A 70,339-nucleotide genomic window follows, 5' to 3' on the forward strand; every position below is an offset into this window, starting at 1 on the left:
TCCCGTGCGTGAGCGCCTCCTCTCTGCTCCCCGTCTCTGCACCACGCTCCGAAACGGGAGCCTGCCTGCCCTCGCCTCATCCCCACTGGGCATCAGCTTAGGCTCTCAGGCCTCACAAGCCCAAGACCAGTCTCTAGATTTCCACCCCCTCCCAGACCCACTTCTTCCCCTAGTCAGTGAATCAATACTGTCCAAAATGCCTGGTGGTCATCCTCTCCATCCCTCCCCGCGGGACAGCAAACCCTAGGCCCCACCCCTACGTGATCTAGAGTCGGCCTCCTCCCCTCCCCCAGTGCTGTCACCCCCGCAAGGTGCCACTGGCCTGGACAGTGGCCTTCTCTGGTCACTTTTAGCTCCCCCCTCCCCAGTTCCCTCCCTGCATCCCTGTTTTATCTCCTGGCTGGTGCTTATCCAGAGGCAGAGTTACCATGTTGATTGGCGAGGTGACTGTCATTGCCCGCCCCCCTTGCTGACTAACCACAGGTCAGCGCCACCAGAAGGGCCCTTAGGTTCTCTGTGTCCCCAGCCCCTCCAGCAGTTCTTTGCACACAGAGGCTGCTTGGTCATTGTTACTGAATGATTGACTGAGTCCTCCTCGGGGTCCTACTGTACCCATTTTACAGGGTTAAGAGAAGGAGAGAGATTTGCTCAGGCTGCAGGCTAGCAAGCAGGGACACCGGGACGAGATCTCGGGTCCCCTGACCCGCAGTCCTGTCCTCTTTTCTCCCCAGTGCTCAGCCGCTTAGCAGACTCCTCCCAGACTTCCATTCCGCAGTCCCACTAATGACGGGTTTGCGTGGAGAGCAGATGTTCTGGGAGCTTCCAACCCCAAAGGCTGAGCTGCCACAAATCAGACTTTCTCCATAGTTTAAAGAGAGGTCAGCAACGTGTGCAGCTCGGGAGCCCTGGGCCCTCCCCAGGCCCCCGAGGGGCCACCCCGGCCTGCGGGGCCCAGCCCTGGGGAGACACGCTGAGTCAGTGGAAGCTCGTGCAGGGCAGCAGCAGAAGCTGAGAGCCAGGCGGGTGACTCAGTGGAGCCCAGACCGAGCCCCAGGAGCACGAGGAAGCAGGCGTGGCCGGGTGGGATCTGGAAAGTTCTCCCCAGTGGGGCGGGGAGGCCCGTGAAGGCCTTGGAATTTCCTGACTCACTGGGCTCAAGCCTCCAGGAGCTCCCACCCCTGCCTGAAACACTCCGCTTTAACTCCTCACTCACAGGCCGCTGTGCCGCATTGTTCCAAAAAGGGCTGCCATCGAACTAAAGAGACACACGTCTACGACACACTGACAGGTAGTGTTTGTAAAGTAGACGGGTTCGGGGTCGGGGGAGTGAGTCAAAGGGGAGAATGAGAGTAGAAAAGTCAGATGGAGCCAGGCGTGACAGGAGGAGTTCTGCTCCTTTTGCTCAGGGGGCCACACACTTGGCTCCGGGTCCCCTAGAAGCCACAGGCAAGAGCGCAGCCCCGCAGCTCAAGAACCCCGGCGCCCAAAAGAGCGGAATGAACCAGCCGCTCTGAGAAGCCCAGCTCTCCCGGGGCTGAGGTCCCAGAAAAGCCATTGAGGCACAGAGTTGTCCGGTGGGTCCCCTTTGGGGGGAACACTACACAGGGTCAGACCTGACCCCTCCAAGCTCTCAAAGAAGCTTGGGCACAAGGCCCACGACCATCAGTTCAGGTCATGCCAAGGGCTGGCAGGGCCCGGGGAAAAGAGAGCAGGCAGAGGAAACAGCAAAGCCTCGTCTGAAGCCCCTTTTGGCCTTGGGTGCTGGGTGAGACAGGCCATGGGCAAATCACTTCACCTCTTCAATTTCCTTATCTATCACAAGAGAATAATACTTGTCTTGCAGGTTTTCTATAGGGATTAGCTGAATTATATTAGCACCGTTATGTGTCCCTCCAGCATTCATATATGGCAATCCCAGCCCCCAGTGAGATGGGATGAGGAGGTGGGGCCTTGGGGAGGTGCTCGGTCATGAGGGTGGAGCCCCCACGAATGGGATTAGTGCCTTCATAGTAAGAAACTCGGGAGAGATTATTGTCTCTTCCCCGTGTGAGGACTCCATGGGAAGGTGGTCATTTGCAAACTAGGAAGAGGGCCCTCGCCAGACACTGGATCTGCCAGGCTCCACAAATGTGAGAAATACGTGCATGTTGTTTAAGCCACCCAGCCTGCAGCGAGAGGGGCCTGAATTCTCTCCCCTTGCTCACGTATTGGGAAGGGCTATACCCCCACAGGAATGAACTCCAGGCCCGGAAATGTATGGGACCCCCTCTTTCCTTGCTCTGCCCCCACTCAGCGCTCACACCCATCCCACATACCCAGGTAAAAACGCCTCAGCTGCCAGGGCCTGGGGGGAAGGTGGGGAAGGTCGTGGAATTTTCCCAAGTCCTAATCACTGAGTGGAAAACACGTTTATGTCCGCTGCTCCTGCACTCAGAGCTGGCGGGGGATGACAAGCCCCGGCCTTGCACCAGGACGCTGGCAGCTGCGGGCCACTTGGAGAAATGCCCACTTGATAGCCTCAGCCTCTTCATCTGCAGAAAGGACAGAGCAAAGCTTACCCTTTGCTGATTTCCTGAAAGAGAAGATGGTGTAACCTACTACCCTCTTTTAGCTCCTTAGGAAAGAGGAGTCATCACACGGGCCCATTAACAATAGGGGAGCGAGCCCTTCCTGTCTTTCTGTAAGTCAGTGTCGGGGAGGCCAGAGGTGGCCAGACCGCAGCCAAGGCGAACTAAGGGAGCCCCATCGACACGCCTAGGGTGGGAGAGAACGGCTCTCAAACTACCAGCCCCACGGCCAGCAGCCCATCCCGGACACCCTGGCATCCCCTGCTCGCTTGTTTCCTCATTCCTTCTTTGGCAGAGGAGACTAGACACAAGGGTTTATAAGAATGTGTGCTCATTCATTCATTCACTTCTACAAGCACCATGACTATACCCTCCGTGTTCCAACCCTGTGCTGCACTGGGGGCGTTTCCAGGGGTAGAAACGAGTAAGACATCGTCCCTGGTCTCCCAGGCTTGGAATCTATTAGGAGAGATGGACAAGAGATCGGTGACCTCAGGGTGAGGTGTCAGAATAGCATTTTGCCTCGGATGACAGGGAAGCATAGAGGAGGGGCAGCCATTCAAGTTAGAGGAGTGGCTCATGGGGAGAAGACAGTGGAAATACACTCAGGGAGAGATTTGAGGATCAGTGTGTTCTAGGACCCAAATAGGTACATCCAACCAGATTTATTAAACACGTCTCTACTCCCTACTAACACTTAAGATGATCACACAGGTGTAAATACCCAGCCCAGAGCCTCGTGTTTTGCAGGCACCAGAGAGATTCATGTGGGCATGTTTGTATGTGAGTGGGTTTTTTAAATCAAACGGTTCTTCTGACGGCAAGAAGTCTTTTGTACAGACATAGTGCAGAAGGACTAAGATGTTTAAAATTTTGGATCTGAAATGTGTTTTAAACTTGGCCTCTGCCTGGTTTCTTTGGGGCTCCATCTGATTTCTCTTATTAGACTCTAAGTCCCACAGGACTGAGTTGTTTGCAAGGCAGGGCTTCAGGGTAAGAGGGCCAGGTTGAAGGGTGGGGATGGTGGGAGGTGAGAGGATTCCATAGGCGCTCTGGGATGCTGTTCATCCCGAACTGCCAACACGTCATTTTCCCCCTTGGAAAACTTCAAAGACAGTCCTCCCCCTTCAGTGCATGAGTCCTGACTTGCAAAAATGCAGAAATGCCCAGAGGGGAAACTGGCTCTGAAAACCAAGGTCAGGTCCAAGGAGAGCAGAATGGGTCCTACAGAGAGAAAGCAGGATGAATCCGGCTGAGGTCAGGGTGCACCGCAAAGGGTGGGGATAGGGGCTGGTCTCTGCAGAGCTCTCGGCCCCAGGCTGACCTGACCTTCCCGGGACAGCCAGCCCACCTGGCCTGTGTGGACCAAGGCCTTCCTGAGGAGCAGGGAGAGGAGTAGAACTGCTGGTTCATCCTGCCAGTGTCCTGTCCGCCCACACAGCCCTGACTCCGGGACCCCGGGCCACTGACGAGGAATGTATCCCACTGTCTCAGTCCATTCAAGCTGTTCTAAGAAAACAGCACAGATTGGATGGCTTATAAACAATAGAACTTTACTTCTCACAGTTCTGGAGGCCAGACGTCCAAGATCAAGGCGCCAGCAGATTGAGTGTCTGGCGAGAGCCTGCTTCCTGGGTCATAGCCCCTGTCTCCTTGCTGTGAGGGAGCTCTGGGGGTCTCCTTATAAAGGCACTAACCCCATTCACGAGGGCTCCACCTCGAAACCTAATCAGCTCCCAGAGGTCTCGCCTCCTAAAACCATCACATTTGGGATTATGATGTCAGCATATGGATTTGGGGGGGTACATTCAGACCAAGCACCTTTCCACCATTCGGAACATTTTCCTTCTTTTTTCCTCTTTCTCCCCTCCTCCTCCTCCTTCTCTCTCTCTCTTCCTTTTCATAAGCCGAAGGCATCATCGCAAACAACCATTTTCCAGGAGGGCTGATTCTGTGCACTAAACATTTTGATCCGATCATGAAAGTGGCTCATCAGGGCGTCGTGCAGAAGTGATTTCTCTGTGTGTTCACTGCCTTTCAGCGGGCCCTTGGTTCCCCTCACCCTTAGTCACGTTGTCAGCCTGTCTCTGGGCGCCTGCATCTTTTTTCCTCTCCTTGTCTTCTGCCAGTTCTCTCTGTGGACCAGAAGCAGTCCTGGTCCTAAGATGTGAATGCAGTGACAGCCGACCACGGCTGCATCCCCGCCAGGAAGTGCTCTGAGTCTGTGCCTGAGGACAGTGGCTGGACCGCGGGGCATGTTTGTCTGCTCCATGCTCCGTCTTGTTTTCCTAGTGTCAGGTTCCAAACGGAGCTACCTCGTGTTGGGGGAAGACAAACAAGGCAGCTAAAATATTCAGAATGTATTGTCCTTGGGGTACCATTCTTGGAAAGGGAATGAAGACCCACAGGCCCGCTTCCCCCAGAATCCCTCCCTTTTTTTTTTTTTTCTGGCTTTTTTTTAACGACTTTTAGAGAAACAAAATTAGAATCATATCATACATACTAATTTTCTATTCATTTCACTTCACATGGTTAACAACCACTCCACTGTCTTTCATGATTTGGCCTTGTTTCTGCCACTAAAGCACATGCTTCTAGTGGAGGTTTTCTTAGTGACTGAACATCAAGTTCAACTTCATCCCTCTGTGTGACAACTCCTCCTCCTGACCCCCACCTTGGCCTCTGCATCATCAGAGACAGGCTGGTGGAAATGAAAAGAATAAACTCATCAACCACTAGGAGTGCTGTTGAGTTCGTGAAGCAAGTGGACATCAGGGCAGTGCTTCCAGAAGGGGCAGGGTTCTCCTGCAGGCCCTGGACTTCTTCATCCCGCCTTCAGGTGGGGATCATCACCCCCTGTCCTGGATTAAAGCAAGGCAGAGGACAAGCAAGCTGGCCCCAGGATGTGGGGTGCAGCCTTGTCCATGAGTGGCTCACCTGCTGGCTCTCACTCCAGCCTCAGGGCAAGCCCCCAGGACACTTTTCTCCGGCTAGCTGGCCTCGACTTCTTTCTGACCCAGACCTGCAGTGTCTGCCAGACCCTCCCACTTTCCAGTTTCTGGTCCTGCCTTCTGCCCAGCAAAACATATTATATTCAGTGGGAAGGGGGTATCATGGAATCGTGCATCAGAAGATGTCAAAGCTTGAACCTCTCACTCCAGTAATTGACAAGGTTTAATTAGTAACAGAGCCAGGACTGAAGACTGGATGCCCTGGTTTCTACCACCCAAGGCTCTTTCCATTGTTCAAAGGAGGCGAGGCGATGCTCAGAGGAGTCTAGAAGGCGCTCCCCTGCTCGTCAGGGCTGCTTCACAGCTGTCATGAGTAGCATCATTTCTGCTTTCCTCCCAGGGCCGCGCATGCCCAGAGAGGCCTCACTCCAGCTGTCACTCAAATGTGCTGGTGCTGAGTCTGGAAATACTCTGCGGCCTCTTCTAGATGGTGATTCTTAGAAGTGTCCAGAAGATAAGGCTGCAAACTCTGCCGGAGATGTCACAATGGAGAGAAGTGTGCCCTGGTGACAAGAGCCCATGTTTGTGTGCAGCATTCTTGGCTTCTTAAACAAACCAGCAAGCCCAGCCTGTAATCAGACCCACCCCTAACATTCGAGAGATCCAAAGCCAGTGCACAAATGGAGGCCCACATGCCATGTGTCTAAATGTTTGAGAGTTGTAAACCAAGCTAACAAACTGTTAGACAATGTTTGTTCTTCCCTCTGGGCTAAACAAACACATCTTTATAAAAACCTCAAAGGTAGGTTCCACTTCCAAATACTTGGACGCCTGGAATGCCAGAGGTGGGAGGGTACAGCCTTGGCCCCACCTGTGGCCTGCCTTCTTTCTTTTCCCACAGAAGGGCCCTTGTGCTCACACAGGGGAAGCCCCATCCTGAGAGTCCAGCCTTCACTCATGCTCCAGAGACCAGGAAAGAGGCCTGTGCTGGCCCGAGTGTGGGCCTGGGGGTCCTGGATCCTGGTACTTAGAGCACAGAGCAGGGAAGGTGTGGACTTGGAGTGGGCGTGGCCTCTGGCCCCATGGCCACCGTACCTGGAGGAGACCCCGAGCAGGGCTGTCTAAAGCATGGGGTCCCAGGCAAGCCCTCTTGCCCGTGTCTCAGGACAGCACTACTACCATGAGTTCCCTTTTACAGATGGTGTACCTGCAGCTCAGAAGACTGGAGTGACTTCTTACAGACACACACCAGGAACAGGAGAGCCAGGGCTGGAACCTGAGCCTGCCTGCTCCAGCTGCCCCGCTGTGCCCCTTCCCCACGCTTGTCCGGCAACACCTGGGAAGTGCAGTGAGCCACTCCCCGCAGGGGGCTGGGCTTCCTCTCACCTCTGGTAAGATGGACACAATCTCTGTATCCGTCTCCTGGCCTCCTGTCTTGCCCCCTCATCCATCCAGATGTTCTAAGACACCAAAGCCATGACACGCATCCTTCTTAACCGGCCGCCTTCAGGATCACATCCAGAGACCTCACCTGACCCATCTCACCCTCTTACACTCTTTACCTTGACCGTGGTCAAGCCCCTTGGGGCCTGCACTCACTCTTGCAAATGCCCTCCCTGCCCTGCTCCGTGCCGGGCCTCCGGGCCACCTCTCCCAGCCAGCTCTCTCGTCCTGCTGGGCTTAGATGGCATATGTCACCACCTCACCTCCAGTTCTAAGGGGGGTGCTTTGTTAATGGTCTTCCTACACCAGTAGGCTGCAGGTGCCGCGCCCTGACACTTCACAGCGGCTGCTACGGAGCGAACTGCCCATAAATGCTCGTTGAACTAATGGGTTCCCCACAGGATGGGAAGCTGGTCCCCATCTTCCTTCTGGGCCTCAGCCTGAATCAACTCCTTCTGAGAGATTAAGGCAGCAAAGAGCCATTACCGTTGCCAGCATCAATGCCTCCGGATGACAAACACTTCCTGGATCCTCTTGAAATGCTGGGCTCACGATGGAAAAGTCCCTGCTAAAGGCAGATGGTGAAAGCTAGCGGACTCTGACCCGGGCCTGCGAGTTCTCACTGCTCCCTGGGGCGGGGGAGGAAGTCACCACCCTCTGTGCCTTCCGGAAATAAGGCCAAACAGAGATTGCTTCTTTCTTTCCTTCTCTCATTTAATGAACAGGGACCACATTTGAATCACCAGGAGGGATTCACAGGAGATTGAGACAAAGTAGTTTGTCCTTGAGTAGCTTAAAAACTCCGGTGGGAACAGGTGAGACTAATTTAGAGAGTGCGTTGTGCGGTGGGAGTGACAGCGGCAGAGACCCCCCCCCCCAGCTGTGCATTCTCTGCATTCCCTGGGGAAAGGTGAGTCCTTACCATGGTCTGCCAGGCCCAGGGCACCTGACCAGCACCTGTGCCTGGTCACCTCTCAGCATCATCCTCCCCCATGGTCGTTACCCCCTGCTCAGTGCACTCCAGCGCGAGGCCCCCTTGCTCTTCCTTGATTGTCTCAGGCGTGTGTGCTCCCAAGGTGCCTTCGCACTGGCTGTTCCCTCTGCCTGGACACCCTTCCCCCCAGTACCTCATGACCAGCTCCCACCTCTCCTTCAAATCTTTGCTCCAAAGTCACCCTATTCATGAGGCTATCCCTGGCCACTGCGCTTGGACTGAGCACATTGTGGTCACTAAGGCTGCCTTGCCCACTGCTTGGAGGGACAACGGGGTCAGTGCGACGCAGAACAAAGTGCCCTAGCTCGGGGTCAGACCGGCTGGGTCTAACCTCTCCATGTTTGGTGTCCTCCCAGGTAGGACAGGGAGACTCTATCCAGGTTCTTCTCTTGCACAGGACTCCTGTAGGATCAGAAGAGACATCATCTTCCTCATCTTGCCTCTTGAAAGTCAAGTTGGATCCACAGGACTGAGCCAAAAGGCAGCTCTCGAATCAGTGTGCTGTTGCCAAGTCCAGACTCACTCTCCTGGGCTCGGCCCAATGTTCTGGGGTCCAAAGGGCCAACTGGAGGGGAAGAGCCCCAGGGTGGCCCCGCCGCCCCACGCTCCAGTCCGGCCTCATAGCACCACACATAAAAGGCAGTTCCAAACAGAGCAGGAGACCTCAGGTATGTACCCAAACAGAGGCCATCCTCTCATTATGGTAGTGTTTCTTGAGGTTGCTTATTGCAAAAACTCTTCATTGTCAAAAACTTAGAAAATTAATGCAAGCCTATAGAGGAAATTTTAAATCCTCTGTTATCCCACCACCCAGAGATCACCACAGCTAATATTTGAATATACACTCCAAATATTTTTGCCATACAGATTAAAGAATTAGATACTAAATATTAGAATTAAAGGTTTCATAATGCCTTATTTACTCACACATTTGGTGTTCCAGTCTTATTTACTGAGCATGAAATCATTAGCATCTTCCTATGTCATCAAATATTTTTTGAGAATATTATTTGCGTGGCCACACACTAGCCAAAGCTGGAGCTCTAACTGTAACTCATTAGACCCCTGCATGTGGTTAGACATGAGAGTCGAGACGGTTCCAACAGAGACCAGGCTATTCTTCCTCCTCTTTCTCATCCCTCCCTCCCTGACCCTCCTGGTCCTCATCACTGACCACCCTCCCATCCAGGCAGAATGCGGGGCATGAGAGGAAGACCCCATCCGTGCCCTGGACAGGCTGCCTGTCTGTGTGACGACAGAAGATAATGTCCCCACAAGAAACAGGAGCTCTGTACCAAAGGAGGGGCTGGGAGGGTGAAGACGGGAGAAAGCATTTCCAGATGGGGTGGGACGGCTGCACCAAGAAGACACACGCTGGGGCCGGACTACACTGGTGAGTGGTGGGGCAAAGCCTGAGTGTTCAGCACAGGGTCGCATGGCCAGGGCCAGCCAGCTCCCCGAGTCGGGACCAGGTCTTCTGCCGGCAGACATGATTCCTGCCCCGCAGAGCCTACAGTCTTAGAAGAGACAGACACTAATCCAATAAGCTCACAAATAAAGATAAAATGACAACTGGTCCACAAGGGAGAGGTAGGTGGGGCAATGGGGTCATGTCACCTGGGGTTCCCTCAAGAGGCAGAAGTGCAGCCCCTCCCCCACATGTGGGAGGAGCGTCTGTCTGGAGAGCAGAGTGTCCAGCGACACTGGGCCCAAGAGGCAGACAGAGCCAGACCACACAGCCTGGCGGCCAGGCCGGGTTTTGATCCTGGGAGGGATGGGAGCGGCTGGGGGGCTGTAAGCAGGGGGAAGTGGGGATCAGATTTCCATTTTGCAGAGTTTGCTCTGGCTGTGGAGGAAGAGCTGGCTCAGGGGAAGGGGTGGGGAGCCAGGATTGGGTGCAGGGCAGCGGGCAGGGGCTGTTGCTGCAGTTGGGGCAGCTGACACGGGCCAGGACAGTGGCAGAGGGGATGGGAAGAAGTGGGGAGACTGGATCCGTATTTAGGAGCTGGGGTCAAGGGACTGGGTCGATAACGTGACTCTCCAGAAAAGCCCTGCTCAAGTACACCTGCTGGTTTAGAAGCATCAGCCCGTTGGCATGAAGAGGTGTTCCCATTAGCGGGATGTCTCCTTAGACAAAGTCCCTTAGCGGATGTCCTATTGAAGTGGGGAAGGAAGGAAGTAGGACCACCCGGAAGGGGAGTTGCAGTGAAGGATGCAGACACCAGGGGACAGCACAAGGATCTCGAGCATCTTGGGGGCTGAGTTCCACAGAAAACAAGGCCAGCCACCTGGGGTCAAGTCACTTTGCAGCCCCACGACTCAGTGTGTACATCTGTCCTGGAAATAATGACACCTGCCCTGCGTCCCCAGTGCTGTTGTGAGGATGACAGATTAGGTAACTTTGAAGGACCCCCGCAAACCCCAAGAGTCTAGGCAAAGAACTTGGCCGTGTCTAGCTTGCCCTGAGAGTGAGGCCAACTTCCAGTAATCAGCCCTGGGGTGGGAGGTCCCAGGAGAAGGCAGACCCAACCCCACCTCCCAACATGACCTGGACTGGAGTACCCCATCTGCAGTCAGGACTTATCCTAAAGCCCAGGCTGGGACAGCTGTGGCTACTGTCCTGTGTGTGTCATGGTGCCTGGAGCCCTTGGCTCTGGTAGAGCAGGGACAGGATCGTAGAATGCAGCTCTCCAGCGGTTGACACAGTACAAGGTATTCTATGCCCCGAGGCAAGCTGTTCTTAGTGGGGGAAACACATGCTCTGGGGCAGGCTTCCCTGGACTACTCCCAGCCGGTCTGGGAGACAGATCTGGGAGAAGGTCTGTTTCTACTTAGCCTCTCTGAGCTTCAGTTTCCTCATCTGTGAGCTGGAGATGCCCACATCTGCCCTGCCCAGTGGCTGTAATGGGGTGGCACGTGCTAGGCACTGGGCCCGGGCGTTGCCAGCTGGTAGCTGGAACTCAAACCGCTGGTGGGTGGAGTGTAGGCTCCGGGCTTGCCCACCCGCTGGAAGGGGGTTCTCCAGCCCCCTCCACGCAGGCAAACTGCTGACAGTGGCAAAGCCACGTTGCCATGCTTGGGGGAATACTGCCTTGGTTTCGGGTTTTGTTTTGTTTGTTTGTTTTTTTAATCTGTTTGGGTTTGGTTTCGTCTAGGGTTTGGCCATCGCGTGTGGTTTGCTTCTGCTTGCGGCGGGGCGGCTGCTCGGGTTCAGGTCCTGGCCGGGAACGAGCCGCCTGGAGGGCTTTAGGACCCGGCGCGGGTCTCCCGGCCCCGGCGCGTCCCGGTCCCCGGAGCCGCGGGCGGAGAGGCTTGAATGAGAGGCTGGAGGGGATCGCGCCTGAAAGGGCTCGCGGTGGAATAGCTCCGCCGTCGCCAGGCAACCGCCCTGACGCAACGCAAAAAAAAAAAAAAAAGTCCCTTAAAAAAAAAGAATAGTGCTGAGAATTCACAGGAGCAAGAGAGAAAGGGAGGCAGAAGCCGGCTCAGCCCCGAAGCTGGGGCCAGAGGCTGCCGAGCGCGGAGCCCGCGTCGAAAGGAGGAGGCGGGGACCTGGGTGGCACCCTTGGAAGGGGCCTCCGGGTGCCCCGGGAAGGTGGGTTCGCGGCAGGGCTGGGACGATTTCAGGGCCGGGGGTCCGGCTGCGGTGATGTGTCTGTGGCGGGCGGCATATCCAGGGGAGGGAGCTTAGGGGCGCCTCAGGTCCCCAGAGCAGGCAGTGGCGCGAGCAGCCCGGCCCGGGGCTGAGGGAGCACCCATTCCAACGTCCGCTGGGGTGGACACCCTGCACCTGCCCGCAGGAGACGGGGTCCTGCGTCACCGGCTCCTGGGGGCTTGTTCCCCTCAAGGGGGAGTGAGACAGCTCGGCCAGAGTCCATCTCCCATGTCTGGGCTGGCCCTTTCCGGGTTAAGATCTGGGTAGAGGTTTGGGGTTTGAGGTCTGGAAGGGAGGAGCCCCACTCAGTCTCTCCAAGTCGGCTCCCAGACCGCTGGTCACCTCCAAGCCCACCTTGTCCCCTCTGTCTACTTCAGGCTCAGTAATGTGGGCGTTCCTGCTCCTAGGATGCAACCCCTAACTCAGGAGAAGTGACTCAGGGCACTTGGGGCCGGTGGCTGAGGCCTCAAGGGCTGAGGCCAGTGCAATCAGAGGAAACTGCTCAGCTTGAAGGGCCTGGGAATGGGCAGGTCAGCTCTGAGGCCGGGCACCCTGTCACTGGGAGAAGGTGGGAGGGTCTGTGGCTCCAGGCAAGGGGGCAGGTGTCTCCATGCCCTGTCAGGTTGGGCATTCTGTTTTTCAAAAAAAATCCTTATTGCCTGTATCTGTTTTTCATTCCTCCTGAGAAGATCTGGAAGGGGGCGGAGGGTTGTTCTAGGTGGATGGGCCACAGCCACTGTCAAAGCCACAGGTCTGTTCTCCCAGATTAAGTTTACACCAGCTCCCAGAGGATCCTGGTGGATCCCAGGCAGGATGAGTTCAGGTCCCACCAACAGGACAGTACCCAAAGTGCCAAAGGGAGGCGTGGCTCTAAAGCAGCTTCCCTTCTGATGCCCCAGAGACAGTCCCGCTGCCCACAGTCACGGGATGGAGGGTGGAGAGCTGAGCAAAGTCCTGGGAGAACAGAGGTGGCCGTAGCACCTCCAGCCTGACCGCATCTGCAGGATGAGAACTTCTGCTAGTGTGTTTTTAAGGGATTTTGCAAAGCAGCCACAGCTGTACTTGGAGTGCATATAGGTGATGGCAATTGTCTCCTGAGTGCATTTATCAGTCAGACACTGCTTAAGAACCCTTCACACCCACTGGTCATTTTATCCTCACCATCGCCCTTTGGGGGATGTTATACCCTGCTTTTGCTGATGGGTCTCCAAGAGATTCAGTAACTTGGTGCAGCTCATGGGGCTGGTGAAGGAGCAGAGAGATTCAGGCCCACGTGCATGACTTCTAAGACAGTGCTCTCCAAGGAAGGCTGCTTTTGGAGATCCGAGCAGAGAGGTCCAGAGCGGGGACCTGTGACCTGTGAATGCCCCTTGCCATCTTGAGGGCCCTGTGGAGCCAGAAAGCCATTTCTTGTATCAGGAGCCTGAGAGGCTCTGCATTGGTCCTGGCTGGCTTCAACCCGGCTCCCCTGAAGCAGAGGGAAGGGTCCTCCCTCATCCCCCTCTTCCTCCTTGCCCACTCGAAGACCCCCAACTTCTCATGCACTTGGCTCCTGTCTCATCCTCTCAATTACATGCATAGATTTCCACTAAATTAACATATCTACTAGCTTGGCCTCCTTACAAGGGGGACTCTGGCAAGGAAGTAAATTAAGGCGGTGCCTGTTTGCTGAGAGAGCTCCACTGAGCCCCGGGCCGATGAAGGAGAAGCTGCTTGTTGGGCTCCTCACACATGCAGGCGGCTTTCTCTAGGTAAATTTTGATCGTGGAAAACTCCCTCGGCCCCTTAAGAGCGTCTGGAACCCCCAGAACCCTCTGGGAGCTGTATTCTCCCCAGAAATGCCTCTTGGCTTGCCTGGGATATAGAGCTATTTGCAAAGGTGGAGGATGAGTGATGATCAGAGCAGTTTGCCCCCCGGTTTACAGGCTCGGGGTGAGAAGTTCTCACTCACGAATCCGACATCCTTTAGGATCAACTTGGATGGCTCTTAACATGCACGTGTGCCCCGGGATTTGGATTGGGGTGAGGAGAAAGGAAGGAAGGCACATTCTGAAGCAGATTTCGAAGGGGTGAGCATTTGGCTACATCAAGGGCAGTGGGCATGGGGGAGCCAGAGGATGCGACTAGAGATGGGAAAGGGGTTTAGAAGGAACTTTGCCATCAGCCTGGAGAGTTGGAGCTGCGTCAGGAGGTCAAGTTGCCAACATGAGTTAGGAAGACTGCAAACGTTAGCTTTTATGTGGTTAGGACAGCCGCCCTGGTTCGTGAAGGCCTAGTGTCTCCATGCTTGTCTCTGGAGAGATTCGGGAGAGGAAGGAAAAAAAATTAAAGAAATGGGCAAGAGGAGAAGTTACAGGTGTGAGCTGCCCCCCACCAGCCCCTTTCCTACTGACAGCTACCTGACACCCCTCAACCCCACAAGGCTCGTGCATGAAAACCTCCTTAAGGAAGGGAACCCAGGGCGCAGCAACCATCTCCCTGTGGGCACACCCACCCAGGAAGTAGGCAGGCAGTGAGCTCCCAGCATCAGAGGCCGCTTCACTCCCGGGCCCCTGCCCAGCAGCCTTCGCAGAGCCCTAGGAAGGGGTGGGGGTTCGGCTTCTCCAGGGGGAAAATATGAGTCCCCATTTCTTCAAGGTGATCTTTCCAGGATGGCCAGAAATTCCCCTCGGGTATCCTGATCCAAATGTGGGAGCTGGTCACGCGTTCCTGGAGACTCTGTCATAGGTCTTGTCCCTTACGTCCTGAAAGGCCCAGCTTAGATCTGGTTTCCAGGTACGTAATAGGCCCAGGCCACGACCTCCCCGGTGGCCACAGCTCAGGGCCCACGGAAGGCTGGGCAGCGTTTCCTCACGCCAGGAAGCCAGCAGGGCCTCTGAATGTGAGCTGGGCACTTCATCCCTGGAAGGCCAGCTGGGGAACTCCCAGGGTGAGGAGGATCCAGGAAGGTTCTGGAAGGTTCTAGATCAGGATCCTTGACCAGGAGGCCACTTCAGGCCCTGGTCACCCTTGTCCATCATCAAGGTAAAAGTGACACTGTCTCCCTCGTCCTGTGAGCATTTACATGTGCCTCACCCTGGGGACACCGCCTTACTGTACACTGACCTACCGTTTTGGTCTAAAATCTCAGATTTTGTTGTGTTGTTTGTTTCTTTGTTTGATGGCAGCCACTGAAAACTTTGAGGAAGGTGAGAGCCAATCTCATTATCAATCCGAATGAAAACAAGGCTCAGACTGAATTCTGCCACACGCGTAGACATTTCCCCAACACTATCTGCAAACGGGCCCTGCAGAGTTCAGCCGGCCTGGTCTCTGGGCTTGGTGAAGTCACAGTCACCTGTCTCTCTAAGGTGCCGACCACATCTCCCCCGAGATCTCACCAGATTCTTTCACCTTGTTCTTTTAAGAGTCAAGAGTGGCTCAGTATTTGTTTGGCCCACATACCTTGAATACCTCTGTTTTCACCAAGGAGAGAGCATTTCTAACATTACTCTGCTAATTATCCAATGTCTGCTGTTGAGCAGAGAGAAAGACAGCCAGGGGCCTACCAGAGCCCTGTCAGGAGTGGGGAGTCTGCATGAGGCTGCCGGCCGGGGTTAGGGGGTCCCAGTTTGAACGCACCCTTGTTGAATGCAGCCAGTTGCGGCTGGCCCGGTGACACCACACGGAGTTTCCCACCGGGTCTGGGAAGGGCTATAAGATCAGTAACTGACATCCCACCTGGAAAGCACATGACAGCGGCCCTGCCCTCAAGGAGTGCGGAGTCTGGTCAAAGTTGCCGGTGAGGAAAGACAATTTGTGAAACCCTGAGTCCCGAGCTGACTGTCAAGTGATGTTGTGCTCAGTCTGGAGCACACAGAAACACAGAGCTAACTTTAGTGGTTCGGCAGCCAGGGAGAGGTCCAGCCAAGGGCTGTCGTGGGCAGGAGGTGACAGTCCTGAGAGGCATAACTAAGAATTCGCATCTCCTCTGTCTCATCGGATCCTTCCAAGACTTTGCAGTAGGTTCCATTGTGATCCCAAGGTCATAGAATTAGTGTCAGGGCTGAGCTATCAACCCACGTCCATCAAGACCCAGCCCTGCCCCATACCTAACCCGCTCCATCTCTTCCTCCTGCTCCTGATCCCTTCCCTCTGTAAGGGGTGAACTCAGGCAGCTCAGCGGCCCAGCTGTGATCAGCTCCAGCCGACAGGAACGGGGAGCCAAGTCACACATTCCTACTTTCTCTGCTGCCTGGGCCCTAGAGAGGGTGCAGGGCGGCCCCTGGGCTAGCTGCAGGCAGAGCTGGAACGGTCCCCGCACCTCTGCATCCTTAGGACGGGCCCTGCCCATACACAGGGACACTCTGAGGTCACGCCCTCCCTGGAGGTCAGCACGCCCAGGCCGAGTGCGCACGTGAGGCAACCTAAGCAAGCGCAAGCACGTCGTGCAACTTCTTAGGAAGTCCTTGCGACACCCTTGGGCTTTGGATCTTGTGATGCAGAGTGAAACAGAAAGGCAGTCGTCCAGCAGTTCCCCAGTTGAGCTGGAGCTGGTTGCTTCTGCTTATTTGAGATTGGAGGCAATTATCCTGTGGACTCGGCTTGTTCAAACCCTGCCTTGGTTGGGGGCCAAGACAAATGCCAGTTAGGAGATACTGGGGTGGGGGGGTGGGGGGACGCACACCACGGGGGAGGAGGTAGCCCCAGCATGGTTTGCTGAGAAATGCTGCCTGAGTTTCAGTCAGCTGTGAAATGTGCCCGGAGCACCCGTTCGAAATGCCGCCTGCTTTGATCTCTGCAAATTGCTCGAAAGGCCACTCCGTATCTGCTTTCTGTCCCCTAAACCCCGCTGCCACGGCCTGTGGCCAGAAGAGTCCTGAGGTCACATGAGGCACGGCGACAGGCTGCCTCAGTCCTCCTGGGCATCTCTGCCTCATCAGGGGTTCTCATGGGGGAGAACTTCCGCTTCAGACTCTGCATTTCCCACAGTGAATCACCCCACTCCCCCCAGAGGACTCTCAGATTCTCAGGCACCTTTCTCCCTGCCTATCGGAGCCAGCAGCCCTTTCCCAGGGCCTCAGAGCCTTGGAAGGGTCACGGTGGTGGTGATTCTGGGTGGCCCGTAGCTCCCCCCCCACCTCCCCTCAGCGGCCCTGTGCTTCCTCCTCTCCTTTTACTGAGGCAATAAATTACATCTGTGGCTCCCAGGAGCCTCTCTCCTACCAACAGGGAAGCACGACTTTTTCAGCAATTTTCCCAGCCACTTCTTTCACTGGGCAAGGTGATACGAAAGGTTCCCACATTCCCAGCCTCACGGCAGGAGGCCTGTGCGTCTGCTCTCAGCCGCCCCCATCAATTATTCAGTGTGGACTGAGTGCTTTGAATGTGCAGAGGCCTTAACAAGTATTTTTATAGATTCTTGCCTCACCATGTCCCTGTATCCTAGACAATGAAAGCTCCCCTTGGAGTCTGAAGACGCGGGTCCAAGCCCAGCCAGTTCCCCAAACAGAGCTGTGTGACCCCAGGCAATCTTGTGATGTCTCTGGTCTGTGGTTTCTCCGTGGTAGAACTCTCTGGAAGTCCTCTCCAGCCCGGGCCTTTGAGTGTCGGGGAGAAGTTTGTGAACTAACCGCAGTGTGATTTCCAAATATCTGTGATTCCAGGGGTGGACATGGAAGCTTCGAATGATGAGGTGAGCTGCATCTGTTAGCACAGGACTTTGCAAAGCGATTTCACCGGGAGGAAAGGCTAAGAGAACTCAGGTAAGTGGGTTCCTGTGCCCCCGGCGCCCTGCGGCTGTGAGTTCGCGACAGGCGACAACCTCCCGCCTGCTGTGCTTGCTGGTGTGGAAGCAAGTGTCAAGGCCATTCCACCCAAACTGCACATTTCAAGGGAGAAGCAGAGCCCTGGGGGGAAGTGAGCTGCGCGGTCACTCTGGATGGAGGGGCACGTTCCCTGGAGCTGACTGCCGGGCCGGGGACCCTCTTTCCCTCCCAGGCTGGGCCTGTCCAAAATGGTGGGCCCACCCCCCTCCCCAGCAGAGTGCTGGGACCCGGGGTGGGAGGCGGCCTGGGGCTGCCTGGAGCAGGGAAGGGAGGGAGGGAGGAGAGCAGCCCACCGGGCATCACACCACCTGCTGGTCCTTCACTGGCAGCCCCTGGTCCAGGCCTCCCAGCTGCCCCGGAGACTGGCCCGGGGACCCACCCAACAGAAAGTCCGGGGCAAATGAAGTGAGTCCTGTCCTAACTAAGCCAAGCACTTGGCTCACATTCCAAGAAGTGACTCAGGCAGGAGGGTTTCACGGCCATGGGTGGCAGAACCCTCCTTAGGCTCAGCTCCTTGCTGCCGGCGCTCCTGCCCCGTAGAGAGACCCTCGCGCTGCAGTGGCTCTGCCGCCACTGCCAGCGGGGCGGGGCCTCGGTCCAGCTGGCTGAGTCTCACTCTCCTCACCTGCCCAGGTCAGATTCACAGGAAAACAAAGCGTTGCCACAAGCATATTTAAGTGTTAGTATTTGCCCCTCAGCTTCCTAAAAACGCTGGGCTTTAAAACATTGAATCACTAAAAAGTGCGCGTTTCTGTCACTTTTCGGCATGTATTGTCATTTGGGGACAGGGTCACAGCACTGAGCTGGGCTGAAGTGCTGGTTCCTTCACTTACATGCATGTGACCTGTGACGTAATCCTAGTCCTAACTCAGGGTCATCCCAGGGCTGACCTAGACATCTGCACGGTGCCTGGACCACAGCAGTGCTGGGTGATGCTCCTCTTCCCCTCTGCCTCTTGATTCTAAGCATGTTCACTTATCCCTACATGCAGATAGAGAGAGAATGGCCACTGACGTATTTCCTTTATTTGCACAGAAAATATGCATTCAAGTTGAACACCAGGCAAGTAGCTGTAAGAAGTATGGGGAAGACTTGGAGACAGATTATGCCCTCTGCGATCTCACAGTCTAGGGCAGGTGGGTTACTCAGGTCCCCTTTAGATGACAAGAGACAGAAGTCCAGCTTAAGTTAGCTCAAGCGAAGGAGAGACTTTATATTGCACAGGATCGGGACGTGTAGATCTCTGCACACTGACGGGGTCCAATGGCTTACAAGATGTTGTCAGGTCCCCATCTCTCTCTTTCTCTTTCCCAAAGGCTTAGCCTTCTTACTGCAAACGTGCTTTCTCCAAGAGGCCGAGAAAGATGGACCCTAGAAACTCCAGGTTTCTATCTGCCCAGCTGCAATACCCCAGCTGAAAAGACACCCTATATCTACATTTAAATGCCATGAAAATATTCAGATTGGCCTTGCTTGGCCGTGTGCACACCCATTGGACCAGTCACTGTTGCAAAACGAATGTCTGTGTCTGGGACACGTGAGCATTACTGGGGGTGGGGGCGATGGGCAGGGAGCCACGACTCACAGTCCCTTCGGAACCACCTGAAATGATGCAGGAGTGGTCCCCACGGAAGGGAGGCTGAACAGAGACACATCTGTCCATCTAACAGGCACATCAGAAATGTAACCAATTCAGTCCAAGAAGAATTGTCGGTACCTAAGTCTGGTGCAGAAAAGTGCCAAAAATTGTGTTGGGGAGGAGGGATTCCCAAAGGAAATCCGTAAGTGGCCATTCTCTCTCTGTCTGCGTTCAGAAAGCGCCTACTTGGAGGACTACAGAATGATGAGCTGGCATTTGAACTAGGCTCAGAGGCTTGGTCAGATTCAGACATGAGGCTATGAGGAAAGGATGAAACCTAAAACTGAGGCCAGCCTCCCACACCCCCCCACAGCCTCCATTCAGACTCACTAGAACCATTCTGACCTTGAATCTGGAGGAGGTCTTCTACTGGGCAGGAAACCATCTGGAGGTGTGGACTGCTCCGGCTAGAGTTTATTCACTGGTTCACAGCACCGCCGTCCTCAGCATTTATTGAACGCCTGCTGTTTGCAGAGCTCTGTGCTGGGAATACAAAAGAGAAATTAATGCCCTTTCCATCGAGGAGATAGACAGGGGTCGGGGAGCAGGACTCTCTGCCAGTTCAAGGTCGTACAGGCTAGTGTGCAGTGAGCATGACTGAGGCCAGTGCTGGGAGCATTCAGAGAACAGCCTGGAAGGTGGGCTGTTCTGGAGGGCTTTGGAGACGAGGCCAGCTCTCAGCTGAGCTTCAAAGTAGAGCTTTGGACCCAGGGAGAAGGGAGCTTCCCGAAAGGCCAATGATGGATGGACAAAGGGATAAAACCAACAGACCAGAAAGTCCTCCTTCCTTCATTCATCCATTCAATCACTCATTCAGCAGGTTTCTTGAGCAGCTACTATGTGCCAGGCACTCTTCTGGGCGCTAAGGTCACAGTTGTGAACAAGAAGAATCACTGCCCTCATGGGGCTTACATTCCCGTGAGCGAGATGCAGGACAAGAAAACGTGTGACATCCTAGTTCTGTGAGTGAGAAGAACTACAAAAAAAAAGGAAGCAGGGACAGCTCAGTGGGCAGGTCGGAGCTGGGCTCTGTGGAGGTAGCATCTGGGTAGACGGGAGTGAAATGGAAGCCTGAGGTCAGGGAGGGTCAGTGGACAGAGCGAGGCTTGGGGGAGCGGAGCACAACCTCGGACTCTCAGAAGGGCTCGCTGGAGTCTCACAATGGTTTGTGGCAGGAGGAGTGATCTGGGCAGCAAACAGATGGCTCCCAGGAAGTGGGAATTAGAAGGTTCTCCTACTGGACAGAATGCAGCCCCCGCGGGCATGCCCTCTGCTAAGGGGTACAACATGGGTGTGTGGGAAGAACCCCAATAGCACCCCCACTTCCCTTACCAGCATCCCCCACCGCACACCCAGCGTACATGCAACAAAAAAGCCCCCCCACAAGATGTCCCAACTCAAATGGCCCACACCACGCACACACAGCTGGTGCCAAGGGTCTGTCTCTGCGCAGTGTCTTCCTGCATCTCAGGCACTCCCAACACCAGCCCTGACCAAGCCCTGGAATAAAGATGAGTTGGGAAGGATGATCTGTGGAGGGCCAGACCAGCGGGTGTCCCCTCCTGCTTCGGTCACCATGGCAACCTCAGAGGAGGCGAGAAAAACGGGCTCTCTGGCAGTTCCTCCAAGCGCCCTGGCTCCTGGCCACTCTATGGGGCGCGGGACTGTCACCCAGTGTCTCAGCCCCAGTCATCAGGACTCCCCGAGGCTACAGAGCCCAAGCGGAAATGTCACAGCCTCCATCAGACCTGAGGCCCCGCCTCGGGATCTCCCTTTAAGATAAGCACCAAGGTTTTATGATTAAACACAGATGGAAAAGCCTGTCTGGTCACAGCTCCATCTCTGCGTCCCAGGCCTACTGACCCATCACCCACCTGGAACAAAAAGGGATTAGATGCTTTACAAAAGGAAAGAAAAAGATTCGGGTGTGAGCTGTGGCCTGAGCCGCCCTGAAAGTTTATAACACAGCAGGGTCCACTGAACTTCTCCCCGACTCTCCTTTCAAGACAACCCCATTTTCCAAAGAGAGGCTGAGACCCATGCAGGGGAGGCGAGCTGACTTCCCAGTCTCACAGCTCCCACCAGAGATGGGTTCTGGTCCCAGGGTATGGACTCGCAGCCTGGGGACCTGGGGCCCCCTGTCAGGTCCCAGCCTGTGGGTACAAGGTGGGGCTGTGGGGCCCTGCTGAGAGGTGGGCCTGGCTCTGCTAAACCTGGAGGTCAGAGTGGGTGCTGCCGCCCCCTGCTCCCCACAAGACGCTGCCCGTCCTTGGGCAGCCCCTGAGCCCAGGGCCTGAGTCTCTCTAATGAGGGCTTTCGGCATGGTGACACGGGCAGAAGGCCCCCAGCGCTGCTCTCTTTGGGGAGTGATCAGTCTGCCTGACTCAGGAGCCTGAGGCCCACGGCGGGGGAAGGTAACTGAGCCCAGCTGCGGGTACAGAGCAAGAGGCACTGCCCGCCTGGAGCGGGCCCGCCGTGGCGTCTGTTTCCTGCGGGGACATTTCTGCAGTGAAGAATTGGCTACCCTGTCACTTAGGCCCCCATGGGATCTGAATTTCCTCAGCGAGGCAGGTCTGGCAGGGGCGGGATGTCTGAAGGATTGGTTCCTGCCTTTCCTGGCCCCCCAGCCCCTTCCCATCACCCGCTGCCCTGCGGCTGGGTGGCCTGGGTGGCGGGCGGGGCCTCACGCACGTGTACGAAGGAGCCTGTGCGCTGTGCGTCCCCAAGCCTAAAACCAGGGAGCCACGGGCGGCACTTCTGCTGGAAGGAGCAGCGCAAGTGTGAACTCACACGTGTGGAAAGTTGTCATTACGTCCTCGTCAAGCGCTGCCTGCTGTACGCGGTCAGTTAGGAAACAGCAGCTGTGAATGCAGACAGCCTCTTAGCAAAAGCTGAGAGCGGACGGGGCCATCCGCTCTGTGGTTCTCGCCTGCAGGTGGCACCGCCCCCTGGAAGGGACGTGGAGATGTGGGGAGGGGAGCTTTTCTGGGTGGTCACTTTATTTTATGACACTGCTTAGCCCTCAGTTATGCATGTGTTGTGTCTCCCCAGATGAACTGCATGTTCCCCTTCACTTTGGTCAGGGCTCTTGGTTATAAGCAACAGAAAGCCACGTTATTGTCAGCTGTACACGGAATTGACAGGAGGTAGAGAACCAAGGCAGAAAACAGGCAGGATCAGGGCAGCTCAGGAAACAGAGGCGAGGGGCCCTGTGAGGATCTGTCTGAGACCCACTCATCGGGGTGCTAGGTTCTTACTCATGCAACACCCCCAGAACACGTCTGACACCAGATGTGTGAGTGTCCCACACCAAGCAATTCCCTCGTTCTCTGCAGAACTGGGTGTTCTGCTATTTAACTCAATTTGACACTCTCCACCTAAGGTTAGTGTCAGATCCCACCAGTTAAGGGTTAAGTCCCACAAGACTGTCCCCCACTTCACATGCCAATTTCAAGTCCCAGGCTGTCACCTGTACTTCTGACCAACTGGCTGTAAATCAGAAATTGCCCACAACTCCTTCCTTGGATTCAGTTGTTTGCTCAAATGGCTCACAAAACTCAGGGAAACATTGGGTACTAATATTTACCAGCCAGAGGAAGAGATACAGAGGGCAAGGCATGGGGGGAGGGGTGCAGAGCTGCCCCGCCCCCTCCCGGGGCCCCACCCTCCCAGCTCCTCTCTGTGCTCACCAACCTGGAAGTTCTGCAAACCCTGCAGCTGGGGTTCTCTGGGGGCTTCATTACACAGGCACGATGGATTAAATCATTTGCCATTGGTAGTTGACTCAACCTCCAGCCCCTCTCCCCTCCCCAGAGGTCTGGCTTGGGGCTGAGAGTTCTAACCTTCTAATTGAGGGTTGGTTCCCCTGGCCACCAGCCCCCATCCTGAGCGGTTTCCAAAAGTCACCTCGTTAACACAAACTCAGGTGTGGTAGAAAGAGGCTTGTTATGAATAACAAAAGACACTCTTTTCACCTTATTGCTGGAGCTCTTCGAAGAACTGGGGACAAAACCCGGATATTATAACAAAAAATACTCCTATCACTCTCACTGCTTGGGAAATTACGAGAGTTTTAGGAGCTCTGTGTCAGGAACCAGGGATAGAGCCCAGCTATATATTTCTTGGTACATCACAGTATTATATCCTCCCACAGTCCTTCAGCAGGGAAGGTTTGACTAAGATGATGCTTTTGACATCTGCCTCCAAGTCTTGATGCCCCTGCATCCTGGCCTCACACGCACCAGATTCAGAACCTTGGGCGCGGCATCTGACTGGCCAAGCTCAAGTCTCCTGCTCGAATATCAACCAATATCTACTGTGTTATTTTGTATTCTTTGTCCAACACAGGCTTATGTTGGTTACAGATGTCAGAAAACCCAGTTCAAAAGATCTCAGGCAAAAGAGGAAGCTACGTAGGTTCTATAATCAAGGTCAGGTGGGGCTGCTTCCCACAGGACCCAGCTAAGGGCATCAAACTATCTCGTCTACTTGGCTTCATTTGCCAGGCAGACCTTCTCCCTGTGGTGATCAAGCTGGCCCCCAGCAGCCCTGGGCCAGCACGGAACAGGAACACGGCCAGCTCCTGGATGATTCTGGCAGAGAAACCCAGGAGGGCTCTGACTGGTCCAGTCTGAGCCATGTGACCACCCTGAGGCCAGAGGGTGGCTTCCTCACAGCAAACAGGCATGCTCTTTCCAGGGCACAGAAGAGACACAGGGCAGAAATCACCTCACCTGAGGATGCCAGACATGGAGGAGGCCCCCAAGGTATCCCTGAGATGCTGGAGCGCCCTCTCTGCACCAGCGCCCAGTCCTGCCACCCGATGCAGGGTCTCCTAGGACCTGACAGCCTGTGTCTGGGACCCTGAGGTCTGAGCAGGTCTCACGGGGACAGGTGGGGAAGCCCAGGTCCCCTCTGCTTCTATGAGTCCGTCCAGACCTGAGCAAGCACAAGCCACAGCGAGCAGACTGCCGGGGCAGGGAAGCCCTTCTGTTCGCGCATTCATTCCACAAACATTTAAAGAGAGCAGGAAGGCTGGGGCTTCCAGGATGCAAAGCCCCGTCCTTGCCCTCATGGAGCTCAGGGTCCAGTAGAGGAGACCATCGAGAAAGTTCCTGGTAGAAGTGCTGAGACCTGAGAGGGCCGCTGAGCCCAGGGTTATGAGCCAGCCTGGAGCCGGACTGCAGGGGTTCAAGTCCCACCTCCACACTTAGTTCTGTGACCTCGGCCAAGCTGCTCGACCTCTGGGCCTCAGTCTCCTCACCTGTGCAATGGGGATGATGAGAACACTTGCCTCGTGGGCTTGTAAGGATCAGATGTGTTCGTGCACTGAAAGCTCTGAGAACAGTGCCTGGTGTGATCTGCTCTGAGCAAGTGTTAGCTAATGCTGTTGTGGTGATATTATTGTTTCCTCCATGTGCTCTCGTTGCCCCCCGGGGGCACACACAACTTGGGCAATCAAGGAAGAACTGAAGGAGAAAATCCCCGGGAACAGAGGCAGAGAAGGGCGGAAACAGCTTGTGCAAAGTCACAGGGGCTGTGAGAGGGCGTGGTGTTCAGTGTTGAAAGACTGTGTGTATCATGGAGAAACAATGAGACAATTCTAGGGGAGAACCCCAGGCTGGAAGGAGCAGACGTGAGCCTGTGGAAACGGAGAGATTGGCTTTCGAGCTTCTTAGGGGAACACAGGGCAAGAGGGACCGAGCTGAGTGTCCCTTGAGAGAGGGAGAGAGAAAGAGACAAAGAAAGGGAACGGGTCAGCAGCCCCCTGCATCCTTCCCTGCCCTCAGAGCCCATCTAGGAAGTGGGTTTGGAAGTGGTCCAAGTGGCAGATTAGGTCATAATGAGACGAGGCGTTGGCTGGATGACTGAGCTGCACCCACCTGGCTCCCCCAGCAGCCAGAGGAATTAGCTCATAGCTGGTCTGGCATCCTCTGTGCAGCCACCGTGGGCCCAGAGCAAGCCAGGAGCATGTTTGAACAGCAGTCCTTGTGTGCGGCGTGGGTCCCGGGTGCTGGCACATCACTGCTGCAGAAAGGCTAAAGCGCCCTCGCAGGTCGTCCTCTGCTGCGGGAATTTTGCGTTCCCCTGCAGCTCGGTGGCCTGCTGGTAGGGCACGCCTGGGCCTGGTGGGATTACTGTCTGGCCTTGTTCTTCCAGATGCCCCACGTCCCAGGTCTGACAGCGACTGTCTTCCCTCCCCGGGCTCTCTGCCTTTGCCAAGTCCCCAGTGAGTGTCGCTTTGTGTAGGGCTCACTGTAGACCCGGCACTGTTAAGGGCTCGATGTTTGTCACTTTACCTTTCAAAATGATCTGTGAAGTCAGTATTATTACCCCCTGGGCCAGCTTTTTAAGCAAGGGACCCAGACAGCCCCACAGGGCCCTGTGCTTGGGTTCAAGCTCTGCTGTCACTGTCTTCAAATTCTCAGCACAAGGAGCCCTGTGTTGCATTTTGCCCCAAGCCCAGCAAATTATGTAGCCAGTCCTGGTTACCCCTACTTCTCCGAAGAAGACACAGAAGCACAGAGTGGCCATGAAGCCACATGCCCAAGATCACAGAACTGTGCCCGGAGGGGGTTTGACCCCAAGGAAGGTCCACGCCCTCTGGAGTAGAAAGAGGCTGACCTGAATCCCTTAACCCTCCTGGGCTTGATTTTCCCAGTTGTGACACAGGGTGACCCCGCCTGCTCCAAGAGGATGGTCACACTAGGGCTATGTACTCTCTCTGAAGCTCAGGGTCAAGGGCCCGCATCAGCTGGCTCACAGCGCACCCGCTCCTACAGGTGCCTCCAAGTCGCCCGACACCGTCTGTGCAGGTCTTCGAACTGATTTAGAAACTGCTAATTAAAATAAGCTCCCCCAGCCCAGGAGGCGGCCCTGCAGAGGCGGGTCGTGTCGGCTGTTTCCCACCCTGGAAGCAAGACCCTTCCTAGCAGGCTCTCCATCTACAGGGAGCGCGCAGCGGGCGGAAAGGGAGGGGGACGTGCATCCCAGCAGCTCCTCCTGTTCGCGGACCGCAGAGCTCGTCTGCAATTAGATCCTCTCCAAAAAGCTGCACTGGAGATAACCAGCGCTCCTCTGTCGGTGGAGGACGCCCTGTAGGGTAAAACCACCCCTAAAAACCGCTCAGAACAGACTCTGGCACCTCAGCAAAGAGGCAGACGGCGCCTGGGAGGGGCTCCAGACGGCGGCTAATAGGTCTTTAGATTTGGAGAGATTCTTAAGAAGCCTATGCGATGGCGCAGCTGCACAGAAGACCCCCATGAGAATACCCGACGTTTGCAGGGTATGCTGAGCCTACAGAGTGTGTTCAAACCCTTAGTTCTGCCGAAGCCCCAGACCTAGGAGGTTGATATCACCCCCATTTTACAGGTGAGAAAACTGAGGCTCAACAAGCCTAACAGCACCTACGGCGGGACCATCTGATCCCAAGTCTAGTGCTTCTGTCTCAAGACATGTGGTTCTCAATCCTGGTCATCTCAGATCACCTGAGAAGCTTTAAAATATGATACCTGAGTCTGGCCACAGAGTAACTGAATCAGGACCCCTGGGACGGGCCTGGGGCTCATGTTTGTGGAAGTTCCTCAGGGGTTCTCCTCTGTGCGGCGGGAGGTGAGCGCTAGGTCTCTCTGCCATTGGTTAGGGTGGAAGATTTCTTCTCATTCTTGGGGACAGGCTCAGAGCATCCCTCTGGTCAGAGGCCACTGCAGGAAGGGGAGGCAGAAACCGTCCAGAAAAAACAGCAAGCTCTGCCCTTCCGGAGCATCCCCCAGCCCCGGTGGGAGAGGAACCCACCGCCTCCCTGGTGGTCCAGCCTGGGTTTTGATGTTGCCCCTCCCAGCCTGCCTGCCATCATTCATGCCCAGTTCCCATCACCCCAGACCAGCAATCACAAGTCAGCTTCAGTTTCTCTCCTCGGGCACATGCAAGTCAATGAAAGCCTCTTCCCGCCTTTTCCACACCAAGGGTGGCATCCCTTCCAGGCTGTTAATATTTTTTTTTTTCATGTAAGCTTTCTCTTGGACATTGTTCCATTTTCAACTCCATTCTTTTTCACAGCCACATGCCCGCAGCACAGGTTTTTAAAACTTACTCTGAAAACCAAGGACTTCTCTCCTTAGCCCAAGTCAGTGTCTCCTACTCTGATGGTCCATCTCTTGTCCGGACCCCGTGGGATGCGGAGGCTGGGAGCTCGGGGTCTAATTCTGACTCAGAGATACTCCTCTACCCTGTGCCCCAACATTTTGGGGTGGGGGCCTGGCTCACACTTCCTCCCTGTGTGGGCATTTTAGGTGAACGTGAGAACCACCTTTCTAGAGCGGTGAGTCATGGCCTCGCTTTGTTTAACAACCCACCTGAGCGCAGTCAGCTCTCCCCTCAGCTACTGCAGGTTTATTTGCTTCCTCGTCTGACCAGGTGAGGTAAGGTGTTGTTCTTGGAGGACGAAGCTGAGAGTGTGCTGAGTAGGGCTCGCCCCGAAGAGCTGGAGCCCAGGGCGGGGCTGTGGTGGGCGAGCGGGGTGGGGTCGGGGTCCCTGGACCTGAGGTGCCCCTGTGTCTGCTCACCTGCGTCTGCATGGGGCCCCTTTCGCCCAGGCAGCCTCTGCTCAGAGACCTGAGTCCACAGAGTCGATGACTGGCCTGTCCTTGCTAATCGCTGGGAGCTCTTGGGTATCATTCAACCTCTGGAGACTCAGGCTCCTCGTGTGTAAAAATGGGGGACAAAAACTTAATGAGGATTAAATGAGATCACAGAGGTGAAATCATTTCATAAATGGTGAGACACTGTACAGAGTATTGATTTATTAACTTTTCTGCATCAAGTTAGAGCTCTGAAATGGCCTCTCTTCTAGTCCTGAACTAGCAGTCAGCAGCCCCGTCATGGAACCTCTCTGAGCGCCTCTGTCCCCTCCTGAGACCTCGTCAAGGGGAGGGGTCAGTACTGACATCGTCCCAATCCTTCCTGCAGTTCTCTCACCAGCCAGCAGCTTCTCACCGCCCGCCCTTCCCCGAGAGGAGGGGGCTCTGTCCTGCACCCCCGCCAGTCTCTGATCTGCCTGCGCCTCCAGCACAGGTAGATCTTCTTGGCAAAGCTGCCCCCAAAGATTCCTGCTAACACTTGTCTGTTCCTGCCTCTTGCAGAGCATGGCGCCCACAGGCCCCCGGAAAGCATCTTAAACCCCGAACGCCCGCAGCTGCTCCATTGGACACTCTGCAGCTCGTCCTCCGTCCCTCTGGACCCCCCAGGAGCTGCTCCCTTCCTAGCGATGCCCTCGGGAGCCTTGGCCCCAGCTGGATGAGACCGTTCCAGAGCAGGACCGACCTCGCCACCCACCAAGACTCCCACGCCCCCCTCCACCACCTCCCATGTCTGGCTGCCCTGGGCAGACTCTAGAATGTCTGTGCCCCAGATCCGAGTAGAAGAAGCGGAAAGTGGGGAAGAAGGGCCGGCAGGAGCAGCCCCACCTCCTGACGACCACCTCCGGAGCCTGAAGGCCCTCACCGAGAAACTGAGGCTGGAGACCCGCAGGCCCTCCTACCTGGAATGGCAGGCCAGGCTGGAGGAGCAGACATGGTCCTTCCCGCGGCCGGCTGCCGAGCAGGGCGGCTGTGCGGAGGAGGAGCCCCTGCTCCCCCCGAGAGCGCCCAGGCAGCGTCCCCCACCCAGCGGGAGAGCCAGCCAGGCCGGCGGGCCCCAGTCCGCGGGCAAGCTGGAGGGCTTTGAGAGTATCGACGAGGCTATCGCCTGGCTCAGGAAGGAACTGGTAAGTGGCTGTCCCACCACGAACCCCCAGAAAAGGCGCCGTTCCCTTTCTGTCTCTCCACCTCCGTCCCTCTGTCTGTCCCTTTCTCTGCCTCCATCTGTCTCTGCCTCTCCCCTATCTCTGCCCCTCCCAGCTGCACATTTTCCCCTTTCATCAAGGGTAGGCCTCATTAATTACTCTGTGGGCACGTGTGATCCATATGTCCATCCGCTCCTAACCACAGGTATTTACAGAAAACCTGAGCCCATGTTCTGAAGGTGTCCCTGGCCTTCCCCAAGGCCACTCCTGGAATCAAGGTCTCATACTATCCTTTCTGAACTGCTAAGGGGGCCCCTGGATTGTGACTGCCCGTCTTTCTCTCTGAAACCCTCTCACCCTGCCGTTCACCCAAGCTGCCAGCCAGTCCTGTGACTGCTCGTTTGGCAAGCGTGCACGGCCCCCCTCCCCTTGGCGCTATGCGGGACGGCAGGGCTGTATGGGGCGAGCACAGGGCAGAGCTGGGTGGGCACTGCGGTGTGGAGCTTGGGCTCAGCCCATCACTGCTCTGTTAATGCTGAGCAGTGAACACGGGTGCCCAGGGCTGCTCTTTGTGGCTGATCAGCCTGCGGTGAAGGCTTTGGGCTGAGCCTTGGAGGCTGAGTCAGAAATTGACCCAGAAGTTGGGCTGGGAGGGCATCCAGGTGGAATTAATGCGAGCACTGGGTGTGCGTTTGGGAGCTGGGGTCAGCAGCTCAACCTTTTTTCTACCCAGGGGCACAGCAGGCTCCCATCAGGGGTATCGCTCAGCATATGAGAAGTGGGTGGGCGTGCAGAGCTGTGTGTCCATCACCCAGGGGACAGTCACTGGTCTCGGGCATGGTGGTGTCTCAGCAGAGCCTGGCATGATGCTAGTCACATGCTGCCCTGCCTGCCCTGCCCGCCCAGGTCGCACCTGCCCAGTCAGGCCACTGTGGCCACTGGTGAGCCAGCAATCAAGGGCCAACTGCCTTCCAGAGCCTCCAGTAACTCCTGGGCTCACGGGCTAGGCAGAGGCTTGCTCGGTTTGTCTGGCAGAATCCTGAAAACTAAATCCCCTTGGGGGCTGAGAGTCCTCATGAGTTAAGATAAATAACTGGGGCCAGGGGAGGGCGGCTCCAGGACTCAGGTACTGATTAGTCCAACATCTTTTTTTTGGTTTTAATCTTTGATGTTGAGACATCTCAAAACACATCCCTCCACCATGCTGCAGCAACTGGAGTGTAAGTTGCTTGCATAGAAGATGAGGCCCCTGGGGATTCACGCTGCGTCGCCACCAGGTGCTCATGGGGCATGTAAGAGGTGAGGAGGGATGGACGCAAGGTGGCCAGGACGGACCCTGGAAGCTGCTCTTTAAATTCTTGAGACTGAACTGCTTTGATCTGTCTTCATGAAAAGGAACAAAAAATATCCCCATTAATCAAGGATTCAGTTTGTTGGCTTTGGATTGCTGCTGGGAGTGGAAGCTCTTAGTTTATAATAAGTTAGCATTCCCCGTGGGTCCCCCTTTGGACTGGAAATCAGAGAATGATTTCACTGTGTGTGAACCAGTAGGGCTTTCTCTAGGGTCGTCCCCCTTGTCCTCCAGATGAGAGCTGCCTCTTGACCCTGGCTGTGTATCAGAATCACCTGGAAAGCCTTGAAACCCCCAAATCCTAGACCTCGCCCCCCGACCAGTCAAACCAACATCTGGGGATGGACCTGGGCATCAGGATTTTCTAAAACTCCCCAGGTGCTTCCAAAGCGCAGCCAGGGGTGAGAATCATTGCCACAGACCTACAGGCCCTGCTCATTTTTCTTGTCAAGACCCACTGCAAGCCAAACAGCACGAGGTGCCCCGGCCAGAGTGTGCTGGCTGAGAGGAGGACAGTGGACCAGGTCAGGGACGACCGTGGCTGATGTATGGGGTAACACTCCACAGGCAGGGAGAGGGTGTTAACTGCAGGACCAATTATTAATAATGCTTTATAGTTGCATATTTCCCACTTTCCACGCCACTTCTTTGTGCTACCAAGGGTGGATAATAAGAGTAATAACATTAATACCAAGATCTGTACTAAATGAGTGATTATTGTGTGCCAGGTACTTCATGTGCACAACTTACCTCTTCTGAGTGTCCCATCACCTTCCTGTTAGCCCATTTCACAGAAGAGGAAACTGAGGCTCAGAGAGGAATGTAGCAATAAGGGAGAGGGCAGAGATTTGAACAGTGTCCTGCCTGGTTGCATCGCCCGTATTCTTTTTCTTTTTTTGTTTATTGAAGTATAGTCAGTTCACAGTGCCGTGTGTCAGTTTCTGGTGTCCAGCACAGTGCTTCATTCATACATGAACGTACACATACTCGTTTTCCCATTTCTTTTCTCAGTACGCCCATGTTCTTCTTAGCCACCATACGATATTCATAGTGTCTTTCAAAGGCAGTTGATTTTGCTCTGTGACTTCTAAAAATCTAAATTCACAAAGATGTTGGCAGTTGCCGGAATGCGTGGGGTGGGGCGCAGAGGGAGAAACAAGACTGATGGGTGCCCAGCCCTCAGGCCACGATCTCTTTGATTCCCACCACAGACCCGTGCCATTGCTGTTACTGTCTCCATTTTACAGAGGAGCAAACTGAGGCTCATAGAAGTCAGACGACCTGCCTAGAATTATATGACGAGTAAGGCCTTCACCAGTGAGAGCAGAGCTTTGGGGAGGGAGGCAAGGGGTGGGGCTGGAGAGGAGGCCCTTCCGTTGGGCCCTGTCAGGCCTGCCTCCTCCGGCTGCAGGAGGAGAAACTCTCAAACTCTAATGGGAAGATGCTCATCTTGTTAAAATGAAGATTCTGATCCTATAGGCCTGGGGTTGGGGCCATGGTTTTGAATTTCCAACAAGTTCTCTGAACCACACTTTGAGAATCAGGGACTGAAAGGCAGGCAAGACTGGGGCCACGGGACCAAGAAGGAACCTCACAGGAAGCCCCCAGGATTCTCAAGCCTGCGCCCTTTGCCTCGTCCCTGCCATAACTGCCCACTGGGCTTGGGGCTCAGCCAGTGAGTGGGCCTCCGGGGACAAAGTCACAGCGTCCATACTGAGTGGTCCAAGAACCAAATTCGTCCAGAAAATTGTTAAGTCTGAGGTCAGAGCAGCCCAAACACAGACAGGCAGGCAGGTCCACTGAAACGTGCAAGTCCGCTTGCTTCCAAGATTAACCAGTTACAAAGGCAACCTGTAAAACCTTTCGATTGACTTGAAAACAGAGTTGAACATTTAATCAACATGCCCATTCTCCTGTTTTAAGTCTCAGTCAAAACAATAAACTTCACGTCATTGTTTTTCTAATTTGTCACCTGTCAACTCATTGAAGGTGTCATTAAAAATTAACCTTTTTTTTTTTTTTTTTGCATAGTAGCTTTAAAAAGTGGCTTCAAATTACCTTTGTTTTATCTGAAGCCCGGGGTCTGTTTTTTTCCTATACCTGGGCAGACTCTGCCAATTCATCAGGCTCACATTCACAGTTGCCTTTTTCCGTGATGTGGCCAAGGAAACATTAAAAATCTGTAATTCAGTCAGCCGTGTGGATGTGTGCCCTGCAGGATGCCAAACACTCAGCTGGCCGGGACCTTGGGCTCAGCGGCGGGTCTGTGCCCTGGACGGGTCTCTGACCACCATGAGCTCATCCCAGGAGCAGTTAATGCAACCAGTGAGGTGCTCATTGTCAACACTGCCCCTCCCAGAGGCAGGCGATGTTGGGTCTAGAAGGACGATGTCACATCTGGAAGAACGGGCGGTCCACCCTGCCTCCCCGGAGGCCAGCTCAGTGGCAGAGACTGACTGCCTGTATCTTGTCTTATTTCCAAGGTCAGAGAGGACCCTGGCAGCTCCCTCAGGGCCCACCTTCCGTTGCAGCTTTCACCTCAGGGAAAGCAGCCGTCACTCCCAACACCCCCAGGGGCCTCCAAGTGGAGGGTATCCTCCAGAGTCACGTGTTGGGGGTACAAGGAAGGCGGGCCCTTCAAACCCTGTTGGTGCTGCTCCCCCAGCTAGGAGGGCCTGACCTTTGGCTCCCTGAGCATCCAGGAAAGGTCGCCATCCAGGCAAGGCTGGGAGGGCTGCCTCCCTCCTCAGCAGCTTCGGGCCACCTGAGTCCCCCAGGCTGAGGCCCAGCCTCGTTTTCTGGGGACACCGGCTCAGAGCTCGGCGAAGTGGCCCTCTGCCACTCCGCTCGATCCAGGCTGCTCCTGCGGCCAGAGGTCACAGCCTCCAGCTTTCCACCTTCGGGGTGGCCTCACTGGGTGGCCAAGTGGGCTAGGGTGGGGCGGGGGTGATGCTTCAGGAAGGAATGAGCTAGAAATGGCCCTGAGGCTGTGGGACTCAGCCCTCTCGCTGGGTCTGGAATTCAGAACATGTCACATACCTCTGCCTGCCTTGGGTCCCTGAGCTTGCAGCCCAGGGAAAGGGACGTTTCCTGCTGGCTTCTGTCCTCAGTCCTGCTAACACGCACCGCTCGTCAGCCTGAAAGATAAAGAGAAGGGAGAAATCTTCCCCTTGGCCTGGCTGGTGCCCAAACTAAAACCAGAGCAAAACATGCCAGCTTCCTAAGGGGTTGTCTTTGTGGCAAGAATCCCCGGGCATCAGATATTTTTCTTCTCGGCTCAGGCAGGTGTTTGATCCCCGCAGACAGAGCCTTCTTCCTGCCCCTCCTCCCCCCAAAAAGGTGTTTATGGTTGTTAGAAAAGGGAAAAAGAAACCTGACAAGTTTTAATAATTCTAAGGTCTGCCAGGGCAGGAGGCCTGTAGACCTGGACTCGGCTGGCCGCAGGGCTGGCCCCTCTGTGGCCTCGGCTTGATTCCAGCCTCTCCTGGTTAACCCTCTCTTGCCTGTGCTGCTCTCTGGACTAGCACATGACTGATGTGTCCAGACACAGCCCTCTGAGGCCAGGGTTACCCTCTGCTGCCGAATGATACGTCCAAATGACAGCTCTGGCTCACTGAGCATCTTCTGATGGGGATGGAGGTGAGCGATGTGAAGGTGATAGCCCTAATATGGTCCCCAAAGGATGGAGGTGAGGGATGTGAAATGACAGCCCCAGTGTGGTCCCCAAAGAACTTTTACGTACAGTATCTAAATGAGAAGGCTTGGAGGCATTTGCTATTCTTATTTTACAGATGAGAAGACTGAGGCTCAGAAAGATGATGAGCCTGAGGGTCAGAGAGGTTAAGTGCCTTGCCCAAGGTTATACGTAAGGGTGTGGCTAAGCCAAGACAGACCCACATCTCCTGGCTCTGGACCTGGATTTCCTTCCTCTGTACTGAGTATAGGTGCTCACATCAAATATTCAAGTCAGCGGGGCCATGATTTGTCAAAAAGCCTATATTTAAAACTCTGCTGATTTCAGAACGGGACACATGTCAAGGGTTCCAGAGAGTTATTAGCAATGTGTCATAACAACTGTATAGCACGGATCGGGGCAGCCGTGCCCGGTCCATGTTGAGATGACAACTTGCTCAGAGCCACCCAGGGGGCTGCTGGCTGAGCTGGGGTTTGATTCACAAGTTTCTAGCCCAGGCGCCTTTGCCTGAGGCTAGGTCTTCTCCGTGTCGCTGGGGCCTCCAGCCTGTCCACTCCTGCAGGAGAAAGGCTGTCCCGCTAATCTGGCTAGATACTGCCCTTGAGTGGTTACTGAAGGATGGATAAACAAAGGTGCCCACAAAGGAAATACTCCAAAACATCAAAGATCTTCAGTTCTGGACACTGACATTATTCTTTGGACTCTTTTGGAGTTTCTAACATTTCTAAAATAGAATTATATATGATTAGGGAGAAAAAAGATTGTAAAAGACAAAAGAAAAGAACCAAGCTCCTCTCCATCCTGCCCGTGTAATTGGCACCTGTGCCTCCCCACATAGCCTCCAGATTAAATAAGGCATAGAATCTCCTAGAATAAGATAAAAAATGAGGCGTGCCATCCCCAGACATTCCACACTCAGCGTGAGAGCTGGTGAGGCGGGGACTGTTGACCAATGGGATGAAGTTGACCCCAAATCGGGAGGTCCTGCCTGCTTTCCTTTCCTTGGCCGCCTTGCAGTGCAAAGAAGGAGGTGGGAGAGGGCAGGAGAGGAGGCGTGATGGCCGCACTTAACCAGAGGAGCAGCCGTCCTGGGGCTGTAGGAGGCAGGCAGTCCTTGGATCCAGAGCTCTGTTGGTTCAGTACGAACAGGGTTCACTGAACACTGGGGCTTTGGTGCTGCCGGTACTGGTGGGGCCAAGGTGCCTGGGACAGGGCTCCTGTCTTTGGGGCTCCCCCTTTGTGGACGAGACAGACACATAAACAGTGACACCATGTGACAAGGGCGATGCTGGAGGTACAATAAATATAGTCCCAAAATGCTTTAGGGAGCGAGCGGTCACCACCTGCCAGGCACGGTGGACTTTGACGTTTACCAAAGGGAAGTACGCAGCCCTAACTTCCTTAGCAACCAAATCCATGCCTCCGAGGGGGGTCGACGTTAGCCTTCTCCTTATACGCAGTCACATTTCCTGTAATAATTAAAACCCAGCTCCTCTGATGGGCACCCTCCCAGATGGAATAACTACACTCCAGGCCAATGTGTAATGACTACTGATTGGATCAGACACCCAGGGCACTGGGTGAAAACAGATCCCTCCCAGGGCTCACTGGGAATTCGGATGCTGTAGAGCTGGGAGTTCACTCGTGCCTGCGGGTGATTCTAATGCACCGGGGCCATTAGCTGGCACCAGGTGGAGTGGGCAAAGCATAGCATTTGTAACTAGATGGGGCTTGCAGTCAGGTCTGCCACATCCTCGCTGTGACTTTAGGAAACCCAATTAACCTAGCCATGGGTTTTATCATTGTAAAGTGGGGATAATAAATACCTACCTGGCAGGGCGTTGTGAAGGACAGTGAGGAGGGCAGGTGCAAGGGCAGAGGGCACTCGCTGGGGTCCGGAGATGGACAGGGACGTCATCTGATGCGGCACTCTTTCACGGTGGGCGCTATTACCACCCCCGTTTCACAGGTGCGAAAAGTGACTCGCCCAAGATCAGCCAGCAGAGCAGGGATTAGAACCCAGACCCGCCCGGCTTCAGAACCCCTGCTACACGGCCGTTCACTCCTGAGGGCAAATGAGTGCGAAGGTTGTATTTCATGAGGTCTTAGGCTCATTCGACACGTTCTCTCAACTCCTGGAGTTTTGGGCCCTTGTTCTCTGATGTCTACCCAACTCTGCACCCTTTTCAGGCACTCCCCTCTCTGAGGACGCTGGGTGTCCTGGCACCGAGGCCGGGTCTGGCGGCACGCGGGTTCAAGGGACTGTTCCCATGCAGGGAGCCCCTGGGCTGGACGATTCCTTTCTGGAGGGAGTTTTATTTTACAAGTTCTGGACCCACCCCTCCCCCAGGGATGCCGCCAGGGGCCAAAAATCCAGGTGCCATCCCGCAGTGGTTGGCCAGTTGTTGGCCGTGTCCTGGGCTCAGGCCTGAGCCAGACATGCCTCCGGCTGACAAAAGCCAGGGAAAGGTCGCAGAGGCTCCCTTCAGGCGGCTAAGCCCCAGGCATCAGAGAGACGGTTTCCAGGTCCACACAGAGGGCCTGGCACTCAGGGGGCACTGCTCTCTGCTGCCGGTGGGCCTGGCCAGGCCCCAAGGGGCTCAGGAGCCGGGGGAGAGGGAGGCACCAGGCGGGCGGGCAGCCCTGGCTTCTCTCCCTCCTAGGACAGGTGCCCCCGCGGCACAGTGACTGAGGAGGACAGCACAGCTGCTTCCAGCAGTGCTGGTTAGAGCTGTGGACGGAGCCCTCAGTGCTGGAGCAGAAAGGAACTCAGGGCGGGGGGATGAGCCCTCACTTTCCAGCAAGGGAGGGGATGTAAGGAAAGGCCCGTGAGTGTCCATCACCTCCCCCGGCCTCTCCATCCTCTCTCACACTCATGCCCCCACCCCCACCATCATCAGTCACACTCACGGTGCTCAACCGTCCCCAAGAGTTCTGAGCACCCAGGGTGGGCAGGGCGCCCCTGGCTCCGACTCACCCCTAACTCTGGACCGTGAACGGGGGAACCAGGTCACAGACGCTCCGTGGGCACTCCCCTGAGGTGGGCCCTGAGTCCCCCCAGCCCCAAGGCTGCATGAGGCCCCTCCAGGGATGGAACCCATGTGAGGAGGGTTCCAGGGTAATGGAGCATGAAATGACTTTGGAGAGCAAATGGCCTCACTCTCGCCTGGAAGGTGGGGCCGAGAATAGATCTGCTTCACTTCCTTTTGAAGGCACAGGTGGGAGTCTGTCTACAGAGCCTGCAGGTGCAGGGGCACCTTAATTACTGATTCAAACCCAGCGCCATGGGGCTCTCTCCCCACGGGCAGCCCTCACTCCTGGGCAGTGGGGTTACCGCCTCACTCTTGGGCAGCGAGGTCTCCTGGGTGGTCTGTGGGCTCACTCGGCATCAGATGTAAAATTCCCAGCCCATCAGTTTCCAAGCCAGGAAGCTCAGAGCCCAAGAAAAGTCTAGAAGTCCCAACACGGGTGCTCAAGGGGTTTTCCGGGGGCTCTCTAAGGATGCCAGGTGTCTCAGCCTGCTCCTTCACATCTGACAACCGCCCTGGCCAGAGCTGGTGTCCAGGCAGTCACTTAATGAAGCACGATTACCGCCTGTGACGGTGAGTGTGTCCTGCGGGTGGAAGTTCAGAAGGCAACGTGAGGTGCGCACGGCAGAGCAGGAAGCCAGCCCCCATCCCTGCTCTGTCCACTCTCTCACCCAGGGACACCCCAGCAGGAGAGGCGAGGGAGCCAGCCCCTCCCTGCAGTCTTGGGGGGCCCAGTGGGAATAGCCAGGCCGTGGGTCCCGCTGCAGCAGCCTGGCACGGGGGCATCATCCTGGGACTAGCTGTTGGCCCAGCAAGGCCCCCACTTGCTGTCCAGGGTAGCAGCAGGGAGGCTGGGGTGACCATGGTCCACCCCACGGGCCTGGACCTATTGTGCCCAAGCTGAAGACCCCCGTGCCTGGGAGGTGCCTCCACGGCAAATGCTGAGGTGCTTCGGCATTGCTGGCTCTGTGACCCTGGCCAGGCCACTTGATGACAGAGATGCCATGACTGCCCTGCCAGCCCCGCCGGGCCGTACTTGGTAAAATGGTGTCAGGTGTTAGCAATCACTCCCAAAAGTGTGTGGGAGGCTAGCTGGTGACTAGCTCTGCTCCAGGCACTGCTGGGGAACAAAGGAGACTCACACTGCGCTCCAGACTCCTAAACCCAGTGGGAGAGCAAAGAGTGCCATGTGGACCAGCGAGTGGTGGGGAAGGACTTTGGACCCACGAGCCGATGCTCTGTTCCTTCTACTCGCCGCCTCTCCGCAGGCCCGAGCGCAGCCTGGGTGGGAAAGTCAGGGATGGTTTTCCAGGGTGTTCCAGCTGTGGACAATCCAGACCTGGCTCTGGGGAGACTTCATTCATCATTCATTCATTCAACAAATGGCTTTTGAGCACCATGCCTGGTGAAGGCAGTCTTGCTCTCTCCTTGGTGGAGACAGATGGATAAACAAACACAGTGAACGCCGTGTGCAGGTGCTGTGGTAGGAGGTACTCACGGTGAGGGGTCACCCAGCCTGTAGGGATGGGGGCAAGGGCTAAGCTGGGCCTGAAGGATGACGGGGTAGGAAGGCGTGGTTCTGGGGGCGGGGAAAACAGACGCAGTGTGGCTGGCCTGGTGGGGGGTGCTCAGAATGCGGGGTGCACGAGGCTGGAGGGAGCAAGAGAGCCGGGAGGGCCGGCTGTAGCTTTGAAAGGTTTGAAGAAGGGGAGAGACCTGACTGCTGGCCTCTTGGATGCAGGGCTGAGCTCGGAGAGTGGGAGGGAGCAGGAGGAGGCCGGCATGCAGGTGAGAGGTGACTGTGGGCCTGCTGATCTGGGCCTCTCTTTCCTGGCCTGGCAGCAGCACCCAGCTCCCCTCACTCACTTTTGGGCACAGAATTCCTTTCCTGGGTGTACGGTTTCCAGGGCTCCCTCAGGTCCAGGATGCAATCTTATGATGTGAGAGCAGGTCATCCCCTTTCCACAGGGGGTCACGTCCCCCGCCCAGAGCCACTCGTCTCCTCACTGGCTGGACTGGGATGTGCCTTAGTCCTTGCAGGCCACTGCAGCAAAATACCGCAGACTGGGAAACCTATAACCACAGACATTCAGTAGTTACGGTTCTGGAAGCTACAAGCCTGGAATCAGGGTACCAGCGCAGTCAGGAGGGGGCCCTTTACCCAGGTGAAGACTTCTGGCTGTGACCTCACACGATGGAAGGGGCAGGGGACCTCTCTGGGAATAAAAGCCCATCCTGAGGGCTCCACCCTCACCACCATAGGCCCAGATCCTAACGCCATCACATTGGGCATTAGGGCTTCAACATATGAATCTGGGGTGAGAGGGTGGGATACAAATATTGAGACCAAAGCAGAGTGGAACCCAGAGCCTCCGGGGGCAGACCTGGGGCCTTCAGAATGCATCACCCGTCCTTCCCGAAGGCCAGCCTTGCCTGTGAAAATGGCAGTTTGGCCTCGGACCTTCCCAGTTTGATAACCAGAGAGCTTATCATACAGCATGTAGAGCCTGGCTCTCGCCACAGTGAGTGGGATGTCCCTGCTGGGCCTGAAGCATCTCCTGCTCTCTCTGTCCCGGCTCCGGGGCTCCGCTCCGACTTTCCCTCCCAGCAGAGATGGCTCTGGGGGAGCACAAGAGCCCCTCCAATCTGAGGAGCCCTCCAGACAGAGGGGTCATCTCCTGCCAGAGGATGGGAGCCGGATGCCTCCCGCCCACCCACCCCCCAGGCCGGGGGCGTCAGGGGAACCCAGACCCCTGGCTGGGGGCAGCAGAGTGCATGGCGGCCAAGAGCGGAGGCTGAGAAACGTCCCAGCACCTGCCCGAGTCGACGGCACCCCCGGGAAACCAATTCACAGACTCAGTTTGGTTTCCAGGGGTGTAGACAATTTTTTTTATTTTAGCCGGCATTTGAGGTGGCCGTCAAGCCTCACATCAGTGACACCCGTCCCTTAGCTTCCGCGCGGCATGATTTTCTGGCTCTTTCTCAGAGGCCAAAGCCAAGATCAAATAATGAGTCATGTTTTATCCAGGCTTCTAAGTGTGTTTCTACACAGCACTGATTAAAACAATAGCTGGAACTTTAGTTAAATCATTGGACAGGTTAGCAAAACTGTTTCCAAGTTCAAGAATTCCATCTCATGGAGAGCGGAGCACATCTGAGAAAACGGCCTGAATTTTACATCCAGTCTCTCTTCAGCTTTGATCAGAGGCTAATTGTAGTTGCTGGGCTGGGCTAGACCAGCCTCAGAAATGGGGACTGAACAAAGCACCCCTGATCACCTTGGGACTTTTCTCTTTTCCTGTCTGCCTGGATACTGCCCATTCCGAGAACTGTAAGAAACAAATAAAATAATTACTGCGCCATATAAGCTAAATAATGCCGGCCAAATAAAGGTAAGGATTTTACCGTTTAGATCCTTTCTCTCCGGGCCAAGATGTAGGACGTGGAAGCCTGGCAGGGCCTCCCAGTTTTAAGCCTCCGTTAAAGAGTCTGAGACGCTGGCCCTAAAACCTGGCGCTGGTGACTCAACTGTCAGCGTGGGTTTAATGCTGTCCCTGGCAAAGACTCAACTGTAGGATGTGCTGATTTGCAATCCCCTCTCCAGGGTGGCCCGTTGCCCCTGCAGGATAAAGGTATCTCTGGATTCTCTGAGGCGCGGCCTGTAACTCCAGCATCCTATAATTAGGGCAGAGCATTTGGTGAAAGGGTGTGTTCCCACGGGACAGGGAGGTGCGCGCAGGGGGCGGCGTGACCCCTGGCCTGTGGTGAGAGCTGTGCTGTGGTCAGCGCTCGGCCTGAGCGGCAGGAGTTTGACTCTCTGAGTCAGATAAGAGTGAGTCTCAGGAGAGCTCAGCTGTTTCTTAAGGTGAAAGGTGAAACCCCGAGGGTGGGATGAAGTAACTGAAGGTGGTAATTAAGATGCTTTGAAAGAAGACGAGGGAGATTTCCTGAGGGAGAGGAGGAGGCGTGAGGGGCAGTGGGAAGGCACCAGGGGTGGCGGCCAAGGACACTCAGGACAGACGTATCTGAGTGTGCAATGCTTTGCTGTGAGGTCTCTTTATCTGAGTCCCATGGGTCACTAGTGATGTCCTGCAGTGAGAAGAGGGGCTGACTCCTGCCTCTGGGCTGGCTGGGATCAAAACAGGGGCTTCTATATAACAATGCTGAGAACAGCATGGCGGTTCCTCAAAAAATTCAGCATAGAACTATCACATGATCCCAGTCCTACTTCTCAGCATCACGCAGAAGTAAAAGCAGAGACTCGAACACACACTTGTACATATGTGTCCACAGCAGCGCTGTTCACAAGAGCCCAGAGGGGGAAGCAATCCAAGCGTCCGTGGATGGATGCATGGACACACAAAATGCGGTCTATACATACAAGGGAATATTACCCAGCCTTAGAAAGGAAATTCTGACATGTGCGACAACATGGATGAACCCCGAGGACATTATGTGGACTGAAATAAGGCAGTCACAAAAGGACAAATATTGTACAATTCCACTTACATGAGGTACCCAGCGTAGTCAAATTCTTAGAGACAGTAGATACTGGTTGCCAGGGGCTGGGGGCCGGGAGGGGGAATGGGAAGTGATTATTTCATGGACACAGAGTTTCAGTTTTGCAAAATGATAAGTGTTCTGAAGATGGCTGGTGGGGACGGTTGCACAACAATCTGAAAGTACTTAACGCCGCTGAACTGTACGCTTCAAAATGGTTAAGGTGGCAAAATTTCATGTTATGTGTGTTTTAACACAACTGAAAAAAATCCTGGGGGAAAAAGCCTCTTAGCCTGGCCCATTTTGCTCAGGCTTTTTGGGGGCTGAGGAAACTCCTTTCTACATAGATTTGGCTTGATTCCCACGGACTTATCGCTTAATCGGGGACTCAGTTTGGGGTTTAAGGCATGGAGCGCCCCCTGGAGAATTCCTGTGCGGCCCGCAGAGTAGGTGGGGGCACGGCAGGACCGCCGCTCTGCCTCGCAGCCCTGGGGCAAACACGGCTTCTCTGAGCATCAGGTGAAATAGTTGATTACATTCAGGGGTCATGACAAAATGTGTCTTCCAGGCGACTCCTTGGCAGGCTGCTCACACTGTGAGATGCCCTTAGAACCCAGGCCTGCTGGGGCAACTGCGGATTCCCAGCCCCAGCCCTCACTGGCGCAACAACAAGCAGTGTGACCAGAAGTGCCTTCCTACCCACAGCGGCCTCCCTCCTCTCCTTTCCCTTATGCAGGGGTGACTGCCTCCAAGCTCAGTGGGTGTGCAGGGTGGCTCCAGCGAGGCGGCCTTTGTTCAGTCCAAGGAAAGTGCACAGTGCCTTACCATCTCCCCTCTTTCAGCGACTCTGATGGGTTTTAAATCCTAAATTGTTCTCTGACCTTTGACCAGATCTATTAGTCATGGAAAAATAGCCCCTTTCCCCCATCAGGCATCCCTGCCGACCGCCATCTCACAGATGCTTCCAGACACCTACTCAAAATGGGAATTCTCCAACTTTAAAGGATCTTTTTGGACTGAAGGTCCAATTCCTGAGGCCAGTTCCTTGGTTCAAATCTGAGCCACAGGGTTCCTAGATTTCAAAGTGATCTATCTTCAAATTACAGAATACCCCCAAAGAGAAGTGGTTCAAGCAAAATTCCCAGAAGACCATGTTAAATAAACTCGTTGTTTGGGCTGGCACTGCCTTTCTGACAAAGTTGACCCCCATCTCCTTCAGAAGGGCGCAGGCAGCACCTAGCCCACTTCCAGGCATGGCTGGAGGCTCCGAATAAATGAATGAATGACCAGCCATCTATGACCAGCCCACCATCATTGATCTGGCACTCTTCTAGATGAGTACAATTTCTGATTGGCAATGCATCTGAGATGTGATGCCCAAGGACTGAGAGGTAAACTAATGAACTGGAAGCTATGAACTTTAATCCCAATTTTGCCATTAAATGCTTTGCTGATCCCCAAGGAAGACTTTCTATCCTGGCTTCACTCATCTATAAAATCTGCATAAAAGAGATCTGTAGAAGTCCATCAAAAAATGAAAGCAAGAAAATAGAACAATGAAGTGCTTACAGGTGAAGTCGCTAATTTTGCTGCCCTGCAATGCACTTGATTCCAAGCCTGCAGAGGGGAAAAGTGAGAACGTTGGTATTCATTTGCATAACCAGGAGCAAAGTCCATCTGGGACCTCATGGTTGGTTTTTCTAAACTGGTTTGGCTCCAAGCCCCAGGTGAACAGCACAGCTGAGCATGAAGACACAAAAATACCAAAACATTAACCACTTACAAGCAGAGCCGGAGAGAACAATGAGAAGGCACTGGATCTCGTGCCAAGTCAGAGCAGGTGGTGACCTGGCTCAGTGATGACGTGTCATTAATGGAAAACGCTCTGCACTAGGAGCCTGAGGAGAACCCCCAGAGCTCTGGACACCATCTCTGCCACAGCACAACTGTGAAACTAAGCAGCCAACTGAAACTCTTCCAGATTCAATGAAACTGCCTCGCCGATACGTTCAGAGCTGGCTGTGTGGTTCCAACAAAGTTAACATGTAGGTGAATTTTGGAAATTGTCAATATTAAGCCAGGTGAGGAGTTATTATCACATCCCTTCCTCAATAGAAAAAGCACTGAGACACTAAAAGGATCATGAAGCGTCCGCCAGGTTACTGAGAACAGAACTGGTTCCACGCCCCGACACCCCAGCTCTACCTGGAGGTGCAGAACTGAGTGGTCAGAAGTTTGGGCTCTGAGGTCTGACTGTCTGGGCTCCTAATCCCAGCTCTGCCTCTGACTTCGCTGAGCCTCTGCCTCTTCGTCTAGAAACTGCGGACAGTGACGGTGATATTACTTCAAGAGCTGTAGTCAAGATTAACTGCTGCGTGTTCATATACTCTGTTTGTGTCCCCTCCCCCCAAATTCATGTGCTGAAGCCGTAACCCCCATTCTGACAGTATTTGGAGGTAGGGCCTTCATGAGATAATTAGATATTGAGGTCATGAGGGTGGAGCCCCTTGACGGGATGAGCGTCCTTATAAAAAGAGGAAGAGGGACCAGAGCTCTCTCTCTCCATCAAGCGAGGACACAGTGAGAAGATGGTCACCTGTGAGCCAGGAAGAGGGTCCTCACTAGGAGCTGAATCAGCTCACACCTAGATCTTGGACTTCCAGCCTCCAGGACTGTGAGAAGTAAACGTCTGCTATTTAAGCCTCCGTACTTTGTATGCAGTCTGGGCTGGCTGATACCTACCCAAAGAGCTTAGAACAGCGCCTGGCTCATAGTAAAACATTCAATAAATATGAGTATGTATTTAGGTTTGGCTCTTTTGAAACTTATTAAGAAATATTGCAGACATTCTTAAATAGGACAGCCCCCTACCCAACATATCACCAATGGAGTTGAAGCCCCTGTCTACCTTCCCCAATTGCAGTCCTCCTTCCCCCCGCGGAGGTAACCATGCTCCTAAATTTGGTATTTATCATTTCCATGAATTTCTTTATACCTTCATGTATGTATGTATGTATATGTGTGTATATATCTGTACGTATCTGTAAACACTGTGACTGAGCTGGAAATACCTTTAAGCCAGGACTGACACATCTTCCAGAAGGATTCAGACACAGTCTCTAGCTTAGCACAAAGGATTGTTTGACAATACATCATCTGTCACCTCACTTTCTATGTCTTTTCACCTCCCTGAGCTGGCAATGTGCTACTATTTGTAGGTGGACCCCAAATGGTGGTGCAAGCCATTCATTAGGGCCCCTTTTCAACGGGTCTGTGCTGGTCAGGGACTGACCCCCCTCCTCCCAGCTCGGTGCTGACGCCTCCCCTTCCTCCCTTCCAGATGGAGATGCGGCTGCAGGACCAGCAGCTGGCCCGGCAGCTCATGCGCCTGCGCAGTGACATCCACAAGCTGAAGATCGAGCAGACGTGCGACCTCCACCGGAGGATGCTCAACGACGCCACCTACGGGCTGGAGGAGCGGGACGAGCTGTCCGACCTCTTCTGCGACGCCCCGCTCGCCTCCTCCTTCAGTCTCTCCGCGCCGCTCAAGCTCATTGGGGTCACCAAGATGAACATCAACTCCCGCAGGTTTTCTCTGTGCTGAGAAGCCCTGGAAGGAGCGGAGGAGCCAGAACGAGGGTTTTAGGGGGCGGGCAGGGGGCGTGGGGAGCTGAGGCCCAGCTACCTACGTGGGTCTCCCTGGAGGTGGGGCGTCCCCAGGACCTGTCGACAGGTGTTTTGGGGGGCCCAGCTGTGGAGCCCAGTGTCCCCATGCCTGGCTCTGGTTTAATACCAAGAGAGTCCCGCAGAAGGGCTACAACCTCTGATGTTCAGTGAGGCCAGGTCCCCAGCACGGCACATCTCACCCTCCCCTCGTGACCCGCATTCCTATTTCCTAGAATCATTGGTGCTATGACCTGGGAACCCAAAGGAGGGGCCCCCAAAGCTGTGATTCTTGCGGAAAGCTTCCCCAAGGGCACCAAACCCCAAGGGGGAGGTGATCAGATATGTGCCAGCTCACTGTGCCAGCCTTTAAGTACTGGCTCGAATTCACCCTAAGCGGGTGACTCAGCCAGCTCGACGGGGACCCACCAGGACAGAGCTAACACATGGAGTGTGGGAGCCAGGACCCACAGCCACAATCATTGCTGCCCCCCCTCACCATGAGGTCTTGGCTCTGGCCCTAGAGGTGCCATGTTAAGTGTTTCCAGAGTGTGCGGTCACACCAGTGTGACCAAGGGTGGAGCCGGCACAGCTGCCCTCTGCTGCCTACTCTGGCCACATGCACAAGTCCCAACCTCCAAAGAGCCCCCTTCCTGCCACCCACAAACCCGGGGAGCAGGTTTCCCGGGGCCAGCAGAGGCCTCCTGCTGGATTCCAACGGTGTCCCCACCGGCACCTTCGTGCCCTCCCCAGACACTCGCCCTGAGCCACCTCTGAGATTCTGTGCCTGACTCAAACAACTGATTTTAATTGAATCAGACTTACGAATCTGTTGCTAACTTGTTAATAACCGTTTGATTTTTGTCCAAATGGCGAAGCCAGTGGGTAGGTCAAGTCAGAGGTTCAGGTTTGATTTTTAAAGGTTCTCCCAAAAGACAGGTGTGAGGATTAGCAAGGTGAGAAGTGAGACCCTGACAGGTTGGGGGGGGTTGACCCTTGACCTAGCTAGTTGAGCCCTCTGGTTCATAAAGAGAGTGAGACCAGGGGAGAGCGGCCTCCCTCACGCTCCACAGCTCTTTAGTAGCTACAGAATATTGATGTGTTAAATCATTATGAATGAGGCCTACACAGATCACGTATCAATGATCTTGAACTCCAAAGATGGTACGAATGCTTTGCCAAACCCACAAGCTGCCAACCCACCCAGCCTCCACCTCACTCAGCCCCTCCCCCTCCCGAGTGACAGTTCCCACCACCAGTCACAGTTCCACAGCTGAGTGAGGTGTCCTGCTGCTCTTTCATGCTTTGTCGTCCTGTATAAGGTCACTGGGGCCCATGCACACTCACACACACACACGCACACGCGCGCCCGCCATGATCCACACTGGGAAAAGTGGGAGGGTATAAATGACCGGTCCCTAGTTAGACAGAAGAGAATTTGGTGTTTCCTTGTGATTTCAAAGAGCCGAAGGGTTTATGCTTCCTCCAAAGGCATAACCATGTAGCCAAGATTTATTTTGGGCCTGACTCGAAGCAGTGGCAGAAGTCTGAGGCCCAGAGGGTTCGTCCCCGGGGAAGGCCAGGCCCACCTCAGGCCTGTTCCCCCTCAGGCAGGGAGGAGGGAGATTTTCTCTACCTGGTGACCTCTCTCCTCAGGATTACGGACGAGCACTGCCAGGTCCCCCAGAGGCGTGGCTGCAGGCTTCTTTGAGAAGAGTCTCTGGTCGTGGGCGCTCAGGCTGGCCTGCACACACACACACTCCGCACACTCAAACCCACACAGGCAAGCCCATTCTGTCTTTTGGGGAAAAAAAAAAACCCACACTGATTATTTTTCCTTCTAGAAATCAGTCATGCTAGTAACTGAAAAAGCTTGATCTAGCTCAGGCTGAGGGATTTCACTGCATTTCTTCAGCCCAACTGAGTCAGAGGCAACTGGGCAACTGAGTTGCTCAGTTAACCTACTGATTCCGTCCTTTCTTTGTTCTCTACGATCAAGGCACACACTTTTTGGAAGAGGTGAGATGTCTCAGCTATTTTGCTTCGTTCATCCCAAGGGAATTTTATTTAGGGGTAAGGGAGGAGGGGCTCAGGAAGAGGAGTGGAGAGAAAAGACAGGTGTTTTCTTACTCATTGTCCAGTGTCTGTTAGCATCCTTATTGCCACGGTGAACACAAACAACTCACCAAGTCAGTTCAGCTCTGTGCAGTCTCTGCCTCCCGTCGTCGGTCCAGAGATGGCTGAGTCAGTCACAGCCTAGCCTGCATCACCAGCTCCCCAGGCAGCCTGCAGGCTTACCACGAGTAAGCGATGCGGTCGCAGTGTTACTAATTAACTACCCATCTCTCTGCCGCCCCCAAGGCCCCCTGGGTGTAAAACTCGAAGTCTCCTTTGACACTGCTGAGCGGGCTGATGTCTGATGCCTTCACGGGCTCGGCAGGGACCACAGAGGCCTGGGGAGCCCGGGCCTGACCCCGCCCCAGGCCTCCTCCCTGTAGCAATACCAAGTGCTATTACACAATCGATGGACAGTTTATAATTTTATTTTTTATGATTATTTGTTTCTATATTGCTGTTAGAAAAAGTGAAGTAAAGATATTTCAAAGGAAGCTATTTATAAAGAGGAGAGATGTGTTTCCTTTTACCTTGTTTTGTTACTGCACGCACAGGACCAAGCACTGAACTGAAAGAAAGAGAAAAAAAGAAAGAGAGGGAGGGGGGTAGGAGGAGAGAGAGGAGGAAGGGAAGGAGGGAGGGAAGCATAAAGGGAGGGAGGGAGGGAGGGGTGCAGGGAGGGAGGGGAGGATGGAGGGAGGGGTGCAGGGAGGGAGGGGAGGATGGAGGGAGGGAAGGACGCAGGGAGGGAGGGAGGGGTGCAGGGAGGGAGGGGAGATGGAGGGAGGGGTGCAGGGAGGGAGGGGAGGATGGAGGGAGGGAAGGACGCAGGGAGGGAGGGGAGATGGAGGGAGGGAGGGACGCAGGGGAGGATGGAGGGAAGGAGGGAAGAAGAACAAGCAGCCAACAACTGGATGGAGGTGTGGATGGAGGGAAAGATGACCCTGCTCACTCTTCTTCATTTACCACACCTTTCTCCTTGGTGGTGGTGTCATCAGGAGCTTCCCAGTGTGGGCTACGTGAGCTCAAGATGTAAAATTAAAAGAGGCAGCAGTTATTCCTGAATTTGACCAAGGCCAGAGCCAAAACAAATCCACTCTCTCCTACGTTAGCCGCTTCCAAAGGTAACTCTGATTGGATTCAGAATATCTGGGTCAAACTCAGAGCAATGCTAGACTGTGGACCCACAGGACATAGCTGTCAAACCATAATTCCATCACCCAGTTACGGTGCTTAGCACTGCCATGCCGTGCGGAGAACTTGTGTCTTCAACAGTTCCACATCTTAAGCAGCAGTCCTCAAAATGAAGCCCGCAGGGGGTCACCTCGGCGCCTGCTGCTCGTGACAGTCCCAGGAGTGTCCTGGGCTCCACACCAGGGGTGTGAGAGAAGAGAAAGTCACTGTGGCAGTGCAGTTGTTAAGGAGAGAGGGGGAGTGTAAGAGTGTCGGTGGGGAGGCTGGACTGGGAGAGGAGCTAAGACACTCCTCCCTCTGTGGCAGGAGGTGGGGAGGCTGGGCTGCGGCTAAGATGCTCAGGTTAGGAATCTCCAGCAGAGAGAGGAGGAGAGGCCCGCTGGATCTTTCCCAATTTCTCTATGAAAGAGGAGAGTGACCTGGAGAGGTGGAACATCAGAGGTTGGAGGAGAGAGAAGTTTTGAAATAATTATCTCAGCAGATGGGCATGTTAACTTATGAGACAGGGTAGCTGACACATCGGGCAGGGCTGGCTGCCCAGGGGAGGCTTGTGGTCGTTCCGTGTGATGCAAATCCAGAGTGTGGTTGAGTGTCGTTCTCCAGCAATGCTGAGATGCTGCAGTGCAGACACAGAGCGGGCAGACAGACAGTGGAGAGGCAGGCACCAGGAGGACGAGGAAGGCTAAAGTGACAGTGTTCTGCAAAGGAGCGATCGTAGTGTTGAACCAAGGAACCCAAGCCAAGTAAGGAGGGAAGAGGGGGTGTGGGGACTTGGGGACAGGGGTGACAGCAGTGCCAGAGCAGGGGGGCGAGGCCTATGGTTGGAGGACTCGAAGCTGTCTGGGACTTGCCAGAGTGAGAGGGCTGGTGGAGAGAGACTGAACAGAGGTGACGATCAGGGGATGGGAACAGCAGAAGTGACATTTGGGAGATGGTGCAGCTTCTTCCTCTAGAGACACAGCCTGATGCCGCATTAGCTGCCTGGTGGCCCCGGCTAAGCGTGTGCCGCAGGGACTGGTGACATCAATCAAAACTGTGGCTTCCAGATCCTCCGGCTCATCTTATCTGTCTTCTTTAGAAAGGGGCTTTTGAGCCCTGTTGACGACGTTCCCTTTGGCTTATCAGCAAGAGCAGAGCATCTCCCCCCTTCCTAACTCTCTGTCAAAGCCCCAGGTGTGCGGTCATGATGGGTTGGAGGAGGACAGGAGTGCGGTGGAAGGTGGCCCGGCCAGGACACACGGGCCCAGCATTACCGAGGGCCTATCCACGGGGAACCACTCAGGAACATGCACGGTTTCAGACAAGGCTATTTTTAAATACCCTGCTCTCAGGCTCAAAGCAAACAGCGGCGGAGACAGCTAGGCGGTCTCCGAGGGAACCTGGCTCCGGGAGAGGAGCCGCGCGCGCTGGAGGGCCCTGCGCAGCGGTCACCCACACTCAGCGCCGGAGATAAGGCGGGTGCCGGCGGCTCGCGGCCGCAGGGGCAGGCGCCAGGAGCGGGCGGAAATGCCCCGGGAAACAACCCGGCGAGGCGTGGGTCGGCCCTGCAGGCCCAGAGTGCATTTGCTTCCTATTTATTTCCTAAAGCGCCCACCCCCTCCCTTTCCCCAGTCCACAGTTGCCTCCGAGCTCGCCTCTCTCTAGGGAAAGACAAGACAGAACGAACCATCGTGAAGATGCAGCACGGAGCCCGGGAGGCGGAAAGGGATGTTCTGAGAGCAAGTTCCTGTTACAAGTTTCCAGCCACCTCTAGCTCTAGCAGAGGAGACAGGGAGTCTCCCTGAGAAAAACCGCTTGAGTGGTCCCTTTCAGGCAGGATGTGAAGGAGTCAACAGCCATCCGTCTGGGGGACTCTCGGCGCTGATGCAGACCTCGTCCCCCAACCCCTACGGTTGCCGCGAGGGGTGAGCAAGCTTCATCCCGGCAACAAGCTTTCCGAAGAAATCGACCTTGACTCGCATTACAGATTCAAAAGCATCTCTAAGGCTGAACGCCTGACTCCTTCAGGGGTCTGGCTGGACCCAATCGCAGATGTGCGGGGCTGTGAGACATACGTGAGCCGCATCCCAGGGGCTGGGGCGCCACGAATCTGGTCCACTTCAAAGGAAAAAGCAGAACACAAGGAGCAGCCTCGGGGAGTGATGAGTCTTGGGGAAGAAGGGAGAGGAGACAGACTCGCCGTGATGAAATGGGGCTGGAATTAAATCATATAAAATATTAAAGGAGCCTGGCCTTCTATCGACCCCAAGCTGCAGATGAAACACACCATATGCTGTCAGTCAGGGGGATTAGCAATTAGACTATGATCTTTCCCTGTTGCAAACAAAGAAACAGGTCCAGGAGCCGGAGGAGGAGGTCTGAGAAGGAAAATCAGTGAAGCTCTTCCCTTATAGAGTAAACAATTTTTTTCTCACCAGACTATGTAGTGCAAACCTATTGAGTAAAGGAATTCTAAAGTGCCCCCTGCTGGAGAATCAGAGGAATCTATTCACACGTAGATTTTTTCCAGAGTGTAGCCGCATAGTTTACGTACTGGTATTTCTCTGCATTTGTGACTGTCCTTGCTTTCCATGTTTGCTGGAAAATTCAAAGTTCAAATGCTATTTCCACTGCTCAAAAACCAGTATCTCTAGCTGGAGTACTCTGTCACAATTTAATTAAATTCTACAAATGCTTTTTAATATTTACTATGTGCCAAGCACTGTGCTGATTCTAGGAAAGCACGGTGACTAGAAGCTGAAGACTGGTACAGCACTTTGGTTTCATTCATGCCATCTCAATGGAAATTCATGTTTCATCTCAGTTCTGGAATGCAATCCTTTATAAAGAAAAGAAGATGGCCGTTAACCTGAAAATAGTGTGATCTGTTTTAAAATCTAGCAATTAATTTGGTGCTTTCCTTCTTGTTTTTAAAAGCTGCAGTTTTGAGTTAATGAAGCCACTTCCCGCAACACAACTGAAAAGCAAGAAATCCTTATACCCTTTCTTCACCTGCTGCCTCCCATCAAAACATCTGGACTCCTCCAGACCCCCTCCTCCTTGGCCTCACTCAGTCCCAAAGCTCCAGCGGTCTTTCTGTGCTTGCAGCTAAAATGTGGCTTTCTCTTCAAGAGGGACAACCTTCTAAGACATAAATTCAAGTAATTCACTTTGCCTCTTCAACCCTCCTGCTGTTCATCTCTCTATCTTTCCTCCCGTGAGTCAGAAACAAAATGACTGCATTCACAAAATGCTTTCTGTCCCTTACAGTATAACTTGCCTGATGACCAACTGTCCTCATTCAGATGTGTCTCAATTCATTTTGTTTTTACGGTCTTGCTGGCTTATTTTTTTCCTGCCTCTCTGGGTTGCCCCCCTCTCTAACTGGCCACCTTCCTCTCTAACAACCAGTCATAACTTCACCTTCATCCCTGGCAGCATATCCAGATATAATTTATAACCACAGCAAAGTCCGTGTGACTAACAGAGTTTGTAAATTAAAGGGTGGGGGGCTCTCTTGAGATTAATATTGACTTGAGTTCAAGAAATAATGTGATACGTTACTATTTTTTTTCTCAAAACCTGAATGGAAAGATGATTGAAAGGAAGGAATAAACATGAAAACCAGCCCAACAACCTCTGTAACCTCAGAAGAGCTGCATGTGTGATCCTCCCTTTCTGGACCAGCCCGTACTCGACTTGAAGTTTGTCACCAAACGCGAGGTGTAAACACATTAAGCACCTAAACTATACAATAGCCCTGTAAGTGACCTGTTGTCTAGGTCAGGGATTTTTTTAATTAAAAAAATGTATATGTATCTGCCTGTATGAGCACCTGGTCCTCTTTTCCTGTGTTCATCCTGACTCTACAATTACACTTTCCTTTTTAAACTCCGAGTTCCTAACTCAGTACCCAGCACAGTCAGGACCCTCAATAAATGTGAGGAAACTCTGTAGCTTTTGAATCATTCTGAACCTCATCTACATCAAGTGTTCACACAGAGTGACTCTTTGGATCCTGGGGACGAACAGCACTGTCCCATCGTTATGGTCAGACTGAGTCAGAAGCTGGCCTTCTAGAGCTGGACGATCACGTCCCATGGCCTGGGTCGCTGGCGCCCTCTACTGGTGCTCCTTCCAATTATCCACGATTAAGGCAAGTCACTTGCAAATCAAGACACGGCCCTTCTAGGCATGGCAGACCTCAGAGTGTCCTCGGTATGAAGACATCACACCAGATATCCGAAAAAAATCAAGCTTAGAAAACAGTAGAGAGGGCCAATGGCAAGAGAAGTCCTAAGCATACCAAGTCCTAGAGAGGAGCCCAAAGGTACGGGAGGTCAACCAAGTGAGGATGTGCAAGTCTTCCCTGTCTCTAGACCTTTCTATTTGAAAAATCCCCCAATAATTGGAAATTAAGCAACATACTAGTAAATAACCCACATGTCAAAGAAGGAATCAAAAAGGAAATTAGAAAATATTTTAAACCAATTGAAATGGATTCATATCAAAATTTATGATATTCCAATTAATGAAATAGAGGGAAATTTGATTTAAATATTTACATTAGAAAGAAAGAAAAGTATAAAATAAATTTTCCAATCATCTTCCTTAAGAACTTAGAATAAAGAGCAAATTAAACCTGACGTAAGCAGAGGAAAGAAAACAAAAAATACTAGCCTCCAAATTAATTACATGGAAACAAAAACAATAAAGAAAATCAATGATACTGAAAGCAAATTAATTTAAAAGATCAATAAAATTGATAAACCTCTAGTTAGACTAATCAAGTGAAGAGAGAGGGAGGTTTCACACAAATTACCAAGTAGAGGAGTGAAAAGGAAGAACCCTACAGATTCCTAGAGATAATAAGGGAACATTATTAAAACATTTATGCCCAAATCCGACAATCTAGGTGAAGTGGAAAAACTCCTTGAAATGAACAGAATATCAAAACTGACCAAAGTAAAAATAGGAAATCTAAATAACTCCACAACTGCTACAGAAATTGAACTCTTAGTTAAAAGCCTTCCCACAAAGAAAGCTCTAGGCCCAGCTGATCTCACCAGCGAATTCTATCAAATATTTAGAGAGAAAAAGAATATGAATGTTATGCAAACTCTTGCAGAAAATAAAAGAAGACACACTTTCCCACTCATTTAATTAAATCTTCATCACTCTGATACTAAAACCAGACAAAGGCAATTATTAAAAAGATAGAAAATATTATTATCTCTCATGGAAAAAAAAACTAGCAAATTCAATTTAGGAAAACACAGAAAGTGAGGTTTTCCCCAGTTATTCAAGGTTGGTTAAGATTCACAAATCAATTAATTTAGTCCACCTTAACAGGATAATTGAAGGGGAAAAAAAAGATCATTTTCATACATGTAGAAAAAAACATCTGAAAAGATTTTATCCCCATTGATGTCACAAACTGTTAGCAAACTAAGAATAGAACATTTCTTCAAACTGATAACGAAATCTATGAGAAACCTAGAGCTAACATCATACTTAATGGCAAAAGACTGAATGCTTTCATCCCCAGTTTGGGAACAAGGCAAGGATGCTCACTCTCATGGCTTCTTTTCATCAGTGAACTGGGGGTCCTGGACTATGTAACGAGGCAAGAAAAAGAAAGGCAGAAAGATTGGAAAGTAAAAAGTGAAATTGTCTTTACTGCAAACTGCAATCATATATATGGAAAACCCTAAGGAACCTACAAAAAAGCTATTAGAACTAACAAGTGAGATTAACAATGTCTTAGTTTACAATGTCAATATTAAAAAAACCAACTGTATTTCCATATATTAGCAATTAGAAGCTGAAATTTTTTAATTAGCATCCAAACACTTTTCCAGCGATAGAAAGTCTAATCACCAAGCGATACTCAGAATCACGGGGCCAGCCCATCTGCACCCATGGCCCTTGCGACGGGCACCATGCTAACGGACCAGTGCATCCTCTGGTGGAACTTCCTGAGCAGATCCTCCCTCTGCACTCCATTAAGGAAGTTTGCAACACGACGTGAAGGGCACCTAAATTTTGAAGCACTCTCTCTGCCCACTGTGTGTGGATTTATAGCCACTGCTGTGTGTATGTGTGAGCTGCTCGTTTGTACTTACCCACAGAATGGCATTTTTAGGCCTTGAGCTTATGAACTAGTATTAATATAAACAAAAGAATGCTGGAGAAAAGCAGTATACTGGAAGAAACACTGGTCTGGGAGCAGGAGGCCTGTCTGGAGGACCAGTTCCACTTTCAACAAATTTCACTCTCTGGGACCCAGTGTTTTCATGTATAAAATGAGTCTTCTACTGGTCAGGAAATATCCCTAAGATACTAATTTAAAAAAAGCAAGCCAAAAGAGCTGAAAGCAGGGACTCAAGCAGGTATGTGGACGTCCAGCACTATTTGTGTAAGAGATGCAATGTGAAGTAACATAGGAGCCCATTGATGGATGAGCAGATAAACAAAATGTGGCCCATGCATACAATGAAGTATTATTCTGCCTTAAAAAGGAAGGAAATTCTGACACCTGCTACACATGGATGAACCTTGAAGACAGTGCACTAAGTTCAATAAGCCAGACACGAAAGGACAAACCTGGTATGATTAACTTTTATGAGGAACCTAGAGGAGTCAAGTTCAGAGACACAAAGTACAATGAGGGGGTTGCCAGGGGCTGGGAGGAGGGAGGAATGGGGGATTATAGTTTAGTGGAGAGCATTTCCATTTTGCAAAATGAAAAAAAAAAAAAACTGGGCAGTGGAGGGTGGTGACAGTTGCACAACAATCTGAATATTCTTAATACCAACGACCTGGACACTTAAAAAGGGTCAAGATGGCAAATTTCACATAGTGTGTATTTTACCCCAGATTTTTTTAATTGGGGGGAAAAGCAAGGTGCAAACCAATATATAATCAGTTGCTTTTATGTTAGAAAGGTGGGGAGAGGATAAGGCTCTAGTATTTTATTTGCTTAGATATGCATTTTTAAAGCCCTGGAAAGATGCATAAGAAACTAAAAATAAACTTTACCTTGGGGGGGGTGGGAATTGGGCAGATGGAGGGGAAGGGTGGATGTGACTCTTGTCACGTACCTTTTATAAGTTTTAGTTTTACATAAACAGGTCTCAGAAGTTCACAGCTGCTCAGGGAAAAGCAGAAATGTCCAGATTCGAGGATTGCATAACAGCCACGTGACCGCCTCTGAGTGATAACTCTTTCTGGCGGGGTTTACCTTGACCTGCCATTGACCAGTGCCTTGTTATCTGTCTTAACTCACCTGGCGTAAACCCTCAGACCAGCCAGCAGAGCATTTTCCCCTGGAAGCAGCGGATGCAGGGGCACTGGGAGGCTCTGTTGGGAACCTTCCCCTTGGGGGCCGGTCCATCCTGCTGCTGGCTCTCTGTCCGTTCCATGGATGTTCCTTCATTGGTGATCCTGCACTGGCCAGTCCCCAGACCTGCCTGCCAAGCTCTTTGACTCAACCATGAAAAACAATAAAATAATGCCATTTGCAGCAACATGGATGGACCTGGAGAATGTCATTCTAAGTGAAGTAAGCCAAAAAGAGAAAGAAAAACACCATATGACATTACTTATATGTGGAATTTGAAAAAAAAAGACAAACTTATTTACAAAACAGAAACAGACTCACAGACATAGAAAACAAACTTATGGTTACCGGGGGGAAGGGGGTGGGAAGGGATAATTTGGGAGTCTGAGATTTGCAGATATTAACTGCTATATATAAAACAGATAAACAACAAGTTTATACAGCACAGGGAGCTATATTCAACATCTTGTAGTAACTTACAGTGAAAAAGAATATGGAAATGAATATATGTATGTTCCTGTATGACTGAAGCACTGTGCTGTGTGCGCCAGAAATTGACACAACATTGTAAACTGACTATATATAAACATACACATTTTAAGTATATTTTAAAATATATATTTTAAATATATAAATATATTTTTAAAAAGTAAACCTATAGAAAAAATATTAGGTTCTGAATAAATGCAAGTTTAGTTACCTCCCCTCCAATACCGTTTCTGTTCTTTTTCTTAAAATCTTTTGGATTCTCCACTATCACAAATCTCCTTCCTTTTCCAGCCAAGCTCCTAAAATGACTAATCTGAACCTGCCTCTCGGTGGCCATGGCCATGGGTGGGGGCGAAGGGGCGGCTCTCCTTCTCCACTGCAGGGGGCGTCACCAGTCAGCCTCATCCCGGCACATGAGGGCGCTCCCCGGGCACAGTCCCAGGTGTGAGGTTCTGTAAATGGTCTCAAGCACTACCACCTGCCCTTGCAGTGGACGCATATCTGGGAGTAGTTCACCCATTTGAGGAAAGACATCCCTTCCTGAGCCCCACCTCCGAAGAATCTGCCAGAAAGAAACCCCACCAAGCACCTACTGTGCGCCAGGCGCTTCTCAGACACCTGCCCACCTAATGCTTCCCCCAGCCCTATGAAGTGGGTGCTGTGATTATCTTTGTTTTGCAGGTGAGGAAACTGAGGCTCAGAGAAGGTAACTTGCAGTGGGTCACATGGCCGGGAGGGTGGAGTCAGGATTTGAAACCAGGACAGTGTGGCTCCCTTGGCCATGCCTTTCCCGAGACGGCGCTCTTCCGTGCATCACTAACTGAGCACTATCTGTAGAACAGTGCTTCTCCAACGTGTTCGTGGGATCTTGTTAATTCTGACTCACGGGTCTGAGGCAGGGCTGGGAACCTGCATTTCTAACACGCTCCCAGGGATGGTGCTGCAGTCAGTGGACCTCACTTTAAGTAGTAAGACAGGTGAGGGCACAGGGTGGGCATAAATATGACCCAACGAGTCACCGGGGTCCCTGTTTTACGGGTGCATTGGCTAAGGTGCAATGGGTTGAAAGTTGTGCGCCCCTCCAAATTCATGTGTTGAATCCTAACTGGCAATGTGATGGGTTGAGGCGATGGAGCCTCCAGGAGGTGACCAGATCATGAGGATGGAGCCCTCATGAGTGGGATTAATGCCCTTATAAAGGAGACCCCAGAGGGAGGCCTCGTCTCCACCAGGTGGGGACAGAGCAAGAAGACGGCTGTCTGTCAACCAGTAAGCAGCTCCCTGGGACTCTGCCTGTTCCGTCGGATCCCAGGGAGTTGGGTCACATCACTGCACCTGCCCCATCCCGACAGAACTGGTGCCACCCTTTCCGACCTGGATGTTTGGTCTCATTTCCCAAGAAAAACCCGCATGACCTCCTTCTCTCCCTCTTATGAAATTAGTTTCATGAAGAATGAGAAGTCAGGGCCTTTCTTGTCTCTAATGTATGATTTTGGCATAAAGCACTCCCATAATAACTGGCCCATCCAGCCAGACTTGCTTTCCAGAATGCACATTTCTTGGCGGATGTCTTTCTAGTCTTAACCATGTGCAGGACGTGCTTCCTCCCTCTCAGCTGTGCGGCAGGAACACTGGTGTGGCATCCTTGCGACTCTCCAGAGGACAACACGGAGCTGGCCCAGAGCTGGAGGCCCCTGCAGCTTTGACACCGCTGAGAACTCCCGAGCTTGCAAGTGCTCAGCTGACTGTCATCTCTTCTCGGCCTGTGCTACCTGCTCCATCACCATCCAGGGACATCTGCCAAGCACAGGTCCAGAGCTTCCCACCCAGGTGCTGAAGCTGCACTTCTGCACACGGCTCTGGTTTCTGGAAGAACAGGCCCTGCCGGGGTTCCTGGCCATGAGACAAAAAGTCCATGGGGCTGAGATTTGAAGAATGGTGGCTCTTACTTGACAACAGACCCCCAAGAGCCCTAGACAGGGAGCAGTTGCTGCCCCTGGGTCCACTCCCAGATGAGTACCACAGGGCCTCGGGAGGAGGGAAGATGAGGAGAGAGGTCCAAGGGGCCTGTCAAGACGAGGCCAAACACACCTGCTGCCTTAGCGACAAGGAAGCATTTAACCCCCTTCCCAGGAGCACAGCCAGGTCACAGGCCCCGGTCACTGCTGACTCTGGCAACAGGGGAGGTGTTACCAGCTCACAGGGTCTGAGGCAGAGGGGCCTATCAAGATGGGGGCTGAATACACCTGCCACCTTAGCGACAACGTGGCATCCACCCTCCTCTCCAGGAGCCCTGCCAGCTTCACAGGCCCTGGTCAGTGCTGACTCTGGCAGGAGGGAAGGATGCCATCAGCTCACGAGGTCTGAGCTTCAAGGCAAGGGCAGCGCGGCTGATAAGCTAAGTGGGGCCTGGGAACCGCTCCAGGCACAGGCACACGCCCGCCCCCCACTCCCCCAAACCATGCTTTTCTCTGGCTGACCACAGCTGGGGCTATGGAGGACGGCCCGGCTCAGACCTGGTGCCTGGCTCAGAGCCTGGGGAGGACAGCCAGCCCCTCCCCCGAAATGTGCTCCCAAACATGAGCCGTGTTTTCTCCCAAAGGTACAGGTAAGGACCCCTGAACACCATGGTTCTTTACCCTTTAGGGTAGACTGGGAGCCTCGGAGAATCTGATAAAAGCCAGCACTCCTGCCCTGAAAAACGTAGCATCTAATGTGCTGCTGGGAGTTTGGTTTTTGATCCCTCTGAGCCCTGGTCGATAGGCAGATGGGAGGGTGGAGGATGGGAAAGCCACTGGGACAGCGCAGTGAGAAGCTGGCAAAGGCCTCGGGGCCCGGAGGAAAGGAACAGGTAGAAGTGCTACCTGAGATTAAACCCCGAGGTGAAAGGAAAGACTGGAGGCCGGTGGAATAGAGGATGCCTGATCCCAAAGGGGTGGAGTCAGGGCTTAGCGGAGCATCCTCAGTGGTCCCGACCGGGTCACCCGGCCAGGGCAGAATCCAGCAGGGGACCAAGAGCACACGTGACCTATGAGAGGCTTGGGGAGTAACCTGCAAGTCTTTCCTCACCCCCTTTTCCCTTTGGGTCTTAGTAAATAATTGTAACACATTGTGATGAATTCAGGGTGCTGGACAACCATCAGACTTGGCCATTATGGCCCCACTGCCCCCGCCTCCTGGTGTTCACTTCTCTGGGGAACCCCCAACCCTTGTGTATAAGCAAGAGCTAGCCTCTAACCAACAGTGAGCAAAGGTGATGGAATGTCACTTCCTTGATTGGGTGACATTATATAAAACTCTACCCTGCTAACGGACTCACTCTAGAGACCCTCCTTGCTGGCTGGATGAAAGAAGTGACCCAGATGGGAAAGCCTGTGTGGCAAGAAACTTCCAGAAGCCTCTAGGAGATAGGAGTGGCTTCTAGGAGCTGACAGCAACCCCCAGCCAAGAGCCACAACAAGCCAGGGCCCTCAGTGATACAACCACAAGGAAATGAATTCTGCCAGCAACCTGAGTGAGCTCAGAAGCACTTCTTCCCCAGGCAAGCTTCCGGATGAGAACCGGCCCTGGACCATGCCTGGACTCGGCCTTGTGAGACCCTAAACAGAACACTGATGAGGATCTCTTAGCGTCGTACCTGATCCACAGAAACTATGTGTGTTGTTTTAATCCACTAAGTTTGTTACACAGCAACAGATAAACTAATACGGCCACGGACAGAGAAAGCAGCTAAATGGCTCCCCAGACCTGCACCGTGCGGGTTAGAAGTGCCCGTCCTGGTAGAAGACAAAAGCAGAAAGGTTCCAAGACAGGGGTAAACAGTTGCTCCATTTTTGTCTCGGGAATCCCTGTGTTTGCTTCAAGTTTAGCAGGTGTAAATTCCTTACGCTAGCAGAGGAATTCCTTTTATTCTATATGTAACCCTCAGCCCCGGGAACTTACTGTGAACCGCCATCTAGATCTCAGGAGAATCATAGTCACTTAGTTCTTAGAGGAGTTCAAGGCGGAGACAAGGAACGTGCAGCTGTTACTGGTGGTTGCAGAGGGAGAGCTGGCGAAACCTGCCCAGGTACTTCCGTGGTGTTGAGTGGTCCAGGCTGAGTAACCCTGCTCATTTGGAGAGCTTTTATGTAACTCTGGATTACTGTATCAACCTGATTTCAGATTACCATTTTGTAGGTTTCCACTTACTTTTGATACATGTCTAATTATCGGTTACATAATACTAACATCTGTGAAATGCTAGATGGCAGATCTTTACTCTTCCATTCAACTAGCATTTATGAGATGCCAATAGTGATGCCAGGGACCATGAGAGTTGGCAGAGGATGAGAGTGGCTCAGGTTGCTTAAGTGACTTGCTGGTCTCAGGTAACAGGGCTGAGGCTGGAATCCAGCCTTCGGGCTGCAGAATACTTTTGGCCATAATGTGATATTGCAGGAACATGCCTAATCCCTTTACCTCAAGGCCATCCTTAATCTTTCAAAGAATGTCCCTTCTTGCTCCTACGCAATTCAATCCAATATACAATCATCGTCAAATGCTGGGCTGGAGGGCCCACTTATGGAACCTCTGAAATCTGGACATCAAGGCTTTCCAGAGGCTCTGAAGATGGCGAATGGGGGCTGGTGTCCCTACACATTCCCTGCCTGGCCTGCAGGGTGACATGTGGGGATGTGAGACCACACCCTTGGGTACCCTCAAGCTCCGTTGATCAAGATCAAGCCTTCCATGACAAGTTCCTGAAAGCGAATTCCCTGTGCTTGACTTCGTTCCTGCAGCACTAAGTACAAGTCAGCTGTTTCCAAGCAGTGGAGGCGGAGAGAGTATCACACGTGGCCAAAGATGAGCAGTAACCCGATCAACTTGTTTCCAGAGGGCTGTTGCCAAGGCAAGGAGAAATGCATCTTGTCTCAGCTGCATCTGACCCGGGCCGGGCCAGCCTCCAGGGCTCTGAATGCGTCCTTTTCATCCTGGGTGTGTCAGGTTCCATGAGAGGCAAAAGTGAAATGCCATCAATTGTACTCCATCAAATAAAATTCATTTGCATTTCTATGGACAAGAATCATGTGCGTTACTTTCAGTTAAGTGAGAGAGTTGTGAAATAACTCAAAAATAATGAAAGACATAGATAACCCAGACAGGTCTGGTAATAATCCTTTTGCCCATTTCAGTTCTTTTCACAAATCTTCCTGACAGTAGCAAGAGATCTGTGGATAAGTCTAGTTTGAGATGCCGTTTGCACATCCAATTGGAGATGTCAGAAATTCAGCGTGATCTAAAGCCTGGAGAACAGGGGATAGCGCTTAGATTTCCCTTCCTTAGGGAAACGCTTCTGACCAGCATGATCCTGGTCCCCAGCTCACCACACAACTATGGGGTCCTTCCCATAAACCATACACCTTTTTTTTTAGCATCTTCCACAGTGTACTCTAATTGCCTTTTTACTTTTTTCTATTTCTCCCCACTAGACTCTTAGCCACTCAGAAGAGGGACTGTTTTATTTTTAATAGGATCCCCAGCACCCAATAGGGAACAATTAAGATAAATAGGGTTGCAACCACACTGTTCCACCATTCTGCAATCCACCTGAGTACCTGGTAAAGAAACTGATAACCCCACATTGACGTCACTAACCTGTGTGTGATACGGTAGAAGCCGGAGAAAGAGGCTGGAATGATCCAGGGACGTACATCTACCTCCAGTCATGGAGAAACTAGTTAATTAATGAATCAGTTGATTAATTTCTTAGAAAATCAGTGAAGCATTTACCTGGAACACTAAGCTGAAATTCATAGAAGAATTAGGAATGGCAATGCAGGGGAAGATGCTTCAGGAAAAAGAGAAAGTGAAGATAGAGATCCTGAGGCAAAAGAACAGGAAACGTTTGGGGTATCACATATCGGGACAGCATTACCTTCAAGGGAGCTAGTGGGGAGGAATGAGGCTGGATAGCCCAGAGGAGCTGGAACATGAAGGGTCCCCTAAACCATTATGTTGATCAAAAGAAGCCAGACACAAACTTGTACGTACTGTATGATTCCATTTACGTGAAGCTGAAAAACAGGGGAAACTAATCCATGATGATAAATCCTGGAATAGTGACTCGCCACTGGGGATGGGGGCAGACAGGAACCTTCTAGGGTGCCGGCAATGTTCTGTATCTTGATCCGGCTAGTGGCTCCATAGGATATATGGATGTAAACATATATTAAGCTCTAAGAGACAACTGTTAAGAAAATGTTCATTAAATTTAAAAACTCTGCAAAAGACAATGTCAAGAGAATGAGAAGATAAGCCACAGACTGAGAGAAAATATTTGTGAAAGGCACATCTGAAAAGAATCCAAATATACAAACACAGAAAGCTCAACAATAAGAAAATAAAAAACCAGTTAAAAATGGGCAAAAGACCTAAACAGACACTTCACTAAAGAAGATACACAGAGATACACAGATATATAAGCACTCAGAATCATGTCATTAGGGAATTGAAAAGTAAAAGAAACAAAGTAAATACCACTAAACTCCTATTAGAACAGCCACAGTCCCGTCACCAGCAACACCGAAGACTGGCAAGGATGTGGGGGAAGAGGAACCCCCACTCGCTGCTGGAGGGAATACAAAACGGTACAGCCACTTTGGAAGACAGTGTGGTGGTTTCTTACAAAACAAAACACCCCTTCCCGTGCAATCCAGCAATCTCACTCTTTTGTATTTACCCAAAAGAGTTGAAAACCTAGGTCCACACAAAAACCTGCACACGGGTGTTTATTAGCAGCTTTAGTCATAATTGCCAAAGCTTGGAATCAACCAAAATATCCTTGAATAGGTGAATGGATAAATATACTGGTATCTAGACAACGGAATGTTATTTACCACTAACAAAAAAAAAAGAGAGCTATCAAGCCATGATAAGACTTGGAGGAACCTTAAGTGCATACTACTGAGTGAAAGAAGCCAATCTGAAAAGGCTACATACTGTACAAATTCTAACTGTATGACATTCTGGGAAAGGCGAACCCTTGGAGACAGTAAACAGAACAGTGGTTGCCAGGAGGGGAGGATGACTAGGTGAAGCACAAAGGATTTTCAGGGCAGTGAAAATACTGTATGACACTGTAACGATGGATACGTGTCTTTATACGTTTGACCAAGCCCAAAGAATGTACAACTCCAAGAGTGAACTCTAATATAAACCTGGACTTTGGGTGATTACAACGTGTCAAGTGTAGGTTCACTGACTGGGACGAATGTACCATCGGGGGGGATGGTCATAACCGGGGAGGCCGGGCACGTGTGAGGCCAGGGAGTATATGGGAACTCTCTACTTTCTGTTCCATTTTGCCGTGAACCTAAAACTGCTCTAAATAATAAATTCTATTATAGTGATACAAAATTTTATCTAAAAAAAATTTTAGCCAAGTTCTGCCTTTAGGATCTGTGCACTTCTGGGCATAATAGTCAATAGCAATTAAAGAAATAAAAACCACAATGAGATGCTGCCACTCACCAGAATAACTAAAATGAAAGACCCTGAAGACACCAAATGCTGGCGGAGACACGAGCGCTCGCGCGCAGCTTGTGAAGACTGTTCGGGAGGACAGACCAGAGCTGAGCTGAGCAAGGGCCTCGCCTATCTACAGACCCCAGGCTATACTCCACAGAAATGCAATCTTACATTCCCCACATGATGTGTAAAAGAAGGTTCACGGCCGCCCTGTTCATAATAGCCCCAGCTGAAGACAACCCAAATGTCCATCAAAATTAAAACGGATTTTTAAAAAATACTGGCTTTGTCATGCACTGGAATACCACACAGCAGTAAAAAAAAAAAACATCGGCCACCCTCAGCCCCGTGGATGAGTCTCACAAATACAGTGCTGAGCAGAAAGAAGCCAGGCACCAAATAAAAGGACCTTCTGGTTTTATTTACAAGCAATTCCAAAACAACAAAACTTATCTATACAGACGGTTCCCGACCTACAATGGTTCGACATAAACAATTTTCCGACATTAGATGGTCCAAAGCTGTATGTATTCAGAAGAAACCGTACTCGAATTTTGAATTTTGATCCTTTCCCAGGGTGAGCGACTTTGCGGTACAGTCCTCTCTCCGGACCCCGGGGCAGCGGCAGCTCCAATCAGCCCCACGATCAGGAGGGCAAACAACCCTAATACACAACCCTTCCGTGCCAATCAGTCTGTTTTTTACTTTCCTACAGTATTCAATTAATTATGTGACATATTCAACTCTTTTTTATAAAATAGGCTTTGTGTTAGATGATTTTGCCCAACTATAGGCTCGTGGAAGTTTCTGGGCACATTCAAGGTAGGCTGGGCTAAGCTGTGATGCTGCATAGGTTCGGTGTGTTAAATGCATTTTTGATGTACGATCAAGGGGGATCTGTAGTATTAGGTGTAAGGGGGTCGGTTACCTTTGAGGCAGGACTGATAGTAACAAGGAGGGGGCACGAGAGGGTTCAGTAACAAGGAGGGGGCACAAGAGGGTTCTGGGGTCTGATGTATCCTGAATCTTGATCCTACGTGGTCGTTACAGAGATGCACATATCTGTAAAAATGTGTCCATCTGTACACAGGAGATTTGTACACCATGCTATGTTATACTTAAAAAAAATGTTTAATATTGGGGACTAGTAAAATTACAACACATTTACCCTCACAACAGAGTCAATAACAACCCCTGCACATGATGAATAAAGGAAGGGAAACAAGATGGTAAATGCGCATCTATCTTTTAAGTGAAAAGGGGGCAACTGCCAAAACCAGAGTTTTAAAATTTCTACTGGGGATAGAAGAGGTATGAGTGATGTATTTTTTTAAATTACGAAGTCAGTCTAGGTTCCCTCATATTTGCTGTGAAAAATGCTAGCCAAACAGAAGCATTCACTAAAGTGAGGACTGAAGTATAAAATAAAGGACACTGTTCATCAGTGCCAAGGAGTCTTCCCCGGGAATCTTAAATCGTCTTTACTTAAACAGAAGTGCTGAAAACAGTCTCCATACAACTATGCAAACTGCCAGCTGGCCAGAATTCAGCAGGGACACGTTCTGAATCTTTTCAAAGAACGGAAGATTCTGAAAAATCATCCAATTCTCCCTTTCAAAGAGAATCCCATCTGTTTCAAGCCTGAATAAACATTAGCACAGCAGCCTGTTTCCAGAGTTTAGTAAACACTGCAAAATCAGTTTCAAAACATATGGCAGATACTTAACAAATCCCCCCCCCCCACTTAAAAAAGAAACAAAACTATGACAGGAGAAAACAAGGAATTTTCAGTTAGAATCTCAAGCATCTCATCAGTGAAGGGAAGAAACAGGCTGCCGTGTCCACCTCTAATGAGCAAAACTGCACAAAGAATACGTGGCCAAGGCGGGGAGAGGGAGCCCGCGGGGATGGGTGGACCCTGAGCACAGTGCTGAGTGTGCAGAAGTTGGTTTTCTTACGCCTCTTAATTTACATGTTTACAGTCTTTCCAATGTACCCAATGTTTAAGTATAGACAGGTTTCTAATTCCCTGATTGAAACCACAGCTTTGGAAGGCCGGGGCAGCAGCCCTGCCCAGCCGGGCTCACGCCATTTCTCACAGCTGGTCAAGCTTCACAGCCGGGGGCAAGGGGACGGCCAGAAGTCATTTCTCTTCCGGGTGCAAAGCTTTTTCCCCAAATCAAACCCGCCTCTAAAATCAGATATTCACACTTTTGCACTTGTTAGGAAGACATGTCGATTTCTCACGGGCCAGAGAGGTTCATGTTCAAATACAAAAGTGTCATCCAGGAAAAAATGGAGGCAACGTTCATTTAAAGTGTCATTTGGTATTTGCCAGGCAATGAGTCTCCCTCGGGTTCCTGGGACCATGATTCTCAGCACCTGGCGGTGTCTGCAGGCTTCGGCACACAGAGAGGGGAGGGGACATCCACCTCTTCTTATTCCAGCCTCTTCCTTTTTTTCCCACTTGTTTTTGTTTAACGGAGATACTGAGGGTAGAGCCCCAGGACCTTGCGCATACTAAGCACACACTCTGCTATGAGCTATTCCTCCCTCATCCCCACCGCCTCAGCCCCTTCCTTTTTCAACTGAAAGGTGCTGGTATAATTAAGACATAGGGCGAGCCTCCCACTGACCATTTCCTATTCTACCCTTGGCCTTGGGGGTCCTTCCTGGCCCTTTATAACAGTCCCACTTCCACAAAATACCCAAATAGTTGCAACTGCATTAATGGAAAACTGAAATTTCACCTAACACTTCATGGAACAAAAGGGAAGAGTCACCTTAAGGACCCTAATGTGACAACCCCCCACTGGACGATCCGTTCTTTCCCTGAAGCTCTCTCCCAGCAGCTCACATCTCCTCTGCGGTGTACACTTCCTGACACTCTGTGGTCACCTTCAGCAACTCCTCCAGCGCCCACCTGATCAGTTAACCCACCAGCAACGTAAATGGCACGGCTGCAGGACCCCCAGTCATCTCAGCCCACAGCAGCAGCCTGAGCAGGGCGGGGCTGCCCTTGACCCCAGTTGGTACAGATGCAGCCCGAGCATGATACGTCCACTCAGACTCGCATGTTTTTCACACTCGAACATCTTTAAAATCGGGCTCTGTCCTACAACCCCTCCTGGCCAAGGGGCGATGCTAATAGCGCTGGCGTTGCTTACACAGGCACCATCAAAACCAGCATCCACCCTGCAGGTGGGTGTCAGCTTTTCAACCCCTAGGAACAGGAGTTGCAGTTTTGGGGTGAGTCAGGTACATCTGGCCACATTCCTGAAGCAATTGTCAAAAGCAGACTAAATTGATGTTATCGGAAAGTCGGTTTACACCATCAGTGATTTTTTGGTCTTTATAAATTCTTTTAAGAAATGCTCTCTCTTCAACATGCTTATTGGCACAGAGAATAACATTCGATGCAAACAAAGACATCAACAACTGAGTAAAAAGTGATTCAGGAAAGTCAGACCCTAAGTTTTAGGTATACTAGACATGCATTTGACTATTTCCCTTCTTATGAATCCACAAGTGGTAAACATCTAGTCTGGCGAAGTCTAAAGTATCCTTCAATAAAGAAAAACTTCCAACTAATGTGAAAGCATTGTCTGCTTAATGGAAAAGGTTTTTTTCCTTTCTTAGTGGAACATAAAAATATTTGTGTTACAAATAATGGCATATTCTAATGACATTTTTAAAATTATGTTTTTAACGATACATTTTCTGGATGCCTTAAACGTGAAAAAATTGAAAAAGCAAATCCTCAGGGGAGGGGAGGCTTCTCTGGTTAACTCTTACACACCAGAGATTATCTTTAAACTTCTCTCAATAATCTACATACATTAGATTCCTGAAGTTACATAAGAATTACACCTCAATTTAAAAAAGGACTACGCAAAATGAAAAATGAAATATTTTTAAATAGTCTCGTTAATAAATCAAAAAAGAAATCTTTAGTACTTGAAACAAATGTATCAATAGAGAATTTATCACATATAATCAATATAGTGCAAAATTGTCTTCCGAAAGTGCATCTTAGAGAGGCTCACCTTACAGCTGAGAGATCACCAAGTCTCTCACAACAGCCTCCGCGCTGTCAATAGCCTGAACAGAAGGCTGCCGTGGAAACGCCAGCCTCAGTCAACCTCCCACAGCGCTAATCCCGGGTGCTGGCAGAACAGGCTGGGAAGGAGGCAAATTAACAGATTTGGTGATGCTCCCTGAGATCATAAAGCGACAATTTCCAGTGCTGGGTGTCGCTGTTTAAAAAGCAATACTGTAACGCGTGGCAATCACAGGATGGATTTCAAACGCCCTGCCTGCTGTTATGCGTGGGGTGCCTGTGGTCTGGGATAAAATTTCCATCAACAGCATCACATAATTGAGTTTTTAAAATGTTGCCTCTTAAACTAATTGGGAGAAAAGATCACTCACCCTTGATTTGTTAGATGACCACAAAAGTCAATGTCAAAAGTGAATTTGAAGTGTGAGTAACATTCGTGAAACGTGAATGTAATGGGGAAAAGCTCATTTCTTGGTTAACAGATGGACACATTTGAAACCCATAACTAATATTAAAGGCATATATCTTACCATCTCGTCTGCAACCCTGAGTTAAATTTTTCAGTTGGGCAGAAAGGTTTTGGGAGGATCTTCACATTGCAAGATGAGGTACTGTCTATTCAGTTAAGTCCCCACGCAATCAAGCATGCATGATACTAAAACCATAAAAACTGACATAAGATATTCTATTTTCAAAAAAGTTAAGTACCCTAATTTATTGTAACAAAATGTGATTTAAAAATAGAATTACTATCTCAGGGATGGCTTATGGAACCAATGCACTGAATTTAGAGGTAGTTACCTTGATTAATGGCAGATTTACTATCTTTTTCACACTATTTCAAAACTTTTTCAATTTGAATCTTAAGATTGTCCAGTAAAGAATAAAGTTTACAGTCCCAAAACCTTTTTTTTTTTAAAAAAGTATAACTTTTAAATGTAAACCAGATCTTGGCAAATCAATATGTACCAAGAGAAAGCGTGTAGATGATGGAGCAGAATTTCATCAGAAATTAATTCATTCATTCTCAGTAGGCATCTGACTATGTAAAATTAAGAGGCAAATAAAAGTGTTCATACTTTTTGACCTAGCCATCATACTTGTGGGATTCTAAGTAAAGCAACTGAATAGTGGGATGATTGCATAATTAGGACATTCCACTCAATGGATTAGTATTCAGCTGTTTTTAAAAAAATATTAAAACTGCATTTATGTTACTTATAACACACATAAGACAACCAGATGGGAATGTTTAAAAAAAATAGCTAGTATGTTAGGTGGCAAAAATTTTTACAAAGCACAGACTCACAGACACAGAATAAACATAGTTACAGGGAGGGGAGGGGAAGGGATGGGAAGGGATAAGCTCGAAATTTGCAGATACTAACTACTATATATATAAAACAGATAAACAACAAGTTTATACTGGATAGCATGGGGAAAACTTTATTCAATATCTTGTAGTAACTTATGCTGAAAAAAATATGAAAACAAATATATGCATATACATATGACGTAACTATTATGCTGTTCACCAGAAATTGACACAACATTGTAAACTGACTATACTTCAACTGAAAAAAAAAATTGCACTTGACTCCTTTCCAAAACTTTCAGCAATGTTGTCTTAGCACTACTTTTATGGTTTAAAAAAAAAAAACGGTTTGTCATCTACTACTATGCTGTGTGAGCACGGGGGAGTGCAGGCACACACTATACTGTTAACATCAGTTATTGGTTGGGTTTAAAGGAGAAGAAAACTTTTTTCCATTACATTATCTTTTAATGATTTGACTTCTCAATAGGAATATTTTTAAAGGAAAAAAAAAATGTTCGTGTCTTTTAAAAACGCTCACGCCCTTACCATAAAATGCAGGAATAAACTGGCGATCTGGCCTATGCGAGTTAGCAACTGCTATCAGCACCCGCCACGCCCTTCTACAGTAAGTGTCCTGAACAGCACCCCAGCACTCACTGCCCGGAGCCTGTTTCCCGATTTTGAACAATGTACGGGCTGAGACGTTCGTGGAGACACATGGTGGCCACGTCACCCAGGAAACACACCAACAGGTCTGGTCACCCCGTTGGAAGCCTATGGTAATCTTCAAGATGAAAAACACCAGGGCCAAGGCACCCTTTGTATTCTCTTAAAATCAAAAAACTATTTTTGTGGTGAAACCCACACTTTCCCCTTCGCAAGTAGCTTTTCTGATCATTTCCAAATCAACCATAAAAAAAATTTCTTTCTCCCAACAGAAAGGAAAGCTTTTTACAGTAAAACATTGAGTCATCTCCTGGGATCCCAAGATGTACACCAGACATCGAGTGTTCAGACAGAAAGGGCAACTCTAATTTTAGTCTTCAAGTGCAAAGCTGAGTAAGAATCACCCTTACAGCTTGAAGCAGTCATTGTTTTTTCATGCTTTGAATTTCTCCCAGAGGTGTATTTATAGATTTAGGAAGATTAAAGGAAACCATTCCAGGACAAATCCCTCCAACAGGCCGTAATTACAAGGTCATCCAAGGAACCTGGTGGATGTGCAAGACGACGAGGGTCTACGGGACAAAGGGCCACTC

General features: G+C 51.8%; 1 protein-coding gene across 1 annotated transcript; it reads left to right on the forward strand.

The window, feature by feature from the left end:
* Window positions 1-11,210: 11,210 nt before the first annotated feature.
* On the forward strand, window positions 11,211-47,687 carry FAM167A (family with sequence similarity 167 member A). Its single transcript, XM_074355571.1, has 4 exons — window positions 11,211-11,550; window positions 17,256-17,354; window positions 28,197-28,819; window positions 44,752-47,687. The coding sequence occupies exons 3-4, from the start codon at window positions 28,451-28,453 to the stop codon at window positions 45,013-45,015; spliced, it is 633 nt and encodes a 210-aa protein (XP_074211672.1). The 5' UTR covers window positions 11,211-11,550; window positions 17,256-17,354; window positions 28,197-28,450; the 3' UTR covers window positions 45,016-47,687.
* The last annotated feature ends 22,652 nt before the right edge of the window (window positions 47,688-70,339 follow it).

This window comes from Camelus bactrianus, chromosome 31 (assembly GCF_048773025.1).
Source record: "Camelus bactrianus isolate YW-2024 breed Bactrian camel chromosome 31, ASM4877302v1, whole genome shotgun sequence".
NCBI lineage: Eukaryota > Metazoa > Chordata > Mammalia > Artiodactyla > Camelidae > Camelus > Camelus bactrianus.

Coding starts and splice junctions, on each gene's coding strand:
- FAM167A (XM_074355571.1), top strand. CDS start 28,451: ATGTCTGTGCCCCAGATCCGAGTAGAAGAAGCGGAAAGTGGGGAAGAA. Junction 28,820..44,751: donor CCTGGCTCAGGAAGGAACTG/GTAAGTGGCTGT, acceptor CCTCCCTTCCAG/ATGGAGATGCGGCTGCAGGA.